General features: G+C 34.8%; 3 protein-coding genes across 3 annotated transcripts; 1 reads left to right on the plus strand and 2 right to left on the minus strand.

Moving 5' to 3' along the window:
- The first annotated feature begins 12,670 nt into the window (after positions 1-12,670).
- On the plus strand, positions 12,671-24,894 carry LOC148652019 (regulator of G protein signaling 5-like). Its single transcript, XM_088598488.1, has 5 exons — positions 12,671-12,827; positions 15,226-15,339; positions 19,121-19,182; positions 21,811-21,977; positions 22,427-24,894. Exons 1-5 carry the CDS (start codon positions 12,784-12,786, stop codon positions 22,586-22,588), a joined length of 549 nt encoding a protein of 182 aa, XP_088454614.1. The 5' UTR covers positions 12,671-12,783; the 3' UTR covers positions 22,589-24,894.
- An 11,084-nt stretch (positions 24,895-35,978) lies between these two features.
- rgs4 (regulator of G protein signaling 4) lies at positions 35,979-41,102 on the minus strand. The gene is made up of 5 exons (XM_088598489.1): positions 40,948-41,102; positions 40,049-40,156; positions 39,386-39,447; positions 37,359-37,525; positions 35,979-37,000 (listed from the first exon to the last, which is right to left on the minus strand). The coding sequence occupies exons 1-5, from the start codon at positions 40,989-40,991 to the stop codon at positions 36,752-36,754; spliced, it is 630 nt and encodes a 209-aa protein (XP_088454615.1). The 5' UTR covers positions 40,992-41,102; the 3' UTR covers positions 35,979-36,751.
- Positions 41,103-45,064: 3,962 nt separating this feature from the next.
- On the minus strand, positions 45,065-45,364 carry LOC148652021 (histone H4-like). The gene has a single exon (XM_088597588.1). It carries the CDS (start codon positions 45,362-45,364, stop codon positions 45,065-45,067), a length of 300 nt encoding a protein of 99 aa, XP_088453714.1.
- Between the last annotated feature and the right edge of the window lie 26,725 nt (positions 45,365-72,089).

Here is a 72,089-nt window from a genome sequence, read left to right on the forward strand (position 1 = left end):
ATGAAACAATGAAATGGATTACTGCTTATTTAAAAAGGAAAGATTTTACACCTAATTATTGTAATATTGTTTCAATCATTGAATCATTCTTGGTGCACTCTGAAGAAACCTTCAGGCCAAACATGGTTGTACTTCAAAACCAGGGAGAAAGTGTAAAGTAGTGGTTAAGGCTCTGGATGATTAACTGAAAAATTGCTGGTGCGTTTTGCTGGTGAGGGAGGTACTTGACCCCAATTGCTCCAGTCCACCCAGCTACACAAATGGGTTTCAGCATTGTTGGAGGGAACTGTGTGATAAAAAAAACATCTCATCTGGTGGGGAGTCACACACTCAATCTGCTTAACACTACAGAAACTGGAATAAGTTCTATCATGAGTCTCAAGGCTCCACTAAAGACTATCTTACTAATGAAGACCATACTCTTACACAGACACACATCTCCTTAATTTATGTAGTTTTTGCACAAATATAAAAAAATGTACAAAACTTGTTTAAGCTTCTACAGTATATAGCCTGTACTTACAACAAGTGAAGTCTGTTTCCCATTTTCCAAGTTTTGAATTTGTCATCATGGAGGCACCCAAGGCATTCCTATTAATCATATACCTTTGATGATAATTATCGCAAATGCTTCTTTGATGTTTTGATTGTCTCTGCCAAAAAAATGCAGATAACCTTTTCTAAATACTTTATGTAGTTTTCTGCATTTTTGTTTTGTATTTTCTCAGCTCTAAAACAAGAGGGGTTGTGATTTTGTAGAACAAATTATTCAAACAAAAGAAGTCCTGCTGAACTCTTCAAATGTGTTCTATTTCTAGTGTATAAGCAGAACATCTAAACCAAAACTTGTGTTTAAATCATACTTGGCAATGTTTGAGTTTTTTCAAAATTTTATTGTTGCTTCCAATAAAACTTGCTTATACATTATATACAAAACATTGTTCTGTAATGTTAAAGCGATTATAGCATGTGCACACAATTTTGGCAGATTAAGAACTAATTAATTACAGAGCCAGGCAGAAGGTGTCAACAGCTTTATGGACAAAACCTTGTAATCAAGGTACCACAAGAAATGTCTAAATTTTGTTTAATGTAACCAGAAAAAATCCCTTACTGCTTTCCTTTTGAAAGAACCTCCATAAATGATTCTATTGATCTAATGTATGATGTAATCATACATTATAAATCAAAAACGTCTCTCAATCTATGGTTTAAGTATATTATTATATTATTTTTATTCCGAATCCACCTTTATTAATCCTAAACAGGATTTATAAAATGCATGTCTATTTTGAATATAAAATGAAATAGGTTAAATGTGTATTTTTCCATAGCTTATGGAAATAACCAGCACATTATGATTGCCAAAGATACTGTTCTTGTTTGCAATGATTCGTCATTAGTTGCACAAAACTACGTCAATTTGTTTTTTCCAAATTTTAAACAGATACATTTGCACTCTTTTTTTTTAAACTTTTTAAACTTTTAAACTTTAAATCCTATTGTTTAGCTAAATATTTTTTCTACATTTGTTCAGATATTGTTCAAATTCTGTTAATGTTATGGATTGTAGGAGTCTACCATAAGACAGTCAGTCATATCAGTCACTTTTTTCAAACAATGGAGGGATGAGATCCTTAGGCCCAGTCTTGTACAGTCCAATCCAGTCATGGCTTTCTTCAACCACTTCACTCTGCATTCCTTGTTCTGACACTTTGAATCTCAAACTGCTGGACCTGCTCCTACATTATATATTCCTCCTCCATTGGTTTTAGTGGAGGGCCACAAGAGTTGATATTGTGCATGTGTTTCTTAATGATTGCTGTGATCCAGGTGACATGACCAATCCAATAAAGCAGATGGCAGATGATAATAGTTTCTCTACTCTGTTTTGGAGAGAACACAGATGTCAATGTGTCTATCCTTACATGTGATACATAATATTGTTCCATGAACAAAGATGATGATACAACCCCAGTTCTTAGAATTGTCTCTGTACATTGTCTATGTTTTATCCCTGTAAGTGGAAATGATTAATAAAGTTCAGCCTTCTAGAAAAGATACCCATGAAGATGTAGGACATGCTCTACATTCTTCAGACACTAATCATGAATCTGATCAGTGTCTGATCATGAGCTCACAGAGGGAAAATTTGTGTCCTCTTAATGTTAAGCGTAAGTCTCATCTTCATATGTGCTTCTGAAAATATAATGACAACTGCTAGGAGACACAAACTACAGTATCATCAGTGTACTGGAGTAAATAAGTTTTCAGGCCACAGATTCAGTCAGTAATGTTCTATTCATCATCTCTTTTGTGTTTTTGGCTGCAAAAAGAAGATAATTTCCAGTTGGAAATTATAATATATACTTTATGTATTTACCTTTTCTATTTCCCTCTGCAAAAGGGATAAGCAGAATAATTGCTGTAATGTGCACTTGCCTCAACAGAAGGGCTTTACAACCCACTTGTAACTGGCACTTCTGTACCAGATCATGACTAGGAGCTTCCTGGCATCAATACCCTGCTCTTATCGACATTAGCTGGTTCCCAAATGATTTACTGTATGAACAATGTCTGTGTGTCACACCTGTTACTGTGGAGAAACTGTTCAACACCAGCTTATAAACTCTTGACAGAATGCAACCTTGGCAATTTGAGGTCTCATTCTACAGCAGGCTTGTCCACCAAGAAGTCACTGATATATTCCAGATATTATATCATATTCAGTGTCTGTGTGCAGAACTGCACATCTTTTATGTAATTTTAACAATACAGAGTTTCTTTCTTTCTAATTGACACACTAAACATAGAAGATATATATATATAGTATATGTTGAGTTTTATGCGATCTTCTATATTTAGTGTGACAATTAGAGATAAACGAAAATCAGACAGACCACTATCGAAATAGATAAAGCAAGATGGAGAGAGGTGAGATTAAGATTTTAGACTACAATACTACTTGGTAAAACAGTCATAAAAATAACATCAGTTTGACTTAAATGTATTTTATTTCAAAAATCTAATTGGACTTTTCCTTCTGGGCTGAAGATTATACCGGATTAAGGCTTGCAGGGTACTAAATATTTATATTTCCCACAGTCTCCTTCACTTGAGGCTATCACAAATAAGATCATCTTACATTTATTGGAACTTCCAACACAGCTCAAAATCTAGCCTAAGACTAAACAACAGAGACTAGGAATCATATATCAAATGAATGTGTTACAGTTACACAACAGGCCTAAAGATCTTCTACATAAGTCATCTATAACTTAATACTTTCTTAGTTATAATGAACTTTTTACTGTTTATGATAACTTATAATACTTAACATTTATTGATAAGTGATTATCACAATAATCATTACTTCAGACAGGCATAAACAGCAAAAGTACAGTATATACATATTAGCATATGCAGTAAAATTACATTGATTAAGGCCCTGGAAATAGAGACACAAACTGATTACAAACTATGTATTACCATCAACAAAACATAGTGAAGAGTTAGTAAGTCTAAAGGCTAAGAACTCTCAAAAGAATAATAAAAGTTCCAAAATGGTTTTGCATAACAATTTACTTTTGTTGAAAAATATACAGTACAGTACCTCTTATCTCTCCTTCTCAAGCCGTTTTCACTTCATTCACAGATACAGTACTAGTCTAGTCTAGGTATCACTGGAAAATCTGAAGTAATTACTATACATTATTTTGTTGACCCCTTTCAGGATTGTGAAGATTTCAATCAAATTTCCCTGAAACATTCTCCATTCTGAGATTTCTTGGAATGTTCAACAAGAAATTTGAAGTTAGAATGCTATGTTTTTTTATTAAACTACTTGAAACAGCTTCATGACAAACTTGTTCAGCACTTTTATTTGAAAGATGAATAAACAGAAGCTACTTTCTGATGCCATATTTTTAACACCAAATACTGTATATGGTAACAGTAAAGACCTTTCTCTACATATATCTACATTTAAAATGAAAAGCAGTTCACTTTCCCCTTTATTCTTATTATAGAAAATCACATTCAGATTATATGAATTCAGTGTTATTTGTTGATTTTTTAACAGTAAGTGGGAGCCAAGCATATCACTGCTAACAGCTGTGACCCCTGTTAAAAAAGGAATGGTTAAAATGCTGATAAAATGTCATTGCCAAGCAAAGAACAACATATTTTGAATAAATTGCTTAGATACAACTGAAATAGGAAATTTTAATGGGCTTTAATTATGTTTGCTTTTTTCACCATTCAACTAAACCGCGAGTTCCACAGCAACCCTGAATTGAAAGATGTGGTTAGAAAATGGATGGACCAATGGTATGGTCGATATACTTTTTCTAACAACAGCAACAACAAGAACAACAACAATAATAATAATTGATTCTGTTATTCTTAACAATAAAATCAGATAATGTCCTGTCATTTTGAAAGAAAGCTAATAAGTACATATAATTTGGTCTTGTGTTATTAAAACATTCATTTTAGAAAACTATTTGTACATATTAATATATAACCAGACATTATGTAAGAAATTCAAGATTCTGTGGGAAAGACTATACTATATCACCTTTATACTGTATATCTGACTTACAGTAAGTCAGCTTCACAGTTGATAGTGGTTATGACCATTGTACCATAGATGTTGAATACTGTTTTCAACAACACACTGTAAGTCCAGCATACACATTTGACCAAGTTTTCTACTTCTTTTTAATAAAGTGTATTACAAAATTTTCAGTATCACCAGATACTGCAAACTTTAATTTAGAAATTATTTATACAGTTAGTGAAGGAGACTGTTAATAAGCTAACTGAGACAAAAACATAACTGTTATAAGCAAGAGTCAGATCATTCTCAATTAAACATGTTTCTTAAAAGGATGTTTGTTTTAACAACTTGTTTGTTATACATACAGTATATGCAGTATAATTTCCAATTCTAAAGCTAAAAGTTCTGTTTCATTTTAAAATGCAGACACACCACCCTTGTTTCCTGCAGCCAGCCAATGATGCAATCTAGTAAAAGGATTAGCATCTTGTAAACTGAGTCATAAATTAATCTGTTTTAAATTATATTAACTGTAACTGTCATTAAGATATTTTAGGTATTTCTATTTTTTGGGCTTTTGCATTACCAGATTCCATTCTGGCCTATTTAGTTTGCTTCCTCAACTATTCTCGCTAAAAAGAGTAATTTAGTGACTCATTTACAATGAAAAACAAACTTTCTGGAAGTTAAATTTAAAACTGTGATACAGTCAAGATTGCAATGCAAATTCTTTTAATTTGTGTATAGTAAGGTTTTTAATATAGTCAACTCCGGAAAAATTCCTACAACTGCCAGTAATCAAGTCAATTTAAATTAATTTAAAATACACAACATTTTTGTTAGGTTTGGTTTGGTAAACATTTATAATTTTCAGTTCCTATGCCTCAATAAAGGTAGATTTTCACAGAATGGAGACAAAAAGTCAAAAAAATCCAAATAAAATATACTGGAACTTTTTAAAATTCTGAAAACATATCTTTCCTCTTTGAAAACTATTTCAATAAGTTATTTTTACTTTATGAGCAGATAAATAAAAACAGTACGTGTTCTCAACTGGTATGTTTAAAAAAGTGAAATTGTCTGTTGATGAGGTAAAGTGTTCCAATATGGGAGCTAATGCACTAATGTGAAGTGCAAAACAATAATAAGGTTGCTTAAGAGAGAACACTTTATCTGGAACACATGGTTTCCAAGCGACTATAAAGGTTTTCACAGACAATTACTCCTCAAAAGACTACAAACAGATTGCATTCCTTTGGGCTTCTATGTCTTTTTTATTGTGAGGTAATGTTTTTTTAATGTTGCAGACAACTATGCATTTATTAGGTGTTAAGCATCATTTTGCGATTTATTTTTGGAATCCAGCAGAATTCTTCAAAACTCAATAACCATGACACTTTGCTTCAAAACTATTATAAGAAAAAACATAAAAATTAAAAAAATAAGTGAAAATGTTGTCCGCAGTGCTACAATAATGTACTCTAATGATTAATGATAGAATTTTTAAATGAGAAAATAAGAATGCAGGTCAACACTTACTGTACCATATGTGGAGGGTTAGAGAAATTAACTCACTATAACAATAGTTTTTAAGCTGTTTAGGTCCCTGTTACTAACCAAAAATGTATAGTAACTTCACATATCCTAGTTTAAAGAAAATATTGGTATATTAGACTACATAAGAAATTGACCAAGTAAAAGGTTTTATCATTTTTTTCTTTGTCTTAGTGAAAAAAATTGTTTAAAGGTTTTGAGGGTGATTGTGCTTATACAGTAAGTATTACATCAAATGTGTGTTCACAGTACCACAAATAATGGTAATGTGATATTATTTACCTGAAATAATTTATTTTAATTTGTTTGTGTATAACAATAATTTCCATTTTGCTTAGCACACTGTGTTGATAACAAGTGGAAAGGTCTCATCTCCATGTGTTGAAGAGGAGTATGAATTTTTCTAAAACTTTCCAAAACATTCTCCTAATGTGTAAGTGTTCACATTTATGCTTCAATTAAAATGGATGAGGAGTTATTCAGCTTTTTTAGAAAAATCAGATTATTACTTGCAATAGTATTGTACTGTACATGCTCCAAGACAACAGAAATTCTCTTGTTTTTCAGCCCTAATTTTTCAAATATTTATTATCATTACCTATTGTTGTGGTATAGCCATGTATATGTAGCATTCTTTGCCCATTACTATGATTAAGTTTTTGTTCCTTTTCTGTAGAAGAGGAAATCATAAACTGTTGAAAGATTGTTCCGTAAAATAAAAGCAACAGTGGCATCAAGCCAAAAGCTTTGATTAGAGCAGTTAGGGATCATTGACAGGTTTTGTGTTATGTAGCTAAATTACAATGGCTTGTCCCTTTCCTGTTTGGCAAAAATATCCTGATAGGCTGCCATCTCTTTTTATACCCACGAGGAAAGGGTAATTACATGAAAGACCAGTACTTATTACATATTAATGGTATTACACTGTGCAAATCATACTGTAACTGCAACATAGAGATATAGATTATGATAATGCCTAAATGTCACCTTTCAAAAGCTAACATTTAATAAACACAAGTTCCTTCCAAAAGTTTAACATTTAAAATAAAACAGTTACAAGTTATCAGAATAAAGAACAAAACTCTGTGGTACATATTGTATATACTCATTATATACATAACAAAGATAATTATACCATGAAATCTAATAATAATTAAGATGTTTAGGAGCATTATAAGATAAACATAATGATAAATCATAGAATGGAAGCTGTGAAAAGTCATTTCTCATTGGACTAATATCCACCAAATATTTGCACAGCTGCCCACCAAACAAATGAGTACTTTTGGGTATGTACTGTAATAAGGTGGCATAAGGTGAAATAATTTCTATGCAAATAGGAATTAAATAACACTAACAGACTCTGTTCATTTAATATTGAAACCAGTATGCTTTTATGATGTCCACATTTATTCACATTAATTAAACACAAATTAAACATGAACAGATGATTTTAGTCATAGTGACTTTATGATAAGAAATTAACACATTATTAGGTAGCCTACAGTTTAGCCTCTCAGTTTAGTTATTTACTGTACTGTATATCTATAGACATCTATTGTATATACAGTATTAATTATAATTTTGACTTTATCAGATATATATTATCTGATAACAGATATTATATCAGTTATAATTTTCTGTAACTGTTGACATTTATTGTAAATTTGAATATTTTAGCTTCTACATTTACACCAATATACAACAACAATTTTAGAAGTATCTACTGTATGTTTTACTTTTCACTTCAGTGGTGAAACATAGATCAAAGGAGATATTTTGGTTTTAAGAGGAACTGCATTAAAGACTGAAAAACAAAGTCACTTCTTTAGCAAAATAACTGTAAGGTTGTGGAGCATGTTATTGAGACATGTCACTGAAACAATTTCCAGGGTCTGCTTAAAAAGAGCTGGATAGCAGACTCAGATCAATTATGTCTTAGCAACCAAGTGCAACGGTCCATCCCTGAAAACTTTCTCATGTTGTGTTCTTATTTTTATTCACCTTACAAAATTCAATCCCACCATTCTCTCATCTTGTACTACTCAAACATCTTTTATTTTGGTGTACCACACTCCTAGGACCTAACAAAAACAAAATGAAAAAGTGACTTTGCCCTTAGGCCTTATAGAACACATTGTCATGTAATACTTGCCTGAATCTTGAACAATTTTAAACTGTGCTTTCAGCAGGCAATTTACTGAGTTATTTTATTTTATTTACATTATGTAAGCCATCACCGGGTTTCTTAAGTAAACATCTTTTCACAATACATTTAAGTTTAGTCTGCTGTTGGTGCTTTGCATGAAGCTCTTTCTATTAATACTGCATCTGCATTCTGTCTTCCGAGCTTAAATGTTTTATGATTGCACAAAAGCTCCAATAAAATCAAAAGGCTTTTCAATGCAATGTTTTCAATTTCCGGTACAGTACTGTACAGTACAGAAATGTAAAAAACAGAACAAAAGGAATAGGCTGGTTCTCTTGCAGGTAGTTTGCTTTTTTTTTCTTTATCTACAGTAGCTGTTCCGGGATTGTTTTCGATGAATGGGAGGTATCAAAATGACATTCCAAAATGAAAGGTTTTGACTCAACATTTGTTTCCTAATAATAAACACTTCAACATGAGAGATGAGCCAATATATATTATATACTGTATCTATATTTTATACTTTATATTTTCTAATAATGAATTTGCCGTGGTTTACCCAAAATATTTTATGTTAAGTTTTGGTTGGAATAGTTTGTGCTTTAAATGTGAAAAGCCAATCCACATTTCATCCATTGTGATTAAAAGATACTCACACCTGGAGCAACTGTGTAGAAATGCAGAAATTCTAGAGGTTCAGTACATGTGTTACTGTTTAAACCTAAATGAGTTATACTTTGGCATGATGAAAAACTACTTCCAGTTATCTGCAGTACTCCTCAAAAGCCCAGGAAATAGATAGAAAATATCCAGGAAATGTGCAGTTGTTTTGGTGAGGACATACTGTAGTTTGTAAATAATTCTGAGTTATCTCATACCACATATTGTTTTAAGACAGAAACAGAGTAGGAAGCATTACACACAATTTCTGAATGTACTGTATAAAAACGATCTTGCATTAAAAGTTTGTGAAAAAAACATTCCATACAACATAATAAGACTTGTTACTGTATATGTAATAACTACACTCTGATTGGGTTAACAATATTTTACTAATAATATAATTGAAGTACAATAATACCTGCGCTATTCTGGAGAAATACATGGCCAAAGTCCAGTATTTCTTCAAAATATTAAAAAATATATTTCTCATCAGACTGCAGACCACCTTGCTCAGAAAAAATACTGAATATATTTATTTATTTTTTGTTAAATATGCTTGTGCAAAGCAACAAACTTGGAATCTTTTTTTTTTACTTTTGATCAGACACAAACAGTTTTTGTTTGAGTTATTTAACAACAGTGACAGACAAGAACAAGAGAGAAGGACAAGATGAGGGAACTAGCATTATGGAAAGCAAAGATAACAAAAGATTGTTCCTGCTGATTAGGTCTCACATTCTGCTCTCTTGTAATCCAATCTTTCCACAGCATATTGCTCTCAAATATTGTGTACAATCCTTCATGTAATTTACTTTGTGTGATTCTTTTGACTCTTCTTATTTTAACAAAAGTCATTTTAAATGCAACTGCACAATGATTATGCATTTTAAACTTTGTAACCAAAGTCAAAGACGTGTGCAGACACTTTAACCACTTGTTAATAAAATAAATTATAATTATGAATTAAACATTTTAAGTAATTTAACTATAGATGAAGCAATCATCTTCTATGGTGTTTGTGCAAGACAAATTTCAAACATTAGACAACATAGTGATTACAAACTGTGGTTATTACAAAAAGCATTACTGCTATTGTTCAAGACATTGAATATGATATAAAATGTTTATAAAATCTTTTTTCAATCAGTTTTACTGTAAGTGCCTATTAATTTATTTTCCCTTATGCTTCAAACATACAGAGAAACTGTCATCAAAGCTTTTTTGTCCAGCCACTAGTTCCTTTTCTCGGAATCACTTACGTAATAAAGATCATGGTTTAATGAGGATAACGAAACTGAACTCTATGTCATGACATTCTACATGCGCCCACTTAGAAGCACATGGGAAACTCATGCTCTTGGGTATCACTGCTCATTTCAAGCAGCCCTATCTAATTTGTGCCCCTGTCTCTAAGTGAAATTAAACACAAGTAAACTGTCTTCTTTTGTACTTATCCATGTTTAGTGGATTTGTACTTACAGTCACCTCACAAATTATTGGCACCCTTAATAATAAGCAAAAAAAGCTGTATAATACAAACAGCACAGTAATGAGCTATAGTGTAATTTTACAACATGTGGAGTAAACTGTATGTTACTTTATTAATGATTATTCAATAGAATCAACCACACATTTCACAAATTATAAACTTATTTCCAAAGAAATTAAGTGCCCCAATTATTGGCACCCCTGTTTTTGTATGTTGTGCACCCTCTCCTTGAAAGGATAACAGCACTGAACCTTTTTCTATAATGTTTTATGAGACTGGAGAACACATTGGGAGGGATATTATACCATCACTCCATACAGAATCTTTCCAGATCTTTGATAGCTTTCAGGCTACACTTATTGACTGCCCTCTTCATTAAAACACCACAGGTTCTCAATGGAGTTTAAGTGTGGATACTGAAATGGTAATTGAAAAATGTTTATATCAATTAAATGATGTTGAATTAACCATTTCTTTGTGGATTGGGATGTTTGCTTTGGGTCACTGTGTTGCCAGAATATCCACTTCAGCCAGGTTTTTGACAAAAATATCCTGGTAAGTAGTAGAGTTCATGATGCCAATGAGCTTAACAAAGGCCCTGGGATCAGTGGAAGCAAAACTACCCCATAACATGAAAGATCCACCACCATATGTTACAGTATGTATGATGTTCCTTTTCTGCATAAGCAGCTTTCTTTCAGGACCAAAGAAGTGTGCATGGCCAATATACTTTTGTCTCATCTGACCACAACACTCAGTTACAATCCAAGTGACAATGCCCTTCAGCAAACTCCAAGCACTTATGTTTGTCAGTTGCTCTCAGTAAAGGTTCATTTCTGGAAGCCTTTCCAAATAGCCTGTTAGCAAGGAGCTGGTATCTAATTGTAGGTTTGGAGACTTGGTGACCCCCAAGGTGCAACCAGGTTTTGTAATTCTCCAGCTGTTGTTCTTGGATTATTTGTGTCTCTGTGCATGGGGACAAGATACTGTACACTTTGATCCATTACGAGGCACATTTATCACTGTTCCAGTGGTTTTAAACTTCTTAATTATTAACCCAATATTGGTCAGTGGTACATTTAGTTATTCTTATTTGTACAAACAGTAGTACATCTTAGTAAACAGGTAATACACAAAGAGTTCAGTAAATATTTTAGAAAAAAAGTCCTAAGTTTGTTATTAATAGAAAACTAAATTAGAAAAGGAATGAACAATTTTATAAACGTATGGAGGTATGTAAGTAAGGAAAATGAAATTACTGAGCTCCTGATATAATTACTTTATTAGGACATATTATCGTTTATACTTACATTCCAGAATTGTTTTATTAGAATTCCGATATATATATATATGGTGTGTTTCCACTTCTATTAAACAACAGATGGTATTTCTCCCCTGAGAAGAGCTTATGTACATCAACATCACAGTCTAAAGATGTACAGATGTTACACTTAGTATGTGCTGACTGTGATGATGACAACTCATACAGATTATAGACACATATTGCACCCTAAGACTTTCTCCATTTATATTGTATTATATATAACTTTGTGTACGCTTCCAAATATTCTGTTTACGAACATTTCCTTAGTGTGTCAGAAGACAGATTTTGAAATGCAAACAGATGTGCTTTCTCTGTATAAAGATACCGCAAATAAAGTCCTCTTTACCACTCATTCCAAAACAGTATTTGTGTTAGTGCACCATTCATTATAATGTACGTTTTAAGCCTAAACAAAGGACCACCTCTTTTTCAAACTGTGCTGTGGAACCTATGATAACAATTTATTTATTTTCCACTTTACCTTGCAATCTGTCAGCTAGGTGCTGGAGTCAGAGGCATTACCCACCGATATAAATCCACAATAAATACCTTTATGTATACATATATATATATATGTATGTATGTACATATACATATGTTACACATAAAGAAACACATGTAATACATAACTATTAGGTTCTTCAATCCAAACGTGGTCAATTTCTATAGTTTCTTAAAGGTATGTGAAAAAAAATAAAAACAAAAAAGAACTGCAAGTGTAAATGGATTGTTCATTAGTTACAGGGGTCAAAGAACAAATGACTAGAGTAAGAGTGGTCTCTAATGTTGAAATAGTGTTGGAAAGCATCCGCGATGATGTCAGTGATCTGACGCTTGCAGACCTAATCTTTCCTAAGTATGTATGTGTTCCTTTGTCTGTAATTAAATGAGCCAATATGATTGGCTGAGGCCCTGGCCTTGGGCCAGCAAGCTAGCTGTATAAAACTCAAGTGCTGAAAGACAACAGCAAAAAAGAAAAGGCTGTTCTAGGAGTAATAGTTGTGGACAGACCTTGTAACTACCGAAGGTGAAAACTTAAGAAAATGTGTAAAGGATTAGCAGCCTTGCCCCAAACATGTCTGGAGAGGTGAGGAATAAATTCACTTTTTTTACTGTATATATTTTTTTAAATATAATTTCACTTGTGATTACTTGTCCATGCACAAATGTCTTACTTATATTATAAAACACTTCCCAGGACATCACAATAAAAGTTAGCATCAATATTAAATGTACATTTATTTATCTTTCTCTATATTTTTTCTTCTTACATTGATAGGGGTGTTGTTTATCATAGACTGAGATTCAGTGAATACTATCTCTTTCTAAACTATAAATTGTGCACATCCATGGCAATATGGATAAAAATGGCAAATCTAGAAATAAATTAATCCATAACCATACTTCTGGGAACTTGTGCATAGAACAACTAGCAATTCAATAAGAAAATAATAGTTTTCAAATATATATTTTGTCTTGTAATCTTGGATAAACCTAATGATGTTCATTACTATTGTTTCTAATCTGCTTATTTGCATAAATAAAATTAAATGGAATATTCTCAGCAACCCAAAAATTTAATTGTGTATTTTGAAGTACTGTACATCTTGTATCACTCATTATTCTCATTCACCTTTTACCAGAATGAGAGTGAAATAACAAGCAGAAGGGAGATGTACACTTATCGTTCCTTAAATGGACAATAAAATATGATTTTGTTTTTAATATTTAATGTCACATAAAATTTAACATGGCTTATTTTTATGCAAATGTGCATTTTGAGAAATGATTTATGTTTGGTTGGAATGTTTTTGTAACTTCAATGGATCAAAAGTATTCCTCTGCTTTGACTAAAACTAAGGTGATTGAACATAGAACTGATAATATTAATATACTGTACCTGTGTTCAGTAAAATCTCAAAAACCTATCAAAAACCTATGTGTAACTCAGATGCTTAGAGAGGTGACATTATGTTTCAATGTTTTCAGGCCTTATTTACATGTATAGCACATAGCACTTTTAAAAAATTGCTTTCTCTCTAGACAGCTCTGTAAGTTTCATACAAAAGGATCATTGGCCTTCACTTGAAAATCTGTCTTCACATTTTTTTTGTTTTAAACCTCTCAGACAACTGTTCATTAATATTATTTTTTGCACTTCACCATGTTTCTCCTCATAACTCAACAACAAATGGTCCCTACATCTCAATGAAAGCCATAGGGGTATACATTTGTCTTAAGCATACTGACAATGTAATGACAGTTTTTCTCTTATATAATCACATCATTTATTCACACCTTTTGTTTCCGTGTTATACCTGCTAAAGGCTTTGTAAACCTGTTGCTTATTTTTTGTTGTCAGTTGCATTTCAGCTGTCATTCTTTGCATGGTGCCTTTATAATTAATTCATCTCACAGAGGGCTAAAGCCCTGTAGCACAAACGCATCAAGCAGTACTGTATGTCATTAGGTCAGAAACCACCAGACAAGAAATTCAGTTAGAAGTGTACATATACAGTACTGGTACGGGACTCAGTGGCACATCATCAATTTTTGTCTGCTTAAATCGTAAGATCCTTGCCAAAAAGCTATTTTTAATTCCGGTCATGATGACAAAAGCCCAAAAAATGCCATCTGACATGAAAAAAGCAGGATATTACAGAAGTAGCAATCTGTAGTGTCAATCAATATGTTGCTGCTCAGTTAGATGTTTAAAAGATGAAAAGTACATTGTTAGCATTTGATTTAAATTATAAATGATTTAAGATTTAAGAATGATTAAGAAATGTCATTATTTGGGTGTTTATATACTTTTTATCTTTCCTTATCCTTTCAAATACATCATTTCATAGTGTGAATTCCTTCTACCTCTCTGCTTTCCACAGATGTTGGCTGATATTTTGTTAACATTTTACATGCATGGCATTATGTTTTGTATTGTACATATAAGGAAAAGTCCTACTGGATATTTTGCCTTTAAGAGGTCAATTCGATACTTTCCAGAAGAAGGTACCTAAGCAAAACATTTAAAGAAGTTGTCTATTCTAAATCTTAGAAAATTATATAAAAACCTATTTTTTACTTATTTAGTAGTAGTCTTGTTATAGTCTTATTAAACCAAATGTCATGACACTGTGTGTATAAGAACAATAATTCTGTTAAATTATGTACATTCTCCCAGTGTTTTTTATTTGAAAATTCCAAACCATGTTAGGCACTTTTTGTAATAATTCATTTACAATTTAGATTACATTTCACCAATTCATATTCTGTCTCAAGACTGTGCCTCAATTCATTTTTGTTCCTAAAAAATTCCTTGAAGCACACTCCCAGAAAAATAATGTAGAGTATTTTAAAGCACTTGCAAACAAGGAAAGGACAAGCAAAAGTTATTAACTAAGTGTGTTTCAAAGCTTCTTTTACACTTAAAATATGTTTTCTTGCAATAAAAGTAAATAATGTAAATAATGTAAATCTTTTTTAAGGGCTAAGGAGATCAAGATTAAATTGGGAACTCTGCTTCAAAAGCCAGAGAATGCTATTGACCTTATTATCCCCTACCCGGAAAAGCCAGAGAAGAAGCCGGATAAGCCTCAAAAGTAAGTAATTAAGATGTGTAATGTTTTTAGAAAAAATCAAATAAAGAGTGTTTAAGTAAAAAGGATTAGGTTGTACAGAAATACCATGGCAGCCACAGGCAATGTGTATCATCTATGGGAGTTTATTATTTCCATTTAAAAATAGAGTGAAAGTTTTTCAAGTACGAAGATGGATCTGCATGTATCGGTTGCAAAGGAATAAGTAAAGGTTGATTCCATGCTGGAAAAATAAGGGAGGAGCTCAACATTTCAGCTGTTGAGCCTTCTACAGGTGTGACCTGGTTCTTGCATTTCACTCTACGACAAAGAAGGTACCACATTAATATAAAAATTGTGATTGTTATAATCTATACATTTTTGGATTTAGTATATTGTAACATAATGAATTGATTATAGTCATAATAAATTAATTCTGCCATTCATGGGAAGAAAGCACATGTAACTATGTAACTCACTAAATAATTGTAGGTGTAGGTTCCTGCTATCCTTAACCTTAATGCTTAATCAAGAAAAAATGATTAAGCAAGACATTTTGCTCCAGTCTACCAACTATACAAATAGTTACCAGCACTTTGTCACTCTATTGAAATGGCATCCTATCCAATAAGGCAAGTCAAGTAATCTCTATGTGTTTCAGGCCACAGCTTTAGACTAATGAGCCTCTAATCTGATATAGTTAGTATGAGTGTAACATAGTTACAGTAACTTCTTCCTGTGATTACAGGTTTGTGTAATCAAAAGATGCAAAATTTTACACGGTTTTAATGACCTTTTTTTCCTACTGAATACTTTTACTCTGTCAAAACATTTGTCTTTCCTGTTTGTTTAATCCATCATTATGAAGCATACACATCCTCATACTGACCTGGGGGAATAGAAGACATAGACATAAACACATGTGTGCCAGAGAGGAACAGAAAAAAAGCAAAGGTTTTCATGTCAGCTGGAAAATAGATACAATAGCCAATAAATGTTGCACATTCCTCTAGGAACTTGGTGGAGTGGTTCATTTCCTTTGTAAATTGCAGACCTTGCATTTAAAAGAAAAACTAGAGTAGGCTCACTTTTGGTCTGTGTAAGAGAATAACATTGTTTTGGTGGCTGAAATGGAATAATGTAGGGGCCTATTAATTCAGGTTCCAAGAACTGTTGCTGCTTATCAGTCTGAGAAGGGTTACAAAGCCATTGCCTAACAATATGAAGTCCATTATTCCAGGGTAAGAAAGAAAATTCAAGCCCACTGCCAATATACCCAGGAGTGTTCATCCTAACAAATTCTCTCCAAGATCAACTGAATGATGCTATTAGAAGTCTCAAAAAGCCCCAAGGACTTTAAGGTTTAACAGGCCCCTCTCGCTATGGTAAATGAGTTCATGAGTTCACCATCAGTAATGGACTGATTAAAAATGGTTTTCATGGAAGGATAGACTGGAGGAGAGCCCTGCTCTTCAAGAAGACCATTTCTGCATAGCTTAAGTTTGCAACACAGCATTGGAATGAGAAACAGGACTTCTGGAAGAATGTGCTCTGGATAGGTGAGTCAAAAGTGGAGTTGTTAGGCCATAATGAAAAATGTCATTTTGGTCAAAAACCAAAAATGCCTTTGACCAGAAGAAACTCATACCAATCATCAAGCACAATCTTGGCAGGGTGATGGTGTGGACCTGCTTTTCTGCCTCAGGACCCTGACACCCTGCTGTCATTGAGTATACCATGAATTCCACACTAATATAGAATATTCTCTAGATAAAACTGAGACATTCTGTCTGATAGTTAAAGCTGAACGGAAAGTGGATGCACAAGGAAATCTACGATAAAATGGTTCAAAAAGAAGAAATTTGGGATTTTGGAACGGCTATTGTGACCGCCGCAGTTCCGCGGAGGCTCGTGACCGCCGCTGCCCATTTCGTCCCGCAACACTTGGGGCGCGAACCTGGGTCTCCAGTGTATTGCAACAGGGAACCAGCCGCAGGAGCTAAAGGAGACCTCCCCCTGCCCAGGCAGCTGAGGTCCCTGTTATGTGCAGTGAGGGCGATGATGTCACCGTATCCGAACTAGCTCTGCTACACCCTCCCCTGCTGACTTCACCTCGCCTCTGTCAAATTCCAGACCCAAACCCCATAGAGATGCTGTGGCAGGATCTAGAAATGTGCTTACAAGAAAGAGTTCAGACAACTCAGAGTTAAAGCTGTTCTGTAAGGAAGAGTGGAGCAGAATTCCTTCTCCACTGATCAACTTAATAATTTTTAATAATTCAAGTTACTCCTGCTAAGGGGAGAACCACAAGATCACTTTTCACCCAAAGTTATTGATTGCAGGCTGATTTTTTAAAATAAATAATGACAAATTAGAATGTTCTATGCTATTTGTCAAATTAGTTTAGTTGTATCTACTATTAGCTAATGAGGTCTATGTAACAGTCAGAAACAGTACTGTATGTACTGTATAAATATGTTAAACTATAAAATCTTAAGGGAGTGTTCTTACTTTTTCACCACACTGTATATATTTCAACTGTAAAGTTACAGTGCAAGTCTTTTAATTTTAGGAAAATTTAATAAAGTAACAAAATAATGCTTTTTACACATTTGACAATATTGGTATAGATTTTAAGGAAATTTTTCAAATAGAGTATTCTATTATATTTTGCTAGTTTTATACTGAAGTATTGATAATCTTCAAAGCAACAGGTAGATTTTCAAATAGGAACAATGTGTTTCACTTACAATAAAGAACAAAATAATACTGCTTCCTCTCATGTAAATGACAACTGACATAAATTAATCTAAGGGTCACAGAGCCCTTCATCCTGCCTATTTTAATGCACTGTTTATCACTCAAGGCTGTTTGTCCATCTTTTGAGTAGACTTGTCTTTAAAAGCATAATTCTATTTGGATTAAAGACACAGTCAAATTAAAGTACAACAGATGGCCTGGTAAACCAATTATACCAGTTCTACACTGTTGTGATTGACTATTGCCCTGATCACACAAATAATTAGTGCCAAATCACAATTTATTAAATGGAAGCAACTGTACATTCATTTTTACTTGGCTTTTACAAAATCAAATAATTGTTTTTTATAACCAACTGGTAAATTATATCTAACACCAAATAAACAAAGAAATAAATTATTTTTAAAAATAAATACAAAATAAAAAATGAGACTGCGTGTATGTGTAATTCATAAACAGACTGCAGGATTGTCCAAATAGGGATATTGTATCCTGTTAGAAGTTAAATTTAACATCTAACATCATAACTCAATGAGGCAGTGTAGTGGAGAATGAATCTTTCAGACACATTCTTGTTTTCTACATGCAGTCAATCAAATTTACCTATCCTGTGGACCCTCATCCTGCTATTAATACCTTTACCTTCTGTTTTTAGCAAGGTGATGAAGAAACAGATCTGGTTTTGTAGACCTTAAAAAGACCTAGCAAAAGTTATGATTACAACAATCATTACCAGGTTTACTCCATCACAAGTTTCAGAAAGCAAAAAAAAGTTAGGAAACAACGTATGTTGTAATAATTGCACTTGGTGAGGTTTCACAGCCAAAATGTTGTGTTATTTCTACTTTTTTTGTGTGGAATTTACCTTTAGGGGTTCCTTTGCATGTTAATAACTTCGAATGAGTATGAGCGATATTGTTCAGTTACAGTATAGCATTGACTCTGTCCTCAATTTCCACTAACGTGGGACAGGCTTCTGTTCCAAACAGAATGTCTCTAAGCACAGATTTTTACACGATTTTTACAGTTTTAACTTATTTTGTAGGCCATCCCCTGAAGAAGCAGTACAGTGGCGTGAATCCTTGGACAAAGTTTTGTCTAACAGCTGTAAGTTAAAATATCAAGAACATTTTTAGATGTACAGGATTCATAAAACATGCTTTAGATGAAATGTAATTTAAGCCAATTAGATTTATGTCTAACTGATCTAATGAAGATCACTTAGATTTCTAGTGTTGAGTATAATGTATATGAAACTTCAATGCCTCTCTGTACTCAGTGGAAAATGTGAAACTTAATACACCTACTTTGATAAACAAATGGTACTGAGAGCCTGCTTTTAAAAATATTTTGCTTGACCAGCATAGTTCAAGGGTAATGCTCTTTTAACATTAATAACAATTTTGTTTATAGCTGTTTGGGAAATCCTGAGAATGTAAAATCAGGTAGATCAATGGCTCTTTCTTTATGTGTGCAAACTATCTAGTCTGTGTACATTTTCTGTAAAACAAACAGACCATTTAAACCTGTAAGGATTTTAGAATATTAGGAGAATATTTATATACTGTATACAGTACCCTCCATATTTATTCATACCATTGATGTTACAGGAATCATTACATACTGTAACAATCTGATTTGTGGAATGGTTAATGTGTCTTACTTAAACTACTTAAATCTAAAAATATTATATGTAATCATACTAGCAGTGCACAGAGCAAAGTAATATTTATAATAAGCACTTGAATTCCAGAAAACACGACAGTCATGTTTATTCTCACACTCCAATATTCAGTATTTTTTAAATCCTCCTCTGACATTTATTTACGAAACTGTACTTTACGAAAATTATGAGTTCATTCTGTGAAATCCTATCAACATTGCAGTATAGAATTTTAATTTTTTTGTTTAAGAGAGATACCGCCCAGATCATGAATCTTTGTGTTCAGTATGTCTTGTTTTTTGTTCCTATTACATTGGGCTATAAATCTGAAGAGCACTGTAATTGAGTACATTTACAATCAGTTTGTTGTATTATAATATCATTACACTATATTCTGAGATTCTAAGTACATTTACTGCATATTTATTTTAGTTGCAAAATCACTGAGAAAAAAGCATAAAATCATAATAGCTGGTTGTAGTAAAGAATGATTATATTGCACCTAGTGAAGATTGTGCATCATATGTAATGCTATTCGTTTAATTTAAACATGTTTATCAACCAACGTACCCAAATGAGTACAGTCTGTTACCTGCAATGTACATATGATACATGTGAGCAGTAGCAAACATCACATATGTACTAGAAATCAGTGATCTTCCTTACAAGCCTTCATAGAATTATATGGAGCTTTCTTAGTTGTCATGCTAGTAACTAAATTTTGAATTGCATTAGTTTTTGGTCCTTCTCGTTTGCAAGGCATTTTGTGGCTTTAAAATGTTATCTGCATTTTTCAGACTTACTGATTACCTCAAGCTTCTCAATGCTCCATTCTGCATGTATATAGGAAAATATGTATATTTGAAAACACTGAGTTCATACCAGCAGCAAGAATGTCTTTAAATGTGTTTAATGAATGTGGAAGGAAGTGTTATCATGAAAGTTTCAACACTGCTATTTTGATTCAAAGCAAGACTCATTGAAGCTCAGCTGGTCTGCAAAAGTGCTATGTGGTTAAAGAATACATGAAAATTCTCTTGAGCTCCAGAGGAGTCTTGAGATAATTCAATTTCATGTTGGATTAACTGTTAAATGTGGATTTAAAGTTATATGTTTTCCCAATGTTTGTGTTGGTTACTACCTGTTTCCTTCCATAATCCACAGACTGTAGGTGGGTTACTGGTAGGTTAATTAGTCTCTCCCTACACTAACAATTCTAACCATGATCCTTAGCACAAGGTTGAAATTTGGAGAGCTATTATTCTTCTGTCAAGAGTCATGGGCACAACATGGCTCATTGTTCAATTCTCATTATATTGCATTTCATTATACTTTGTGTGTCTAAATTAGTTGATTAACTACCACGGCCTAAATTGAACCAGAACTTCAAATTTCTTCAAGTCATGAATTCTAAATGTAGCACTTGATGCTGCATTCTACTTGTTAGATGCAATATGCCTCTGGCAGCAGAAAGCAGCCATATTTAATTCGCAATATAATTTGCCTTGAGGAAAACATCTGCAAACACCCAATACATTTCATTTGACATTATATACAACAAAATGATCAAACTCCTTATTTGGTTAATGGATTGAAATAAAATGTTCTAAATTGCCAATAAAGTGGGGGTTTTAGGCAACTTGATGAGCAATTCAATTTATAAAGAAAAAGAAACAGAAGTAACTTTGAAGAAACTTTATATATGTTTATAGTATCCAATATTTATTTATAAATCCTTTACTGTCAGCACATACTGTACTTTAGAGTCAGTTAAGGGTTACATCAATTTTCATACATTATTGATAGAAACTGTTAATACTTCTTGACTTTTTTTAACTCATTACTTTTAATGGAAAATGCATGAAACCTGGAACAGATGCAAGACCACTGTCTAGAAATCTAGAAGACCTTGTCTTTAATGGCATGATTCCATTGCAGTAACATACTGTAGCTTCAACATATGGAAAAGATGAGATTCTTCATTAATTGTAATTGGGAGATTTAATTCTTCCCATCTGATTCTTCACTCCTTTATTATGAACTCAGAAAGTTTTGACGTGTTTTTATTTCAGATGGTCTGGTCACTTTCAGGAGCTTCCTGAGGTCTGAATTCAGTGAGGAGAATATTGAATTCTGGATGGCATGTGAGGACTTCAAAAAGACCAAATCCCCTACTAAGCTTGCCACCAAAGCTAAAAAGATCTATGAGGAGTTCATTCAAACAGAAGCTCCTAAAGAGGTTTGTGATATGAAATGAGGATACTTTGCTCATTTGCACTTTAAGATGATGTACAGTACTATGTGTTAACTATTTAACTAGCTAGCAGACCTGCTAATTATTTAAAAGTGCATTTAAATCCTGAGAACATCAGGCACTTCCTTACCCAGAGGGTTGTGGAAGAATGGAACAATCTACTGTACCAATCCATGTTATTGAAGCAGATATCCTGGTTTCTTTCAAGAAATGAGCTTGATAGGTCAAATATTTTCCAATTGTTTGTAACACATCTGATCTCATATTATTCTTATGTTCTTAGAGATAGAAACGACTTTATGCCACATGAAGCTGACACTTTTTTAGAGAAGCTAAGCTCATTTGTGGCATGTTAATACACCCAGTTGTTTTGGCTTCTTATCAAGCAAAGCAAAACTAATTCCAAAGTTTATTCATCACCTTCTTGTAAATAGGTTAACATTGACCACTTCACCAAGGAGGTGACTATGAAGAATCTCGTGGAAGTATCTCCTTCTGCTTTTGATCTTGCCCAGAAAAGGATCCATGCTCTGATGGAGAAGGACTCGTTTGCCAGGTTTTTGCGGTCAGAGCAATATCAAGAACTGATCAAGTAACTGTGGGAAGAGGCTGTGCAAAGCATTCTGGTTACTATAATAGCACGATCCAATATGTTCTGATGAAGCATCTTCAAATCCTTTATTTACAGTAAAGTAACTTAACAGGAGCACAGTAATTAGTTTGCTTCTTTGTGTGTCACACTGTGTTAATTGCAATTTTTCTATCAAGCTCTTCATTTAGGATGAGGAAGTTTAACATGTGCTAGGTTTTTATGTATGGTATGGACATTAGTTATACTGTCCATACATTCTAAAAACCATAAACATCAGGGTCACATGAAAGTAAAGATACACTGTTATTCACCATCAATTATATTGTAACATTTGCTAAGATAAAATGGTATTTTTTACAAAACAATTCGGTAATTTTTCAATTGGAGATGACAAAAATAAATCAAAATTTCCACTTTAGATGTTATTGTAACAAACATTTGCAGTTCATCCCTCATTTAATGGTGTGTCTCCATCCATGCTATTGTAAACATTTGTCTGTCTTTGTAATAATTTCCAACATTATTCTATTAAATATTATTGTTTCCGAAATAGCTTTGCACAGCCTCAAATATGCCAATGCACCAACTGTAAAGCTGTCAGTTCAGTTTAAATTTTGTCTCCACTGTAGTTTTTCTTCCCTTTTATGTTATGTAGTAAACTGGTGTAATATGTGCCTTTTATATATTACTCTATTGAAGCATTAGTATTATTTGAAAGCGATTCCCCTTTTCACATTTTTATCCTGAAAATTTATGCAAAACGTTTCCCAGTTGAAAAGCAATTAATGTTTGTTGAGCCTGTATTATACATGCATCCCTACATTTTGGATTTGTGCATTTTTTTTATTTCAATAAAATGGAAATACGGCAGTTGTCGCAAAATACATTCCAGTTCATATTTTTAAAATATACAACAAAAAACTAATGTGAGAATCAGCGTGTAGGATGCAGGAAAACTGACCTATTTTGACCTAAACTGAATCCAACAATAATTCTTTAATCACAATGACCTTAAAAATATGACCAATCTCTTGGAAAATCATAACAGTCTTAAAATGTAAGAAAGCAAAACAATAAACATCTAAATTAGTAGGAACACTCCAGCACAACATCTTAAACTGGAAATTTGTCATGTGATAGGATACAACGCCTGGGAACATTATAGATATATACTGTATATAAAGTGGGCTTAAGTGGTTTTCTTACAACAACATCACTGCAGAGCAAGTTGATATGATGGGAATAATGAAAATGAGTGGAACTAAATAAAACTGTATGAAGTATTTGTTTTTCAGAAGGATGGTTTATCCAAATAAGGATGAATCTAAAATTGTTCTGTCTAGATTTAGCTATGACAACTCCCAATACGTTCCTACAATTGTTAGAATCAACCTTGTAGTGAATCATTTTGACAACACATACTTTCTACATAGAAATACATTACTGTATTGCTCACCATTATATTGAAACAATAAAAAAAATGTGGAAATTAGCAGGGTAGGATTCATTTTTGCTTCTACCTTACATTTAATGTCTTACCTATTGCACAGATTATCTAAACATACATTTTCAAAAGAAAGTGCAAACATATTTGTCTTGTCTACTTTTACACTGTTGCATTGATTGATCCTTTCATAGTTCACCTCAGATACAGTTATAATATGATTTACTTAATTCACATATTCACAATCTGTACCCTTTACAATTATATATAATGGTCTTAAATCTGTCCTGTTTTTTAAAATCTATATCCATGTTATAATATTAACCACATATAATTGTACTGTATGTTAACCTGCTATATGTATGAAATTTAATTTGATATGCATGTTTTTAATTATTAGTTATTGATTTTATTATACTTAATATATATACTGTAGTATTGTCATCAATAATGTCCTTATTTGCTGGTAAAAAAAAAGAACAAATTAAATTAGATACTGCTCAATAGAAGCCTATCATTACAGTTATTATCTTAACCCTTAAACTTGACAAACCCTCATTTGTTCAAAATTAAAAAAAGATCTGTGGCACCCTTAGAATACCAATATAATTACTAAGAATATAACATTATTTCGGGTATTAGGTATCAGATATTATGCTAATTGTGAAACAGAAAACTTTCATTTTTCAACCTAAAATGTCTAAGATTGAACACATTTCATTTTTTGTTCTGAAATTGTTTGTGCCCAAAATGAGAAAAATAGTAAATTAGGACATATTGAATCAATACTACACATTTCATACAGTATATGACTTCATATGTGCATGTAACTTTTGTAGTCAACAATATAAAACTGCATCAATACATTCAGTTCTTCAAGATGTATTTTTTATAGTTGTAAATATTGTTTACCATGACTTATTTAAATTATTCTTATAATAACACAGGAGCAAGAACTGCTTCTCTTAAAGCAGGAAAGAGGACATCAGCAGTACAATAGCACAGTTATTTTGAGATAAAGGAAATTACAGTATATCAATGTTTCGTCATTTGCATTTGTTATTGGTTATGCTTTTGTTCTGAAAAAAAAGTTTCTTATTTGCTTCTTGTATTTTGATCATTATCCTCTTGGATTGCATGATAATAATAATTATAATAATTGCTTACACTTATATAGCGTTTTTCTGGACACTCCACTCAAAGCGCTTTACAGGTAATGGGGACTCCCCTCCACCACCACCAATGTGCAACATCCACCTGGATGATGCAACAGCAGCCATAGTGCGCCAGAACGCTCACCACACATCAGCTATCAGTGGGGAGGAGAACAGAGTAATTAAGACAATTCATAGATGGGGATTATTAGGAGGCCATGATTGGTAAGGGCCAATGGGAAATGTGGCCAGGACACAGGGGCCAAACCCCTACTCTTTTCGAGAAACGCCCTGGGATTTTTAATGACCACAGAGAGTCAGGACCTCGGTTTTACGTCTCATCCGAAGGACGGCACCTGTTTACAGAATAGTGTCCCCATCACTATACTGGGGCATTAGGACCCACATGGACTGCAGGGTGAGCGCCCCCTGCTGGCCCCACTAACTCCTCTTCCAGCAGCAACCTTAGTTTTTCCCAGGAGGTCTCACATCCAGGTACTGACCAGGCTCACACCTGCTTAGCTTCAGTGGGTTGTCAGTTGTGAGTTGCAAGGTAATTAATTGCAAATACAGTATATGCTTCCTTAAAATTTGGTACACCCTAGAATTAAAAAATGAGGATACTCTTGAATTCCAGTGAGTCAACATGGCATTTTTCCTGTAAATGTTTTAAAGAATATAATTACCAAAGAAAAACGAATCCTAAAATGAGGATTAGCCGCAAATACCATTGGAAACTGAATTTGTAGGTTTATGTAAAGCCTTCAGAATTGGTGGTTATAGGAAAACACACATAGTATTTGTTGCTTACAAAAAGATAACTATACATACTATTTATTGTAAAAACGAAGACATCCAAAATAATTTCATGTTTCACCAAAGTGTTTCTATTTTTCTATTCAGAAAATGTTTGGTCAAATTCTATTAAACAAAATTAATATGGGCAGAATACGTTTTATATTTTAATGTATCGCTTATAAAAGACATACAGACAGATTTGCTATGAAATATTTCTCACCAAGCTACCCTTTAAGAACTTTGATGAACGTTTTATTTATGTAGAAGCAGGCCTCCACGTCAGTATTTTTTTTAAATAGCAAAATGCAGAGAAAAATCATTGAAAGATTTTGCTGTAGTACATTTTGCTGATACCAAGCTTGTGCAACATGCCTAAAATAAAACATTCAAGCAATGTTTTCTTTACCTGTGTATTTTGCAATATTCAAATAGGATTCTCTGATAGAAATCTAATATATAGTTAGCATTTTTCTCCAAACAACTAGATCTCCCTTGTCCTTATATGATCAAACATATACAACTACAGTACTGTATGTTTTAAAAATTACAAGTTCTAAAGACTTATAGTACTGTATCTGATGTACAGAGATGTCTTAGGCATCCCTACGTTAATCTCTTTTGCTTACATAAAATACTTTAGTGTGATGAAATAATGGTCAAGGAGTAAAAACACAGTATTCAAATTGCATAAGTGTACTTTAAAGTATCTTATTCTAGATACAAACTATGACTGTTGAACCACTTGGTCAGATTCCTTGTGTCCTTGGTCTCGCATATAAAATATCATCAGATTATTGGGTACAGAGTTTGCCTAACTATATTTTCATTTAAAAAAGATTTGATTGCACCTTCTATCCATTTTCTAATCACTTTATGGAATTCAAGATTGCAGGAGACCTCAACAAGCAATAGGTGGAAGGCAGGGTACACCTTGGATGGGACACCAGTCCATCTCAGGGCAGACAAACGGACACAAACACGTATAGACTCACACCTCACTCCCAGAAGCTAGTTAACCTACCAGCTCATTTTTGGACTGTGGGAGGAAATCAGCGCAGTTGGAGGAAACCTGCAAGAACATGGGTAGAATATACAAAAAACATGCACATACCACTACAAGAATTGAACCCAGGGCTGCGAGGCTGCAATGCTAACCAATTCACCACCGTGCCACCCTTTTGATTGAATTGCTGAATAAATTCCTGACATTCTTTAAACTGTAATATATTTTGTGTATCAAATACATTGTTCTTCCATCTGCCCGCATAGATAATTAAATCTATTATCAGAAAGCTCACAACCAAAGTTGATCATTATTCTGAATGTGTGTAGTTTTGTTCTAACACACATTTGCGATAAAAATATCCCTTCATGAAACACACAAGTTTTCAATTTTTAAAACTTTTTAATTTACTGTATAAAGCTAAATTAAAAAGAACACCTTTCTTTTATTTCTGCTTAACTCTTTCATTCATTTCTATGTAAAGATTCTTTCTGAAGGAATTCAATATGAAAAAATCTCACATTTTATAAGAAAGAAGAACACAAAACATCTGTAAAATATTTAGATGAATAAATGTGACATACTGTGTTTGTTAAAATATTTTCACCATTTACCACTTAAGATATTGGTTGGTTAAATTAACGTTTCACTGTGGTTACCACAGGTAGACACTACCTGTGTCAACAGGTAGAGGCAGAGTACCTCTTCAATTCAGACTAGCAAACAAACTGTTCATTTTATGGATGGTTAATGGATTGGTTTATGTCTAGAAATGGAAGAGTAGTAGAAGATATGTTAACTGTATATTTGAGGGACGGGTGGAAGTTGGTGAAGTGACTGGTCATTAGAGTATGTGGCAGTACCGACGCAGTCATCAATGTATCGCTTGTAGAGGTAAGGGATAAAGCCAGTGTTGGAAGTGAAGAAGCATTCTTCTACCCAACCAACAAAAATATTGGCATAGCTGGGTCCCATTCTGGTGCTCGGGGCATATCTGCTAACCTTCTGGTAAAAAAAGGTTATTGAATTAGAAGGCATTGAGTGTGAGTACCAAGTCCGCAAGACAAAAACGGGTGTGGGTGGGTGGATCGAGCCCTGTGTGTTTGTCCAGCGTATGCTTGAGGGCTGTAAGACCGTCATTGTGGGGAATGACGGTGTAGAGAGATCTGATATCTCAGTTATAATAGTATTTTGTAACCTACTGTACATGTTTCTCTTTAATTACAATTACAATTTTCATTTGAATTGTCATTGCCATTTATGTGAAAAGTAAATCCCCCAAATCATCTATTTTCTGGACCACTTTAGATTTTAGGATCTGAAGTGTGTTAAAATCTACTGAATGAAAAATAAATTGGTCTGCTCTTATGTCTTACAGGGATATTGTAAGAATATAAAAGCCAATATATTGTCCTCTATTTTAACTGTGCTTTGTATTTTAATCTATTTATTTATCTATGTTTCCATTTATAAATAATTGCTTAATGGCAACAGAAAATATTTATATTAATTAGTATGATTAAGGTTTCCTTTTTCAAGAAACTAATGAACCATTGTCTTAGGCACAGTTTAGTAAGCCATCATATCATAATTGGTAATTAATTACAAATAATTAAGAATGATTAATTTAATATAAAAGAAAGGCTCACATGTATTTCTTCTATCTTGAATTTGTATTTATTGTAATCTTTACATTATATTTTGACAAACAAAAACCAACACATTTGCACTGGAACTTGTAGTTGAAGAGCATGGATACATATGGGAAAACTTAACTCATTAAAATACCTCTTTGTTTAGAAATAGCTTGCTCGTAGTTTATAAACAGAAAGCAATGGTGGTGAAATTAATACCACCTATCACAGTGAAGAGTTAAAAGCATTCACAATTTTAAAATGTTTTTAGTTAAAGTATATAAAGAATCTGAACTGCCATTATTTCAGTTGCCTGATAATTTTTAATATATTAAAAACCCTTATATTGATTCAAATCAGCCACAGATGTCCTGTGTTTAATGAATACTATTAGTATTAGTTGCTTTTGGAAACACTCTGGGTGGAATTAATATTCACAGCACAATGTAACATTTCTTCCAGTGTGTATGATAGATATGAAAACACCTGGGGGTATAAATTTTTTTTACCAAATAGCACATCTGTGATTTTGTCCAAAATTTTATTTTAGCGTTAAAAGTGCCCTCAAGTAATGTATTGCTAACATTTTTAGGTAACATTATAAGGCACAATTTAAAGTGTCTTGTTTGCATGCATTTACTCAGTCCCACATTTTCCTGAAGCTATTAGGTAAAAGAATGTAGTTTCCCTTAAGTAAAATGTATAACATTAAAAAAACAAATTAAATGACAAGACATATACACATTAAGCTTCAGACATTATCTATGAGCATGTTGCTGATAATACCTGTTGGACAATGAAGAAATTGACTTGTCATTTATTGAAGCTAATATTTATTTTTGCTTTGATAATATTTTTATTTTTAAAGTCATTTTGTTTATAGAGCTGTGATTTTGCTCAGGAGCAATGCCTGTCATATTTTATCTATAGCTGGGTGTTTGGAAAATGGTGATTACAGCTGTAGCAAGATTAAACTAGGCTGCATGTTCATATAGTAGCCAAATAATTCTGGGCCTTAGTATCCTATGCAGAATCATATTCTAGCAAAGACTTAAAAACCTGTAAAGCAAAGAACAGCAAGTAAAACTACGCTTCTATTCACAAATTCATTAAATTTTCCGCTCATATGTTAAACATCTTCTCTGAAGAGGCTGAAGACACTTCTCCTTGTGCTAACACAGCTTGGCAGATCAAAGAAACATTTTGTTTATTCATTGTACTTTTCATCTACAAGTAGGTAATTGATGTTTAAAAAAACAATAAAGAATAATTGTGGTACACCTAACAAAGTAAATGTTATTTACACTAAATTACATTTTTTTTTATTTTCCTTCACTGTAGCCAAATGTTTAGGTTATTAATGTTGTTATCAAGTGTATTGCAATATACTTTTTAAATATTTGCTTACATTTAGAGGCTTGTGTGAATTGAAGGAAACCAGCGCTCCTGGAGTAAACCCACACAAACATGGAGAGAACATACAAACATGTAGATATTACCGCTGAAATTGAACCCAAGGCCCCAGCACTGCTAGGCAGCCACGTTAACCACCATACTACTCCCATACAAATTAATCATTCTCAAGAGTCTCCATATTCCATAAATAAGATCACTTTATTGGCCATGTAACAATTTCTTATATTAGGAATTTGTCTCCATGAGACACACAGACAGGGAGAGAAGCTTGGGGTCAGAATGCAGGGTCAGCCATTTATATGGCACAGTTGGGGTTAAAAGCCTTGGTCAGGGGCCCAGCTGAGTGAGATTCCTCTGCTGGCTGCAGGATACGAACCAGCAGCCTTCCAGCCACAGGCACAGATCCTTAGTCACAGAGCCACCACACTGTCCCTGAATCCTGACCAGACTACTGTACCTTTCCCATCACTCAGTCCTAACTGCCCTTCACAACAAAGACAGCTGATCAGAAATGGCCACCTTACTTCAGATCAGCTATTGGTGTGGGGTCTATGGGACCCTCTCCACCATACAGCACTTCAGGCTTTGTTTCCCTAGAAGAGAAGCCTATTCCTCATATAGTGCCATCCAGTCCTTATGAAGCACTACAAGTTTACCACATCTGAGATTGGACAACATGCATTCCTTGCCGGAAAAACAGTAGACCCAGACCCAGGGGCACAGTGTGATGACTCTGATGACTCCCATACTGTCATCAGACAGGGCAGTAGCACGAGAGGCAACTGTCAGTCCCGAGCCTGCTATTGTTCTGATAACAGGATAGTAATCTGGGTGGTGATTGTTCCACAAATTATTTGTGCTGTATTCAGTTTTACAGAAAGAAAAGCATTATTGGAGTACTCCATAAAGGATGTTCTTAGGCAGCACATGAACTTAAAGACTATAAATATGATATATGCTTCCAAAGTGGGTTTGGCTCATGGGTTCCACACACAGAATTTCATTTCCTTCAAGCTTTCTTAACATATGACAATGTGAAGTCGTGGCTAGAGCTTTGAACATGAGGGTTACAGATTCAAACACCTAACCCTCAGCAAAAAGTAATTAATTCAAATTGCTCCACTTAATATTTTATTATATAAATGGTAACAGTCTCCCTGTTGTAAATATGAAATGCTCTCACTTAACTTAAATTAAACTATTGAATTCTTAATTACATTAACTATATCACATACAACTGTGGACGTGCATTATGTCGTCATCTTTAATTATGTGCTAATTCTTTTTTAACTGTTTTTTATAAAAACTGCGATTTTGTAAACAGAACACCTTACAACTCCAACTGTCAGACCTTTTGGATTCCTGCTCTTAACCTTTACCTCATTTTCATTGGAACCAGAGGTAGGCCTCTGAACCTCATGTTATTAATAATGTTTTTAAATTATTTTTAGAGCAGCTGGGAGAATTCTAGTCGGAGCCTCTAGTGGCTAAGTAGTCATATTACCTTGGTGAGATAATATTATTGAAACATTTAAATATTTTTTTAAATATTAAGTGGTATTTTAATCATAATCTAGTTTCAGATTTCAGTTAAGAAATGTGAGTACAACTGATAAAAAAAACGTTCTTCACCTTTTACTATATTTGTTCCCTGGTCATTGTCTGTAAACCCTCAGAGAATCCCTCTCCAACATGAAAATTTATACCATTCTTTATCGCCATGAGCAACATTTGATAGAAAACAAAAACTGTTGTCTTTTTATATGTATAGAAAGATGTTGGAACATTAGATAATAAACAGTAATAAGTTATAGAAGCAGTGGTGTCAGCCTCTTCTGACATCCATAAGCAAATGTAAATTTATTTTGATTTGACAATTGATAATAGGACAAAATACAAACAAAACGGGGCTTTTAAAAAGTGAAGAATATTTACAACAGTCACTTAGTCAACTTAGAAAGGCAAAAAACATGTAGGCTTTGGCAATACCAATCTAAACTACTAATGGTTAACTAGGGCACTAAGAACACTAATCATTTCCTAACAGAGGCTCTTTGGTTTAACTTGCAAACAGACCAAAATGATTTCCCGAATAAAGCTCCAGTATCCTATAATCAGATTTAGCCTAAAATATGAGTCATCTTTCTTTTATTTTCTACCCTAACTACGTCTAAGCCTTTCGTGAAAATAGATAATCTCTGTTGTGCTAATATTGTTACACTTCTGTCTTTCCTTATTTTCACCAAACAGAGCCAACTGGTGTCTGCACATCCCCCCTGTTTGTCAATGCAATATTAGCCATGGAATGTGGTTATAAAGTATATTGCAAATAAAAATGGTTAGCCCTGCTTGGCTCAGTGGGGAGGTGCTACACCCGCCATTTTGTGCTACTGTATATTGTGCCATGTTGCAGTTGAGGTGGCTGGCGGCCACAGTTCTGCCCTGCCTCGGAGACAAGTGATGCAGAACACCTGACTGTAGTTAGAGTTCTCATTGGATTGGGTGCTCTGAAGATATTTAGTCCCTGCACTGTTTATCCTCGACAGTCTGGCATCGATTTTCTTATTCCTGGTTTCCAGTTCCTTAAGGCTCCATCTGGGAGTTCTGCTTGCTTCAACTGTGCTGTCCAGAAGAATCCAGTGGCTGAGAGACGACTGGGGGTTGGGTCTGAAGCTGGAACCCAACTGCAACAGATGTCTCTGTCTGCTTGGTCCGGGTGGCACCTGGGAAATTGGTTCCGACCTCTTTGAGGCATTTCCCTGGAGGACTGCCTTCCAGGAGAATCTGCTGACAGGGCACACCTGGCCTGGTCTGTGGAAAAGACCACCCTGAGGGCATGAGCCTTGAATTGGTCCTCTCCTGTGCCCCTTGTTCGGACCAAACTGGAGTTTCTTGCCCACCCTGGAAGATCGGACCCCTCCGCACTGAGATGCCTACTGGACGAAGCACAATTCTGGACTTTGGTGGCTCATTCTTGTCCTGTACCTGTTTTCTCTAGTCTGCCTGAAGCCTGGGTGTCTCCAGGTCTGAAGCACCCATGTAGCCACTTTTCCTTGGGAACATAGCCACAGGAACCAGCTCAAATCCTGGTGAGAACAGAGTCCCTTGTTTCCGGACCAGTCAGCAGACTTTAGTGGACAGTATTGCCCTTGTTGTCTCTGCTCAAAGTACATACAATTGTTCACTCCACCTTGACTGTTCTTGGGTTTGTAAAGCCTACAGTACAGCCTCATTTCCTCAGAGAGTGGCACTCGTCATAGCAAAAAGAAATTATGTTTAACTTTGTTATAAATTATCCATCCATCCATCCATTGTCTGACCAGTGTATCCAATAGATGTTGCAGGGGAACCAATGCGTAACCCATCAAGCAACTTGTACAAGGCATGTTACACCCTGGACGGGATGCCAGTCCATCTCAAAGCACCCACAGACTCAAACACAACTCATACCAGGGTCAACTAACTCTTTCCAGAAGCCAACTAACCTGCCAGTAGGTCTTTGGACAGTGGGAGGAAAACAGAGCACTTGGTGGAAACCCTTGTGGGCACAAGGAGAACATCCAAACTACACCACCATGTCACCTTGTTTTAAATTATAAGGATTTGACATACTGTAATAGTTTTAATGCAACAAAGAAGAACAACTGTCAAGGTTAAACGTTTTTAATAGCACAGTTGAATGCTTATCAACAAAACTACAGTAAGTAGTAGTTACAGCATAAATGTGTGCATTTTGTATTGGAAAGATGCATTCACAACTAAATTAACCTTGCAGCTGCTGTTACAGGAATAGAAATAACTTTCATGTGTTTTGTTTTTCAAACTGAAAGACACAAGCGTTCATCCAGAAGTCAGATTGCCTTCTCCTCATTCTGCACATCTTACAATGGATGTCCTCCCACTGCTAAATGCAGTGATGAGAAGTATACCATCCCATGACAAGATGCTAGGTTTCTAGATGCTTCTCATACATAATTGTTTTATTTAACTGTAATTGTTAGTTTTCTTAAAGCACATACTTTGATATACTGTATACAGTAACTGTTTATATTAGTGGGCTGCTTTGTTTATTCTCATCAGTGGAATAAAATAAACATTGGAAAAGCCAGACTTAACAAAAAGATCATACTTTTTTTTTGTTTTGTTTTTTAACAAGATATGAACACTTCATAAATTACAACATAATACATTTAAAAAGAGTAAATAAAAATAATCTTTAAAACATAATAACAGTCCATATCTTAGGAACAGCAGTCTGGCAAAATGATTAGGGGTTTAGACTGTGGTCTATAAGGTTGGGGGTTCAATTCATGGGTGAGATGCTGTTATTGTACTTTTCAGCAAGGTGCAGTATATTGCTCAAATTGTAAACACAGAATGGTTCGATTAGGTCAACAGTGAGCAAAGTTAAGTCAAGCTAAGTTAAGAAAAAACTCTGCAAACTCACTAAATATCCTGATTCAGAAGAGTTTATTTTCAGATTTTCAAGAGTAGGATCAATATTGCCATTAGAAGCAAAAATGAAAAATAATGAAATATACTGTAGCACCATACAGTGTCTAGGGATAGTTAAAATGAAGACCACAAAAACTATATGAAACAAACTTGGTTTCTTTTGTTTTATAGACAGAAATTGTGTGCCACGGCTGGAAGACAATTCACACCTGTTGCTAATCAGGGTAGGGCTGAGAAGCTGCATGATCTACTGTACATGTTCATGGTAGTGAGTAAAGATCTGGGGAAAGAGACAGAGACCTGGATATGTGAAAAGAAAGGATTTTAAAGAAAAGAAGAAAGTGGGAAGTGGAGGTTGGATTTAAAAAAACTGAAAAATAATAATTTAACATACTGTTACTTACAGGTCAGAAAAACGATAAGTATGGGTGTATGATTTTCTGAAATTCGGACCTTTGCTTGGATTTTTATTAAATTTGTTATAGCAGTTTTTGCCGGAAGGACATTGAGGCTCTATGACATTAAAAGAAGGAGGAATTAATTTTCTTTTTTATAGGTTCTGTAAATGTTTCAGTGTCTTGCTCCTACATTATGTCTAACTCCTTAGGGGCAGGCTCATAAATTACTCTACTCACTATACAGTATCTCTAAAAGCCTTAATAGTAGAGTATCTGCTTTTTAAAATGTACCTATAAAGAAGTAAACACATACATTTAAACTCAAACCCAAACGACTTCACAGTGGTTGAAGACGTTCATACCACTGTCACTGCTGCAAGTACATTAAAATCATTTCACTACATCATGTAAAACAAGTTTTAAACAACAAAAGTAGTAGTGGACCTTTGCTTTATCAAACTTTATAAAAAAATATATATATACTATAAAGCTAACAACATCAATCAAATGATGAAATAAGTTATTAAATATTTTTTGTAAGACAAAACATACTATAAATGTAAAATTTTAAAAACATGAAGAACAACTAGTTCATTGTAACCTGACATTCAATTTCATATGTCTGACCATATATGTGAAATTACTACTATAAATTCAATAATTTCACATCAAGGCTTATATAATGTTATCTAAGACATGCAAGGTAAATTACATTTTCTTTAACATTTGGATTTTTCTAAAAATTGAAGTACACCCAATTTTAAGTAAAACAATAGAAATATATATTTTTCCAAAACAGTAACCACCAGTTTCATTCCACCATTACAATAATAACTCTTGCAAGAAAGCAATCATCATCATATTTCAGATTAATTTTGCTTCTTGAATAAGAAATTGATAACGCAAATGACATTTAATGCTAAATTGTTTTTATTTGACCTAAATCACATCTTGTAAAATATTTATTGAACCTTGCAAATAATAATATGGGACATTCCTGTTTGTCTGAAATCTCCAAAATGTAGCACTGTTTCAATTATCTAGATCAAAACATCTGCATAGGATTAGACACTTCTTCCAATCTATATCTTGGTTGTATTCATTTGATGTGATTTTAGTGCCTCTTGGTACTTAAACTAAGTACCTGCACACAGAATGTTTAAACAGACAGACAAGAAGGAAATACAGTCTCATGAAAAGAGTACCAACAGTATATCAAGTACATTAAAACTAAAACACAGTACAGTAGTTATATAGAGGACCATACAAGGCCTCTTCCCAGCAATGTTTTGAGATAAGTTGTTCTAACCTTTTGTGTTTGTTTTCCACATAAACAAACTGTGCAACATACAGAAGATCTTCTAAAAGTCTAAAACTCACTTGTTGTTCAAGCAAAATCGGTTCTAACACCACATGAAAGCAACAATGCTAAGGAGTTACATTAGGGTTCCTGAGCTGAACTTATAAATTCCTTCTTGACAAAAGTTCTTGTCAAACTGCCCAGTATGTATACTGTCTCCAAATTGAGTATTTAAAAGTAGAAAAAAAATGTAAAAAGTAGTTTAACCTTGTAGTCTGTTAATTCCCCTAATGTTTAAAAAAAATTATCTCAAAAACTGTAAAGTTTTAACTTAACACCAACTTTTATCATGAGTGACTGATGTTCCAAACTTTCCTCAAACTTTAACATTTAGTTTATATCCCTGATAATGCAGTGGAAGAAAAAAAACAATCTGGTCTGTTTTAGAAGTTAACTTTATCGCTTGTTGAATGTCAGCTTAGGAACCCCATCCCCACAGTGAAGTGCCCAATGACAGCAATGAAAGGTACAGAAAATCTGTTTCAGGTGTTTCAAGCCAAGGTATTTAAGCACATTGTGGAAGAAACAGACTGAAATCAGGAATATGATTTTTCCCTTTCTTTTCCATGCCACAAGAAGTAATGGTTCTAGTCTGCTGAATAAGGTCCTGGTAGTACTTTGACTTCAAGAAACGCCTGTATGAATCTTTTTCCATTAGAAGGAAGATCTTCTTTTGAGCTTCATCAAAGCAAGTAATGTTGGGATCCTCAATATTTTTTCTAGTCTCTTCTCTTGTGGAAGAATCCAAGTTAACCTGAAAAAAAAGAATAATGGGACATATATTGCATCAGGAACCTAACACAATTGACCATGGTATATGTAAATCTGCTGTTATTTTTTATCACAACCAAAAATAATATATCAGGATTAGCAAACACAAAACACACATTTATTTAGGATTCTCACTATATTTAAGCATGATCATACAGCAATTTCCTTTTTAATCTTTGTCTTTAAATTACTATAGTTAATATTTCACTGCAGAATTAAGGTAACAGTTGATTAACGATTCCTTGTTTCCAAAGACTTTTGGTAAGCAATGGACTATTCCGGATTGTGCAATCACTGTATAATAAAGCCAGATTGCTTTGGTTTTTCAGTTGGACACACACCTCTTTTTCAGATTCAACAGCAATATATAGGTCATAAATCTTCTTAGCTTTACTAGCCAGCTTTATTTGGGATGTTGTTTTCTTATATTCCTCGCAGGCCATCCAGAACTCTATGTTTTCATCACTGAATTCAGATTTGAGGAATGTAGTAAAAGCTGCCAGGCCATCTGGAAAAAAAAGAATTTTCTTCAATTTTATTTAGAATTTCTTTAGCTATTTTACTTGTGTTTATCCTGCTTTGTTAACATTGTCCTATTTATGCTTTCCATTAATATGAAATGTAGAAGGCTGCAATATAACATCTTTGCTCTTAGGAAAGCATAAATACTGCAATATCCAAATTTTGTTTTGGGTGGAAAAAAGTTTACATTTTTGAGAATTACAATACTGTAGCTGCTTTTTAAAAAGCACCAGCCTTTTTGATTGGGTTAAAAAACAATCAAAATCACTTAAACCAAAATCGATGTACTGTGCTTCTTGTTTTTTCCTAAGTGAAAGGAGGTCATCAGATCACGGCAAGATACTGTGCAAAAGGAAGGTCAGCATGTGACTTTTTCTCAGGAGGTCGATGTTCCTTAACAGCAGCACCACAGGGCTTATATCTGTAATGTTGCCAAAATAAACTAAGTACTCCTTCTGGGGCCACCCAAGGCTGCTGTAGTACACGTACAACACGTTGAAACCATGAGAACTGAGCACATACAGTACTTAGTTAAGAGGATCCACAGTGAGAAATGAGCTACAGGAAATTAAATTTATAATATTGCCTTGATATCCTATGAGTCTCAGCAACACGCAGACATTACAGTCATTACCCTAAATTAAGAATATCACAGAGGAAATATTAAGAGTCCTGCTATGCCACAGCTTTATTAGGTCCACAGTCATGCTCGATCAGGTCACTCTCTTGCTCTTACCGTGTTATATGGACAATACATTTTTTTTAATGTGCATTTTATATGCCTAATAGGCTAAAAGAGATTCAAAATTCAAAACATGAGCCAGTATATAATATATATTATGCTGAGACTTCAATCATGGAAAATAGGATAATATCTAAGAAATTGCATTCTGTTATGCAAAAATTAAAGCAGAATTAACATGCCACATTTACAATGGTACTGTAGATTTCTTATTCATTTTGCACTAAAACCAGGCAGGTGGGAAAGGTAAGACCTTAAGCTGCAATAATAATAATAATACAGATGGGGTTTCTTTTCCTGTTGTATCAAATCATTATTTAGCTGATAGCTTCATACCTCACTTATACACTTATAAGTACACTTATACTCTTACAGGTTTAGGCACTCTTACTGCATAAATAGATAACACACTGTCTGGGTAGAATGAAGAGTTTGTCATTTTACAATAATAAACAATTAGATTTTTAAGCAAATGTAGTGCTAAATGCAGTGCACTATATGGATAAAAGTAGTAAAAAATGAGAAAGTAGCAATAGAGACCTATGATTTCAGTTTTTATCATTATCATAAGAGTCCCTTACATTTATTAACCATTTTCCATCCTCATCCTCATCTACCACTGAAGTGCCACATCCCCCCGTGGGAGGTTTGGCTGTCACTGTGTACCAGCAAACCCACACAGCAGATCAGAAGAAGGAGTGAAAAAGTGTTTCAGAGATTGTATTAAAGGAGAAATTAAGGTAGGCCTAATTGTGCAAGCCAAAAGTGGAATTTAGCCAGGACACTGGGTCTAACACCTCTACTCTGGTATTACATCTTCTAATCTGCAATGTCTAAGTAGCCAGGACCTTGCTGTAAGGCCATATCCAATGAATATTACCTACTACTGTGTCCCTGTCATTGGTTTGGACAATTTATCGGGCAGCAAAGTTGCCACCTACAAGTCCAGTGACATCACTTTGAAGTATCCCACTCCATCCTTGTAAAGCTTCTAAGAGCTGACAAGATCAGGCCAGGAGGTAATAACGCTGCCATCAGACTATACAGTGGATAAATGGATACAGTCTGAATTACTCTTCTTTTCACTTTGTTCAAACTACTCACCTTCATTATTCACTAAAGATTCTAAGGATTCTCCCCATTTCTTGGCATCCCCTGGACAGGTTCTGTAAAAGATGTTCAATATTGTGTTTATAAGTATTCCATCTACTTTTCACCCAATTACCTAAATCTGATATACTGTCTCTAATGTTGTATCTGATTTTCCTAACAATATTTAGAATTTTGATCCTGAAGGAATTGAAAAATTATAGTGTAAAACATCATTGTGTTTTAATGTACCTTAAATCGATAAGAGTAATCATATCTTTATGGTCTTTACATAGTGGCATACATATTGACTAAAATTTTCTGTATTCAATTTATGTTTTTATCTGCCATTTATCTCATATAAATTTCAATGCGGACTTGTACAGTATTTATGTTGCTTTTCTGGTTCCTATAAAATGTATTGCAGATAACACCAGTGACACAACCTGCCACTTGAAAGGTATTAATAAAAAGTGTAGGGACAGAAAGGCAGGAAGAAGAGCAGGCAAATTTTATTATATATAATGTATATTGTTTGTGCTATGAAACCATCTGTCTTAAGGAGGTTTATTGCACCTCAGGAGAACTACAATGAATGTTTTTTTTTCTTTTATTATAATGGATTGTGCTCCTAATTGTGCTCCTTTTTTTGTTTACTGGATTTTTTAATATACTCACTTCTTTGGTCCAAAGGATTTCTCCTTTTTGTGGTTAGCATTATTCTGATCAGGCATCAAGTCGGGCTTCTGAAGAAGAAATCCGAAACGATGCTTCATATCTTTTGCACTGGAGAAAAAAAAATGATATAATGCCTGAAAACACATCCAAGGTTTCACATGGAGATGTGAAAATTATATATATATTATATAATGTGAAAGGTACTACTACTAAGTTAAAATCAAGAAAGCATGGCATTTATTCACAAATGAGAACAATTTCTTCAAATCTGTACTTATATTTGTATTCAGATTTAATCACACTATACTGCATTGCAGTATTTTGTTCTTTTTTGAGTATGGAATATTAACTTTCAGAACAATGAGGTACATTGAATTTTCGTTTTCTATCTCTGCTTATATATTCATAAACTTGGTCAGTACAAAGACAACCAATTTCAGATAACAGCATGCAAAACATTTAAACAGTGTTCTTAACTCTAAATCATTAAATCAATATTCCATTGAACACCACAGCAATCTACAGGGTTAATGCATAATGGCAGATCTTTTCAAAAGTTTGCAACATGTATGTGTTCTTTAAATAAAACAAAGCATTTTAAAGTTGTTAAGTTCTTACACAAATATTCATAATTAGCTTACCTCTCATCATCAGTCTCTTAAATGAGGTACAGTTATTTTCAATTTCACAAGTATTTCAAGGAGAAAATACCTCTTTAAAGTACAATAAATTGTTCAGTATTTTTTTTTCACATATAGTACTGTAAACTCAGAATGACAATGTTTGAAAAATATATTTTACAGTCTAAATTGTATCAACGGTATACAATTCCATTAGAGATGCTAGCTAAAAAAAACTTTATAACATTAATTAATTTTATAACAATAAAATTCTCATACCTTTTCAAACATGTTGCAGGAAGCGCTGCAAGTCCCTTGCACATTTTGACTTTGGGTTACAATTCCAGCAGAAAAGAGGAATGAACGTTAATCTTTTCCTTCTCTTGCGTACTGCTGAGCAGGGTGTCTCTCAATGCTTTACTGCATTTCCCTCTGCCAGTTTAGGTTTTATAGCTCTGTAGTCTCTGGGGTCAGATGGCCAGCCAATCATCAGTGTTCTCTTTAAACAGCTGTCTGCTGCCTGCAGTTGGGAAGACTGCAAAGGATAGAAAAAATGAAATAAAATAATATACCCAACTTAACAAAGCACAGCTGTCTTGTGTTTAGACCATACACCATAGAGGACAACAGGACAATCTGTTTGATCTGTAGTATTTTTTTTTCTGTGACAACTAGTGAAACCTGAGGCTAAAGAGGAAAATTGTTCCCAAAGGATCGATAAAAAGTTAACAGCCTAAAGATGACAGAAAGAAGGTAGTGCCCTGTTCACGAAGCTGGCAGTTAAGCCCAACTAAACCTTATTTATTGTTTTACATCACCATTTTAGTTAGAATAATACCATTATGGCAACTTTTTTTTATTTTTAAGGCACCCTTAAAATTAGTTTTCACTCCATGCACATAGCCTCACATACCGTAGATGGCCTTAATAACTACATGCATGGAATTTATATTTTCCACATGTTTGCAAACGTTTTCTCAAGGTGCTCCAGTTTCCTTTCAGAATCCAAAGCCATGCTAGTAATTTAATTGATTTCTGTAAAACTGGCCCTGTGGTGAGTGTGCCTGTTAGTGTCTGTGTGTGCCCTACAACGGACTGATTGCTTGCCGGGTTATGCTGCAGCTCTCCTACAACCCTGTACTGGGTAAAGTGGTTAGAAAATGAACAGATTTATTCGAAAAAATAGAAGTCAGGTATGCCTGTTGTAGGTGATAACTCTTCAGAAAAAAATATTTTTTTCAAATCTTAAGCGACGTACTTTTTTTAATAGATTTAGTTAAACAACATCAATTCAGTATTAAATCAGACCACATCTTGTAGTATCTTGTTATTTTATTTTTTTTATTTTATGTGTAGTACAGTCTCTGATATTTCACTAGAAAATAATATGCAGTATTAATTGTATGCACAATTACTTATCAACCATTTCCATTGGACTATAAATCAAATTTGTACTTATTTGTTCATTAGATGGTCAATTTGAATTTTCGTTCTGAAATTAAATTAATTTACAAGCATGTGTCATTTGATGAAAACATGGGTCAAACAGAAGCAGCGTGTCACATCAGTATTTGCTTAAAATTACTCCCTGTGTTCCTGTTTTGTTCATGTTCTTAAACTAAGATTTCCACTGAGTTATAAAATGAGCAAAGAATAGGGTAGTCTACCACATATTTGTGATAGTGCTCTAATAGTGTACTTTTTCCAACACACATACTGTACATTTAACCTACTGAGAATAACATTACAAATAATATACTGTAGGTCAGCTTTGCTTAGATATCCCTTTCATGAAATACAGCTGTTTGATGTAACAATATCATGGGATCAATTTTGACCTTTTGTGACAAGTACTGGGATTGCAGTTGATCTAAATGTTTTGTGTTAGGATTAAGTATTGTCTTAGAAGATATTGCAAAGTCTGGCCATGAAGAATAAAGAAGGCCATTTTTAGAAGAATAAAGACACTGGAAATACATTAACTCGTGAGCTCAACTGGAATGCCAAATGGCTTCATAATTCAAAATTGTTCTGAGACAGGTAACATTTCTTTATCCTCAGCCACAGTCTAATAAACCATAACAATGAGCACAGATTGTGAGAATTTCTTATTAATTTATTTGACCCATTGGCTGGCATCAACTCTGGCCATCAGCACTTTAATAGAATCAGACTAACTCTCTAGTGCTGAGTGGTATTGAGATACCTGGGTGAGGAAACAAGAGTCTGGCTGTTGTCTGACAAGACAACTGGAATCTTTCCAGTAGGTGAATTGAGCTAAGGTATTTCTGCATAGGCTATGATAGAATGGGTAATGTAACCCATAACAACATAATTGAGTACAGATCTACCAATTACAAATATCTGAGAAGATATTAAATGACAAAATCAGACAGCTATCGAAGTGTGGTAAAATTATTTTTTTTAAAAAAATTGTGAGCATGTTGAAAAAGCCTGACCTGTCCATATTATCCAATTATCTTGGAGCTCAGTAGCTGCTTCATTTCCTAGATTCTAACAGTTTATTTTATGCACACTAATAAGTATGACAGTCACGAATGACCCACTGAAGAAATGGGAGGATGAATCCTATGCGGTACCTAAGGGACTAGGCGAGAGACTAAGTCCGAGTTGAGAGCCAAAGTTCGTAGAAAAAGGTAGCAGAGTAGGTTTCCAATCCAGAAGAGGGCAAGGCTGACGTCGTAGTCGAAAAGGCAGTTCCGTGATCAAAAGGTGAAGGTCAATCAAGAAGGCTTCCAAATCCAAAGGGACAAGATAGTAGACGTAGCCAAAGGTGAGCCAAAGCCAAGGTAGGTAACAAAGAGCAAGAAGGAAACAAAAACTAAGGCAAGGTAGGTATACAAAAGAACAACCAATACCAGGCTAAGATCAGAGCGTTCAGAGTACTTTTAAGTACTGTGCAAGGAAGAAGGTGCATTGATTGAAGAAGTGTCGTGGTTGGCCGATTTGCAGGGGCGGTGTCGTTTGGCAGAAGTGCCCAGGGCTGGAGTGTAATTAGTGCGGCTGCGTTTCCAAGCGAGAATGTGCTGAGTAGAGGGCATAACAGACAGAGTGGATCGGTTATGTAAATTGATGCAAAAATCAAATCAAGAAGCATACTGTATATCAAATCCAAAATTCATGCTAAAACGAGTAAAAATCAATAGGCTGTTCTCCTGTAGGAAAAACAATAGACAAATTGTCCACTCGGTACTACAGGAATTTAATTAGGGAAATTGCCCATCCTTTTTGCTAAGAGAAAGTAAAGTCTTGCGTATAACAACACTGATATACGTAGAAGTGTATTAGAGCGTTACTAATAATTAGTAAATATCTACATATATCTCATTCTTTTTCTAAATGCATTTAATCTTTATGCATGAGACAACTATTTTGTTTTATTTATTGTAAATATACAAGTATTTAAAGTTTGCAACATATTAATCAGACTGACTTATGCAATTGAGTTTTTACAGTAATGAGCCTATTTTAATTTCTGATATTTTATAGTTAAATGGAATGGAACTTCAATTTGATAAATAAACAAGTTGAATTGTAGTACCACACAAAGTGTGGACCAGATATCCACTAGTGACTCAGCAGTGGGTACTGATCAGGACACTAAATGAGGATCAGCAAGCATTTCCTTAGGGAACATTTTCAACCTGTGACATGACAAATACAAAACCTGAATTACTAACAAGCAGCAGCTGTGACCAGATTTTGCTTTTGTTTCTGAAGTTCCAATGTTCCACTGTGTTGTTTTGATTCATTACAAGGTATTAACAGGCACGTTAGTAGCATATACTTTAAATGCTGAATCACAGCACTTGTCTGGATTAGCCAGGAAACGTAATGACCTCCCTTGGCTTTGGATATTTCCACATTATTTGCTGCAGCAGACAGCATATTGAGTTTTTATACTGCAAGGGCACTGATGAAACCGGGGACAACAATTAAAATGTTCTTCTTAGAAACTAATAATTTCACATTTTGAATCCAAGCTCTTATAATTAACAGCGTTATAATAATAAACAGCGTAAACGTATAATAAACAGCATAAACAGCGTTAACGAAGGGTGTACTGTGCTTTTTTTTTAATGGATTTAACAATGGGTCCTTACTATTGTTCTTTATTATATTATTGTAAGTAGTGGACTTGAAGATTCCAGTTATAGAAACTGCAGGTTACTTTACTGGCTAACAGAAGCAAATATGATCTTATTTCACCATTACAAGCATTTAAGATTTTGTGGTGCACAAAGTTTGTAGTACAAACGTTTTCATGAGGTTAAGAGAAATTATACTGTGTCGTGTCCACAACTGGTAACTTGAAGAAGTCAAGTTTTGGGTTTATACGTCGGGGTCTGGTCCGGCAGTGAAGCTCCGCTCCTGTTTAGCCTCCGAAGCCTCCCTGGCGCTTCAGCGCGTACACCACGTCCATGGCAGTGACGGTCTTCCTCTTGGCGTGCTCGGTGTAGGTGACGGCGTCGCAGATGACGTTCTCCATGAACACCTTCAGCATCCCACAGGTCTCCTCGTAGATAAGCCTGGAGATCCGCTTCACTCCACCACGGTGAGCCAGGCGGAGAATGGCGGGCTTGGTGATTCCCTGGATGTTGTCGCGGAGAACCTTGCGGTGACGCTTAGCGCCTCCTTTCCCGAGTCCCTTTCCGCCTTTGCCTCTTCCAGCCATCTTCAAGTGACCAGTTGTGAACACGACACACACATCCAGGTGGATGCTGCACATTGGTGGTGGTGGAGGGGAGTCCCCATTACCTTTAAAGCGCTTTGAGTGGAGTGTCCAGAAAAGCGCTATATAAGTGTAAGCAATTATTATTATTATTATACTGTCAAATATTGGTATCCCATAAACTACTGTCATTCTTGATGATATAACACAGTTTCCTAATGAGTTCGAAATTTGTGATGCGCTGACATTTTCATAATAGAGATGTTTCACAGAGTCCTCAATATCCATGGCAATGAACTACCATCAGGGCTAGGAGGCAACAATGCTACCTACTGCCTCACCATGCCACCCCACTCTATTGTAAATTATTAATTTATTTAATTTAACCATGTACGTCAGTTGAGAACAAGCTTTCATTTACAGTGGTGACCTGAATGTCTGTGTACAGCAGGGCATTTGTTGGAGTATTTGTTGGAGTCTTAAGTCCTAATCACTACTCTGTAAAACACCTGTATTGCTATGGATAGGCATTTTGGATAGTGTCTAAATGTTTTGGTCTCATTTGAATTAATTAATTATTAATGACTGACCATGATACACTTAGGTGACTTTGTTACACAAGGAATAAATCATCTAATCAGTGAGAGAGTTAATCAGGCACAGGTGATGAGGTGACTTAACTGATTGAATATCAAACCTGGTAAAAGTCATACCAAAGGAAGCAAAAGAAGAACAATAAAATAATAATGCATTCGCTTTTTGGGAGACACTTTCTATAGTCTCTACAGTGTTCTCCTGGCCAGCATTAATAGTCCTCTCTCAACAGACATGATTCCAGCAGTTTTTTAAACTGGCAAGAGTTCAGTTCCAATTAACATCAGGTCTATTTAAAGCCTTCCACTTAGTTGAAAAGGTAGCATTTCAACAGCTACAGTTTAAGTAAAAAATAAACAAAATACAGTATGTGGAAGTCAAAGTAATACATTAGTCCAGTTCCGGACTTTTTAATTCTGCTTATTGAAACTCTGGGTCATGACATTTTTTACATTAAAAGTGACTTAGACATTGTTAAACTGTTCTGAGCTGATTTAGTTCATATTTACAAAAGAGACAATATTTTCTTCTTTTTGAAAAGTTTGTACCAGAAATGACTAATAATACATGTGGTGCTCTAGAGGGAACCAATCTGGGTCCTTTGTTATTGTCTCTAAATATACTTCTACTTTTTGTATACAGTATGAGCATATAGATTATCCTAATCTTGATCAGGAAATAATTACTGGTTTAAGTTATATTCCTCGGGTGAATAGCAAATGGAAAGGAGATTTATCATTACAATGCCTCCAGATTCACCCTCTGCTGAAATTTTTAAATCTCATTTAAAAACATTTTGAATTAAGTTTTAGTTGTACTTTATATTTTCTATTTGTTTTATGTGTTTTATTAAGTTTCTGTACATTCTATGTGTATGTTTCTTTTAGTTTTCTGTAAAGTGTTTAGGTTGTTTTGTCATGAAAAGCTAAATTTCTAAATAAAGATTATTGTTATTTACTGTACAGTATATATCACTACTGTACAAGAGGCCATGGACATTGTCACCATCACCATCTGCTTTTGTTTTTATTTTCATCACTGATTACTTGTCCCTAGATAGCAGATTAGCAGAAATATAGTTGAAGTGTCCCTGAACTTGTTAACAAAGGATTACAGTTTGTGCTCTTTTTAATTCTATTATGTACCTCTATTATGTTTCCTTTCTTTTCCACAATGGGAATTTTTAAAATGTCATTTTTTATTGTAATAATTCCTCTGTAATAATTTACTCTGTAGTGAAGACAAAATAATATTTTTCTTTAGAAATCTAAAAAATGTCAGATTTAATTTGATTGAATATTAAATTAATATAAGAATAATCAAAAGATCTAATGATCTAAATACAAAATACTGTTTACAAAATACAAAGTACAGCAGATTTTATCATGTGTATAATCGTTCATATTTATATTTTTTATTTTTCATATTTATATATTATATAAACGTTACTCTGAAATAATAAGATTAAAAAAAGGTCTTGACTCATACATGTATATCTTTACTTGAAAAAAAATATTAAACACCAACTGAATTTAAGAACTGAATATTTTGGAAAGTATGATTCATTGTGTATCAGTGCTTCTAATACCTCAGTTGTTTTCATTAACAGACTGTGATGTAACTCTTTTCTATTTGCCAAAGGCACTATTTGTCAATATGTTTGACATTTCAATATGTCAAAACCTGTCATGGAATATTTATATACAATATAAATAGTCTGCAATTTGCATTGTTCTACTCTTTTCACTCAGTGGTTTTCATTTTTAATGCAGAAACACAATTCTCTGGTAATATTCCGCTATAAACGTAACCATTTTGCTTTGCATTAGATGTTAAGTTTGACAGATCTGTTTTTGTAGTACATAAAGTTGCCTTTTAGTTCTATGGATGTCTACAGTGTACTCTCTTTCACTAAATTGCTGATGCTCTTAACAGTATACAGTATAAAGTGGCTAAGACTCTCACAGCACTGTATGTACAGTGTTGTATTTGTGTAAGAGCTTATAGCCTTCTACAACATAGGCTTACTTCACTTTCTGCTCTTTTAAGCTGAAAAAAGACCAGTAGATGAAATATTATAAATATGTACACTTTCACTTTGTATATTTAAATATACAGTCAGCATTGTATCAAGTAACTAGGACTGACTTGCTGTGGATAAAAATATAATATTAGATTGTCTCATTGTTGTTGATCTGTGATATCATATCCTTATACTGTATATGTATTAAATTTTGTATTATTCCAAACCCAGAAACTGGACTGCAGGAATGAATCCCCTTATTTTTTCCCCCCACACATGTTCACCTTTCTAACACCACATGGCGTGTGAGTGAATGCTACACTCTGTCTCCTATCCCTGACTATCACAACACAACTGTAAGAGATTAAAGGCAATAAACCCCATGAGCTTTGCAACCTGATTCTAGCTTCTTCCTTTTCCACTCTTCAGAGAATCACTGAAGGCAAAAAAAGGAATCCAACTACAATATAAATTTAGAAATATATTTCAGCTCAATGCAATTAACATTTAAATGTCTTGGCTCATCCTGACATAGGACAACTAATTAAATAAGAAAAACATGTAAAAATACTGTACATCCAGTAGCTAAGTACTCTGACATTAATCCTAGTCACTCCTTCTCCTAAACAAGCAGATTACAGCACATCTCACAGCCCTGCCAGTACACCTGGAATGTCATGTCATGTCATTTACAAAACCGCTTAATACCATATGGCGTCGTGGGAAGCCAGAGCCTACCCGGCAAGCAACGAGCGCAAGGCAGGGTACACCCTGGACGGGACCCCAGTCTATCGCAAGGCAAGTGCAAGCCAATCATACATGGGGAGAATTTGGAGGCCACAGTAAAGGCAGAGGGGGGACAATTACACCGGGGTAACTCCCTACTCTTATCGAGAAATGCCTGGGGATCTTTAATGACCTCTAAGACCTTAGGACCTTGGTTTAACATCTCATCTGAAAAACGGTGCCCATTACAGTATAGTGTCCCCACCACTATACTGGGGCATTAGGACCCACACAGACTGCAGGGTTGGCGCCCCCAGCTGGTCCTACTAACACCACTTCCAGCAGCAACCATAGCTTCCCAGGAGGACTCCCCTCCAGGTACTGACCAGGCTCAACCCTGCTTAGGTTCAGTGAGTAGCCAGTTGAGAGCTGCAGGGTGATATACTGTAGCTGCTGACTATACCTGGAATATTACCAAATAATTCAGATTATCATGCAAGGATTTTTACATTAATAAATTGAACCTGCACTTACTATAAACATGACTTTGTGTGGTATTGAATATGTATGAACTTTTATGCATTCCACAAAGATATAATGCTTCATACACTAGTAACATAAAACATGAGCCTTCTCCTTTTCCTAAGGGCAAAACTGTTATGTAAACTTCTAAATAAAGTGATGGTGATTATGTCCTAAATGACTCGGAAGTGGAAAGAACAATTCTGCCTGTTTGAAAATTGGCATAATTACTTATTTTTTATATCTAAACTTTCACATTTCTACATGCCTACTCTTTTTCATTTAGGCACTTGTTATATACAATATTACCATCTGTATTTACTAGGCCACCTTTATAATAACATACTAGAAAATAAATCAGCTAGAAATATGTATCTTGACAGATAATCACCACTGGGATAGCTATTCTGTACTATAATACTGAAGCACCATGTTCTTCTATACAGTATTTATGATGTGAAGATCACACCTGCATATTATAATAAATTTTCTGTGTGCTTGTGGAGACAGGCAATTTTCTGAACATATTAGATTAATCATATTAAATTATGATATCGCACAATGTATCCTCACATTTAGTTTAAAAAAGAAAGCTTACAGCTCTAATAGTCTATGGAATATAATTTAATTTAGGAGTATTTCTGAACTAACAAAAAAGAAAAAAATAATAAGAAAAGCACTGGAAAATGCAACTAGATGTTGATTTGCTAACATTTATTGGGCTTCATTTGATATATAGATCAGATCACATTATAAGCCATATACAAGTTCTTGCATTAGAACTTTGTCTTTTCACATACCCCAGCTTGCTCTCTCTGAGACACACAGACAGGGAGAGAAGCTTGGGGTCAAAGCGCAGAGTCAGCCATTTATACAGCGCCCCTGGAGCAACTGGGGGTAAGGGCCTTGCTTAGGGGCCCAACGGAGTAGGATTCCTCTGCCAGACACAGGATTTGAACCAGCAATCTGCCAGCCACAGGCACAGATCCTTAGCCACAGTACCACCGCTCATATATATACAGTACAGTACTGTATGTACCAGCTCTCTCTGTCCATGTCCAACTAACAATGAAAGCATGGACCAAAAAGACAACATTAACCTTTAGTAAAATACACACAATTCTTCTTGGCGCTCTGCTTTCCTCTCACAGTCTCACAACATACTGCTGGTTAATTGGTTTCTGAGAAAATTGATCTTGGTGGAAGTGTGTGCATGTTTGTGTCTGTGTGTGTTCTGCAATGGACTGGCATGCTGTCCAGGGTGTATCCTGCCTTGTGCCCATTGCTTTCTGGGATAGGCTCCATCACCTCACACAACCTTGTACTGAATAAAAAGGTTAGAAAATGATTGGGTGGATATTCCATAATGCTGCACAATATTTGGATTTAGTCCATTATTGAAGATTCCAAGTCACAAATAAAATAATCAACAATTTAACTCTCCCTGAGTTGGTGGGCATGTCATTTCAAATATTAAAAAGCAAAATTTACATAATAGATATAATATTTTAAAATCACTTACTACAAGGGGGATGGCATATGTAAGTGCTGTTAGTTATTAAGACCATGAGATGTTCTATACGGCTTTAATGGGTCTACTATTGTACAGCAATGAGTGATTCAAGAAAAAAGAAAATTACTTATGAAAGGCATGGGTACTGAAAGTTTATCAACACTATCAACACTACAAATGTAGCTTTTATGCTTCATTTCCCCTATATTTTGCTTTTCTTCATTTCTCACCTTTTCAGACCTTTTGAGAATAATTGCAGCGATGAAAAGATACAAGCATACACTTTAACACTTTAGATTAGGCTATAAGATAACATTGCTCCTTGAATGACGCACCTGCTAGCAACATATTATGTACAGGAAAACAAGCTGAATTTCAATAAGATTGTTCAATGAATCTAATGATAAATCCAGATTCTCTTATGATCTGTTTGCATTAATCAGTTTTTTTATATCAGTAAATAAAATAGATATAGTCTTGACTGATAATTGTAACACACTGTTTCTAAGAGAATGGCACATTAAACTCAGATTATTTTCTGTCAAATAGACAAATAAATTCACTTGTTTAACCTGGGAGAAGAGGACTTTTCTTTTCTACCCTGAACATCTAGGCAACATGACCTATCCATAGGAGTTCATGATCATACCTTTAATGCTAGATAAATAACACTGACACTAGTGAATATGTCCTTCCTCCCCACATGTATAATCTTCTGCAAACAGCATTGATGATGTATTTAATAATTCATGAAATGTTAAATTAAATCCACTCTTCCCATGTGCCTTAATAAATATGCAGACTATGGTTTTCCATACATGTTCATTGGCTGATGATGGGGTGGTTTTAGTTCTGTAACACATTTATTGGTAATTAAATAATTTACAGCACTCAAAAACATTAAAAATCAAGATGGGGTAATGGCAAACCCTTTGTTGACTCCAAAATGAGCTAAGCTTTGAAATCTACCAAGGTGCAAATCTTAGCAAAATGCAGTTCAAGTCATGCAGCAATGGAATGTCTCAAGGCTGACAATGTTTATTGCTAAATGTAGACACTGACATATTGAAAACTGGAAAACTTACATTGTGTTCTACAAAATCAGACTTGGGAATCTTATTCATTACTTTGAACAGATTATAGGCAAATTAGAGTAATTTGCATATAGAAAGAAAATAAGTAAAACGCTAAAATTCTACAAAGCTTTAAAATACAAAATGATCAAATCTACCAGGATAAACTGCAGAACCTCAAAAAAATAAGTCTATCAACCTAAAAGTAATTTATAGAGAAGGGAAAAGTGTGAGAATACAAGATATACTGTAGATGCATTCTTTGATGTTGCAGTGATTGTACTAGGATTTTGTTGTTTATTTCTCTTGTTAATATAATGAATAGCATGTACTGTATTTATACTTCCCTTTTGGTGTATTCTGGTTTTGATAATAATGCTGCTGATGTAAAATGTCTTGGCACCAATGGTATGCCTTTAATGATGACTAATACGAATACAAATTTTTACACCAGATTCTTTGTAGGCTAACATACTATTACAGCCATAGGTGGCTGGGAACTGTCTCTAATTGTGTGACACCTGGAAGTGAGACATTTCCAGCTTCAGATCAGAGGGGATGTTTTCTGGGTAAATGATTAAGTGTCAATCAGCAGTACAGAAACACACTATATACAGTAAGATCAGATCAGGAGGTAACAGGGGAGAAGAAGAGGAAAAGAAGAGAAAGAAGGTCAGACCACAAGAGAGGGAGGAGAGAAGGAGCAGGAATTTGAAGCTTGGGCCAAGGGAGAGCCCCTACATCCAGACAAAACACAAATGGTGATAAGTATTTGAACCTTGCTAGAGAAAGCTTGCTATTCTGTGTTTTTAAGGAACTTGGGTTTCCTGAGTAAACCCAGTTAAAGACAGCCTTTCCTGCTTGGGGGTGCATTTTTAGAATAGGGAGATAGGCTCCCATTTATTTTGGGGCATCTGGAGATTTAATTTCAGGTTGTATTATATTTAGTTTAGAGGGCAGCTTATCTCTTATTTTGGTTGCTATACTGTAGGCATTATTTAGGAGTCAAATACTTAGTATCAGTCTAGGGTTTTCTGGGTGATTAGGACATTAGGCCTCTGGATCGCTTGTCTGTACATATTGTAAATACAGTATAGTAACTTGTTGTATGTTTATGTTTTGTGTTGTGTCACTTTCATTTTTAATAAATATTATTTAACCAAGTGTGCCTGGATTACTACTTTTTACCAAAGCCGTGCCAGAGAATAAAGAATTCATGTGCTTCTAACTATGCCAGCCATTTGAATATTGTCACGCCCAGTACACCTAGAAGGTGCTCAACTTCTGTCCTGTTCCTAGTTCCCTGTGATTATTCATGTCTTTCTGGGGTGTCTTGTTGTGTTGCCTATTTACTTCCTGTTTCTGCTCTGCTCCTGGCTAAGCATTGAGGTTCAGATGTCCTGAGACCCGCCTAGCACCAGGTTGCTCATGTCCATGGCCTGAGAGCATAGGTTTCTATACGGCATTTCCTGAATAGCTGAGCCCAGGTGTAACGAACAGTTCTTTCCGGACCCTATGCGGACGACACAGTCCGACGGAGTGGGGAAACACAGGGGAAACGTTATGCAGGAAAACGGGGCTGAAGACAGGGGGGCGTGTCCAAGGTGCGCCGGTGCACGGGGGAGGCGTGGCCGAGGCGAACAATCCGAGAGTAGTCCTTAGGGAAAATCCAAAACACACGAGTAAGTCCAAAACCAGGAGATCCATCAGAACGAGAATTAAAAACCACGAAGGCCGGGTCGGAACCGGCGGACGGGGAACAGAGGTTAAAACCTTAACGGGACCAGGCGCTTCCTGGTCCCGGACTCGCACGATATGGAAATCAGATGCAGAGCCCGGATGATCGTCAGCGCCTGGCTTTTAAGGTGGGCTGGGAATAGGGAGCAGGTGCATAGAATGAAGTCTCACGTGAACAGGCTGGAGCACCCTTAAGGAGGGGGAACAATAATCGTGACAGTACGCCCCTCCTTTTCAGGGCGGCTCCGAAGCCCTAAGAAAAAGGGGAGAAAAAAAAAACCCGATGGAATCCAGGCTGCCAGGGTGCCATCCGCGGGATCCAGGTGATGGCTCTGCATTCTGTAACGAACAGTTCTTTCCGGACCCTATGCGGACGACACAGTCCGACGGAGTGGGGAAACACAGGGGAAACGTCATGCAGGAAAACGGGGCTGAAGACAGGGGGGCGTGTCCAAGGTGCGCTGGTGCACGGGGGAGGCGTGGCCGAGGCGAACAATCCGAGAGTAGTCCTTAGGGAAAATCCAAAACACACTAGTCCAAAACCAGGAGATCCATCAGAACAAGAATTAAAAACCACGAAGGCCGGGTCGGAACTGGCGGACGGGGAACAGAGGTTAAAACCTTAACGGGACCAGGCGCTTCCTGGTCCCGGACTCACACGATATGGAAATCAGATGCAGAGCCCGGATGAGCGTCAGCGCCTGGCTTTTAAGGTGGTCTGGGAATAGGGAGCAGGTGCATAGAATGAAGTCTCACGTGAACGGGCTGGAGCACCCTTAAGGAGGGGGAACTATAATCGTGACACCAGGCTAACCCCTATCTCGCTGTTACGCATAGGGTCTTTTTTGCTCTCCTGCCATTCCACGGTCCGTCCCTTCCGACATCTATGACAGATATATCCTGGAAAAACTGCTTACAAGTTGGGAGTTAAATATTTATTTTGCTCATTGACTAAACTGTTTGGTCAATTCCTGCTTATTCTTCATTTTTGTAACCCTAAATTTGTAGCAAGACGTTCAGTTTTCACTTATATATTAATGTTTTTGTTATTGTTATAAATCAAACACAAAATCCATTTTATTGTCAGAAATATAAGTGTCCCTTCAAATAAATGTCATCCTCCTATGACATTAAGCTGTAGTAATAATGTAGTAATAACTGTCATGTGATAATTGATAATACTGTAACTGGATACAGCCTGGACGCTGTCATCTGAAATACTACTGTAGTCTATTCTGACAGATAATGTCACTGAGCCATTGCCTAATGTCTGATGTAGAGCAGGGCAAAGGGCAATGTTTATAGTCCATCAATTCATATACAGTATTAAGCTTTTTTATATCATGAGTCATATTTTTTCATCCTGCCTTTAACAGTGAAGATTCATATTTCCATTTTAGCCAGTAAATCACTTTTATAGGGACAAAATTGAAATGTGGATCATGATGTGTGTGTGTAGCTGACTGTATGGATCCAATTTTAAAGATATTTTTAAAAGGCATAGTTCAGTCAATTATTGAATCACTGAGTGCAATAATGGGTGGACTAAATTGCATCTACATTTCTTCTTTGGTACAGCTAATTAAGATGACAACAAATACAATTTAAGGCTAATAATTCTTTTAAAATATGAGAGAAAGAGTCAGCTAGGAATCCACTTTACTTTTATTACAGTTTTAAGCAGATTGCTTTTAACTGTATTACAGAGCTGAAATTAATTTTTTAGCAGTTTTATTTTAATTCCCCATGGTACATACATATGAATAATTGTACATATATATTTATAATGTTGTTATAAATAGTGAAACATAATTTATACATACTTTATACATACATTTAAAATGTTTGGTATTGGTAGCATTCACAAGGATTAATTAGAACTTTCTTTGTGAGAATCACTTTAACCCAGTGCTATGCAATCAAGAATATATTGCATTCTTATCAACTGAGTTGAGTCTAAGACTGATGGGTGTGACTTTTTCATTATAAGTTATGTTTATTTTTATTTATTGGAGTATGTATTAGAGCAGTTATTACAGAATTGCATTTCATATACTGTACATATAATAACGAAGCATAATACCTGAAATGAATTACATACAAAAAGAAATAACAAAAACTTATCTATTATTTCCTTTGTATTTGAATAGCAGTGTTTCAATTGAATACCAAAAATCACAGGTGGTGATTTTTGTTTAGTCCAGCAAGTCAGCTCCTGCCCGAGGTTTGGAGTTGGATTGATACACATGAATTATGATAAACATCCCTTGCATTTCTAAAGTTCTTTTCACATTAAAGGATCCCAAAATACCTTAGGTATAGGACCCACTTTATCTCCCAATAAAGTGTAAATTGTGCCATAGACCAAGACAAAGTAGAGAAATTGCTAGATGAGCCAGATCGTCCAAGCCTGGAATGGAACATACAGTAACCCCTATGCTTACTCATCACCAGAAATGCAGGACATGTTCCCTGGTCACCATACAGTACCAGGGCATTGGTTGAGAAATTCTTATCAAGTAGAAGGAGCGTTACATACTTGTATATGTACAAATGCTACTTACAAAAGTAAGTTTTATAGAGGTTTCCCCTCTGAGTACTGACTAAGAACAACCTTGCTCAGCTTCTGAGGTCTAATTAAATTAAAGGGTACTTGATGGTAATGCTAATGCAGAAATACAGTGCCTAATCAAATGCTGTGATGGCAAGCAGTAAGGTAAGATTTATCTGCTCACTAACATTTGATATTTTTTGACTGTTTTAAAAAATCAATACTGTCATAATGGTACACGCTTTATATGGTGCATATATAAGCAAAGAAAGATGATTTAATTAATGGAATATTGTTTGTGAATGAGCAAAATCAAGAAATGGCAGTACGTGATTGATTCAAACTCAGTTAGGTGGCAGGGGCACATTATAGTTGCAATAACAAAACAGCACAGGATCTTAATGTTCTTAGAACAGTGGCTTACAGAAAATTGAACCAAAATAATGAAATCAGGCCGTGCCAACAAGAGAAATGGCAGTCCTAGATGTGTTTTGAGGTTCAAGAACATAATAAACATAATTGAATTTGATTAAATGTCACTGGGAAGATAAAAAGCTAAAGACAGAAGTCATTCAATGCAGTTGCAATGGATCTATTTTCACATAACATATGGTTGAAAAAGTATCAAAAAAGTTAAAAAAAACATTTTGGAGAAGGTAAAATCTTTATGCTACTTGAGCACTTGAGTCACTGTGTTTTTTGGCTTGGCCCAAGTCTGCCAATTTTTCTTAGTGAGCTCAAGTCAACAAAATGAACATGCATAGGCTAATAGATTTATTGAGGTTTACGGCACTGCAAAATCCTTTACAACAAGCTTCTCAGTTTTTCTGTAAGGCTCATAAAAGATGTTCAGCTTGTTTTTTTCAGAGGTTTGCTTGTGAAATGAACAATCCAGATATCCTTTGGTTAAAGGCTGCAAAAGAAAAACACATTCCTCCCAAAAGGTTTTTGAAAGACGATTTACAAACTCAGCCCATGGCTTTTATCATGTATTATTGATATGAACTTCAAAGTATATTTCTATAAATAATACATTGAACAAAAATACCAACTAGAAAGTGAATATTTCATACTGTAAGTTATTGTCATAAAAATACATGTTCTAACAACTTGTTCTTTGGGCTTCTTTAGCAGAATATGTAACCACTCATGCCTGCCCATCAGACTGTAAAAAGCCAACTGTGCACGTACTGAATCTTATCACTGAAAAGCTACAGGAAAGCACACACAATGTGCCAAATGTTTATAAACTCCAGAACAATAGCAATCAAAATACCAAGTTGCCTACATTTGATTGTTCTGCATAACACCCACACATTAGTCCTGATTTCAGAGAGGCAGGGTGCATACATGTATGTCTGTTGGCCTACTGCTGTCAAGAGTAACAGCATGCAAAAACATTACGATGAAAGAAATAATTTCCAGGCACTAGAATATCCTTTCATAGGGCAGCCACAAACACAATTTAAGATATCATATGTCTTCAGTGGATTCAGCAGGGAGAAACGAGACCAGCAGGAACAGCACTGTGAACTTCGTTTATGTAATTTCTCCCTACCCTTCATTGAGTGATTAACCTTAATTGTATAACATTGCAAAACATCCAAAGGAATTGGTTTCAACCATCTGGGGTTAAATAATATAGTTGGGTACCTTATCTTGTCATAGAGACTGTTAAGATGAAAATGACCTTTAGTCCACTGTTTTTAGAAATGTGCAAGCAATAAATAATTCAAGCATGCTGTCAGAATGATCTCACGTGGTCAAATGTCATCTTATCATGTATTCTTTCCCATACAGCAAAACAGGTTTCATACAATAAACAGTGCCCTTTGTTACAGTTTCCTTTGATTAAAAAAACTATTGATCAAGCAGACTACAGTTTCCACTGTTTGAAAACAAGCAATTCACTAGTAATAACAATGCCCAAGAATGTTTATTGTCTTAGTCAAATGTTTGTCTTCATCCACTTGGCTGAGGGCTAGCCACCTGGCCATAGGACAAGGAGACTAGGATCCCTATTGGAGTGAGAGGTAGTTCACTCCAACCAAGAGGTAGCTGCAAAGGTGGAGTTAGGGGGGAATGGGAAGCAAAAGACAAATGTGTGGGAGAGAAGGGGCTTCTAATATCTAATTTCTAATTCCGATTTAGGACAGCTAAGGATGATTGAACTTGACTGTTGTGATCCCCTATGAACTTTTGTTCTAAACTGTATTTAAAAACAGGAGCCTTTTTGATCTTACAGAAGAACTTACCAAACAACATGTCTTAGACCTCGGCACCATGTCATACTTTATATATGAAACAGGATCATCTTTTTGTTTTGCTAATGAAACTCCTCACCAACTACCTGTAATGATGTACAGTACAAAGACCTCTGAAAAGAGTCCTTAAAAACAGAGATACAGTATAAAGGTGGGAAAATGGGAGACATGGTGGATTAAATGAAGTTATTGCTGGAGTATGATCCCTCTTTAAGGGAAGAATCAAAATTGTCAATAATATCATCATCTACTGTGACACTTTGAATCATAAACTTCTGTTCTCTGGAAAATATGTTTACAACTCATACTGTGTATTTTATATTTACTGTCAAAATAAATCTAATTGCTTATGAAGTTCTAGATTACATAGATATAGATATACATATAAGTGCTTTCACTGCAGAAACATAATCTTATTTGTTTATAATATTTGAGGTCACACAATTTAATTTCTGATGTACAGATTCTGGATGAGGATGTTAAGGGAACTACTGACATTAAGAGTTACCTTAAGATAAGTGTGTCATTTTCTCTAATGAACAGCCAAACATTTTCTGAAGCTGGGTCAAAAGAAGAGGTACATTTTGTCAAGGACACTTCAGAATGAGTGCATTATGTTCAAATAAACATTCAGTAAAATTGTAAAGAATAAAATTAGCACTCATAAGAATCAAAGTAAATCAATTTAATATCCTCAACATTCTGATATAGAAAATGTTGTTTAAAAACAGTATATTGAATTAAATGTAAATAAAAATGCAAGCTGGCCAGGGTAACATGTAATACAGTGTTGTGATAAAACAATACATTACATTCTACAGTATGTCCTTTAATTGCATTAGGTGCTTTGCATTCTGTTATACCATCCTGCTTTTATGCAAGAAATGTACATTCAATTTCCAGCAGTGTAGCAATAAAAAAGAACTTGTGATAAACAGAAACAACGCAATATCTTTCAACTTTTTTAACATGAGAAGACAATGTTACATCAAAGGAACACCAATGTTTAATATTTTATTTTGTTAGCTCAGTGCCGGTATGGTGACTGTATCTGTTTGCTAAGTCCCATCAGAAAATAATGACCGATACTGTTCAATATCCTTTTTTCTCATAAGTGAAAAAAACAAATACTATTAGGACTTATTGATATAAGGATAACCAACTGTATGTTTTTGTGTGTGCTAGAGATAATTAGGCAAAACAATAATTGCGGGTATTGGTGTATTCTGAACAGAATATGATCTTTAATTCTTTGGTCCAATATATACAAAACATTATCAAAACCTTTATGTTTTAGTAATCACACTTTTTCTATATGCAAAATATCACATACTGTATGTAAGTATTTAGAACTAACAAAAAGAACCTACAACAACATGTTGAAAATTCTATAAGTTACATTGGTGAAAAGAAGACATTGCGCCATCTGCTAAAAAAAACAATGAGCATGAACTAAACCGTAAAGCAAAAGAGTTTATAATGGCAAGGAATAAAGAAAATCTTGTGAAAAAAATAGGAAGATAAAAGACCACATTAAAATGTCAGAAATATTTATGGTCAGACACTTCCTGTCTACATCTACGTAAAAAAGTCATACGCACACTCTGATGTAATGGCTGATTTGACAAATGATCGTCCTGAGATTACATTTTCTCTGAAGTAATGAACTATTTTGATTAATGGTTTTCAAAGTACTGCCTTTGGAGAACAAATGATTTGTAGTTTTTCTTTTAAAAACAACAGGAATAACTGTCCAACATATATAGCTCTTTGTTCCTAATGTAGAAAAGAAAGTCAGTATTGATTCTTTAGGTCTGTTGCTCTAACACAGTTACATTTACTGCCAAAATAAAAAAAATTACCAGTAGTACAGTTCTAGGAACTGTATATTTGTCTCATTATGTCAGTCTCTAAATCTTAGAATCACATTGTACATTTGTCATGCAATTAACAACACCTATATACTGTAGCTTAAATACTGCTTAATCAATCATGCCACTATTCGTTCTCCTTTAACTTTTGTGGTGTTTATTATGTGGAGCAGTGTGGTATTGTAAGTATTTCACATACTATCATAACGGTAAACTGAAAAACAATGTGGTTAATCTCTCTAAACCTGTTAATCACAAGCTTATATTCCTTAGATGGTACAGTCTTACTAACTGGAAATAGAGGTTTTCTTCAGTTATCTGAAAAGGGAGTAGGAAGATGTCAAATTTAAAATGTTACTATTGTAAAGCCAGCTTCAAACTTTTTCTAAAGTAAATTTTGAAGATTTTTTATTCAGCCTTTCAGTCTTATTCTACCTTTAAAGCTCTTAAAAGCCAAACAAAATTGATCAATAAATGTATTTCAAATACTTAATGATGTCTTTATCAAGCATTTCATAAAAATGTCAGAATTTATTTTTCAGTGATTTCTGATTAAGTTGTTAGGTAGCCTGATTATTTGGACTGAATACAAAGAATTGTCTTTATTCATACTATTTATAAACATATAACAATAGGTGATGCTAAACTATATCTATATACTCTTGTATTGATATACTGCAAAGGAACATGTGTGAACATGATCTTGTTATGAGATCTGGGTTGACTTGGTTCTTATATGAGAACTGAAGTTCAACATTATTTGTTATGAGAAAACCTTCCTCTGACTGCTTTGTTTTTTTAATTTAAAACACACAAATAGCAACTTAATAAACTAAAGAAAGTAACAGCAATTTTAAATTAAAGAGCTTTCTGTTGGTGTATTTCTTACAATTCACAGTGCACAACTGCATTAGTTCTTTAATAAGCATTACAAGTCAATTTCTAATTTTGTAGTAAGTTGTTATTGTAGCGATTTCGGGTTTCACCCTCACCACTACCGCCTCAGGTTGGCCCCCCACCACTGGGGACTCTGACCTGGGCCTCCGGCATCACTCAACAGAGAACCAGCCAGTTGAGCTAAAGGGAGATCTCCTGTCAGCCTGTCGGCTGAGGTCCCTGCTATTCACAGGGAAGGGCGGTGACGTCACCGCACTGGCAAGCCGGCTCCAACTGAAACAGTTATACAGGTACACCAACAGCACCATCAGTTAACATGGATGTACTCTGATTAAAGCAAATGATATCAGAGATGTCACCCGTTCACTATTATTCCAGTAATGTCTTCTGGGTGCATTTATTGTAAATTTTAAAAATAATTCGTAATGCTGTAGACATACGTAGTTACAGTATCTAGTTAAAAAGATACTTTTTGAACAGTATTTCTCAGTATTCCTATTCTACTGATTGTCTACTCATGCTTTAATTGTTTATTTTATATATTCATTACTTTGATATATTTGTTTTATTAATCAATATTTAGTAATTTGATTGGCAATTCATGTTAATTCAATAATGTTGAATCAACACCAAGTGGATATGGAAAAATGTTCCGAAGTTTCTTGCGTTTTATCAACAGCCTCACATCCTTTCTTTTCTCACTTTCATGACGCCTACTCACAAGTACACCACGCAAGTGTGATCATTGTTTCAGGTTCTCCAGGGCAGATTTATAACAGTGGAAGAGCATCATTCTGGTACTTTGGAAAAACGTTAATAATCTGTCTTTCAATCCTGTTCTTTATCTTTACTCCAACATGTTTGGCAGTTTCAATAAAAAAGCCCCACTGTTACATTCATTTACCACAAAGAATCCTTTACGTGTTACATAATGATTTATTGAGCCAAGAAGAGAACGTTCAAAACTGGAGAACTTTCCAAAAAATATTTGTCTTTCTGAAGTCAGTTATACTGCTTCTCTGCCTTTTGGCTAAGATCAAGTGCAGTAGTTCTAAATGAAGCGATAAATAAATAAACACATAGAGTATGCTTGCTTTTTCTTATCAAATGATCTTGAACAAAAGGAGGGTGAGATGGGGGTTAATTGTACATTACTCTGCAATCTCGAAACATAAATTGAATAAAGGTAAAATGAATACCCTAGGCTACGTGCACTACAGCACTCAAGTACAGATACTTATCAGACCAGATGTCGCCAAGCACTTGGCTTTCATCTAAGACAAATGCTTTGCAAACAGTTCACCTAATGTTGGACTAAAAAAGGCTTAACTGAAATTGATTTTGAAAACAGAAATGTGTATCCAGATATTTCATATTTAAAGCGAATAAAAAGCTTTCACACCATGTATTTGTCTTTTGGAAAAAATAGCTAATGCTTATGATCTTGTAAGTCATATCTGGTCACTAAACCCATTTCAAGAATTCCACATTGCCCACTATAAAATTCAAGTTCACTTTTTCCTGAATAGGAGTTGGAACAAAACTGCAATGATTTTTGGGGTGCTCTATCTGGAAAGTATGCTTTCTGTAACATTGCATGATGTTGTCTCCTGTCTTATTACATTGATGTTGTATTATTTCTTTTTTAATACTACTTACTGCACCAAGTAGTTCACAAATACGTTCACAATATACGGTTTACTGATCTAAAAAAAATAAAGAATGGACAAGAGCAGCATGATAGCACAGTGCTTTGCATTGCTGCCTAGCAGTGCTGGAGTGTGGGGTTCAATTCCTTAGGGTGGTATCTGTGTGGCATTTGTATGTTCTCCCAATATTCACATGGTGTTTTCCAGGTGTGTCAGTTTCCTCCCACAGTCCAAAAACATACTAGTAGGTTAATTGGCTTTTGAGAAATCTGGCCCTGGTGTGAGTATGTGTCTGTGTGTGCCCTGTGATGGACTGGTGTCCCATCCAGGGTGAATCCTGTTTTGCTCCCATTGCTTGCTGGGATAGGCTCCACCTACCCTGCAACCATGTGTTGAATAAAACAGAATGCATGGAAGGAAGTACGAATTTGCACCATGGTAGCTTTTGGAAAGTTCTTGTAAAGAAAAGATATAGTTACTTTGATTACAGTACATCTGAAAACTGAAATCAATCAACACATTACCAAGACATGCTGAGAAACTGATTGGATTCAAGACAAGCCCCCTTGTAGAGAGGTGTAAAACATAAGGTCTGGTTCATTGAGGAGTAATTTATAGGAAAAGTGCCCCTGAAAAATCTATTTATTAAAATAAAAGGACAGTGCTGGCATTGTCAAATAGAAGGCTGTAAATGGTACATTTTGTTCCATGTAATGATAGTCATTTAAACAAGTACTGTATTGTCAGAGATAGCTCCTTCAAATATTATAGACATTTTTAAAAGCATACTATTTCAAATTTTAGATTTTTTTCTAATGTTGTCATCACCATAGACTGAAAACTTTAATTAGTGCTTCTTTTGTATTATTTTAACAGCTCATTTGAATGCACAACATTCCTGTAAGGAGATTATTATTGACAGCATTTTGTATAGACACCTCTGGGCTCTCTGTTCTTTTCTTAGAATTGGGGTCATCATTAAAGCTCAAAACACACAGAGTGCATCTCAGCATTTTGAAGCAGTGTCTTTTTGGTAGTACAACCCTGATTAAACAGAATAAACAAAGACTAGAATTGTAATTGTAATCCATATCAGTTGCCAGGTCAACACCAGTCCATTGTTTTTAGCTATATGAATGCAAATTGTAGGAGTGAATATTTGATTGTGTTCTTCCGTGCTGTATAAGAATATAAAAGGGACGTGTGCTTGATCACATTTTTATTAAAGCAGATCTCTTATGCTAGATGAGTACTGTACGTGTTCCATTCCTGCTGACCTGTCAGTGGGTGTCTTATACAATGCCTTGCACTTCCTAACTTCTTAATGCATAATTTGAATTCTATATTTTGCCTTTCTTTGGTTATTTGACTGTCTTCCTGTGCTTTGTGTACCTTATTGCTCTCTTTGTTAGCTTTTCATTCTTCAAACACTGCACTCTTTATTGATTTTGTAGCTCATGGTTAAACCTAGATTTCCCCAGATAACACTATCTTTCACTATTTCTCACTTCCCCTTTTGCAAGGGAGGTGGGGTTGTCTCCTTCCTGGTACTTCACTGCTCCCATTGTTTGCTTGGTCTATGTATCTGCAGTACAGTACTGTATCTCATAATCCTAAAATCTCTAGGAAACCTTCCAAAGCTTATAAGGAAGTGAAACTTAATATCGAAGGACATCTTACAAAGATTAATAAATACAGTAAACTGCATTCACTTAATCAAAACACTTGTGAAGTTCCTTCTCTACTTAATGATTTTATGTAGATATTGTAACGCTTACGGCCGACAGGCACTGTGTAAAAGCCGGCGTACCAGAGCAGGTGATGTCACCGCCCTTCCCTGTGATAGCAGGGCTACAGCTACTGAGCTGTAGAGAGATCTCTCTTTGGCTCACCGTTTGGGTCCCTGCAGAGTGACGCGGAAGTCCTGGGTTCGAGCCCCTGACGGTGGGGGGCTGACCTAATGCGGCAAGGGCACCCGCCTGAGCCCGTGTTGTGTTACAATATTTTATGATATCTTGCTTTGTGAAATTAATTTATTTTATCTGAAACCACCCCTTCTTTCAACAAGGGTCAGTCTGTAGAGAATTATGGAATGGTCATCAAATTCACCGAGTCCCATCACATTTCCTGCCAATTATCACCACGTTTGCACCCTACACAACACTTGACCATCCCAGAGGAAAAAAGCCTTAATTATATGAATCAAAAAATCTGATTTTGAACTGTCATCGCTAATTATCTGCCTATATTCATCTTATTCATTTTTCCAAAATAATAGAAGAAAATACATCCTCATATTTTTTTTACTACTTATGAAACTCAAAATCTTTCATTAGAGAATCACTGTAGGTTTTACACAAATAAATCTACATCATTGCCAATGTCAGTGATCACTGCTCTTAATGAAAATAAAATAACCGAGCAGTGTTTATTGATCTGCATAAACCTTTTCAAACTGTTAGCATACTCAAATCTTTGATATTTATTCTTTACCCAACACTATCTTGGCAGCTGAACCCAAGCTGTTAAAATAAGCAGATATGTGATGTGGCATACCACATGGATGGTATCATCCGCCCTCTCCTTTTTCAAATGTTCTAGCAGATGTGCATTTTCATTGTCTTCTCTCTATGCAAGTGATATTGTGATTTATACCTCACCTTCTTCCATGCACATACAGTAGTAATAGGTTTATCACTGATTTCAGTTGAATTGAATATGGGTTAAACCCAAAACACGTTTCCCTAAACAACACATACAAATTAAACATATGTGTTTTAGACCTCCTTATGAACCTTTCAGAACCCCATTAATTATTAACTACAAACCAAATACCATAGGGATTTCATTTAAATATCTTGGTGTCACTCTTAATTCTAGAAACTCAGCACAACTCTTTCCTTTCTGGTGTATCTCTTAGTCCTTAGTTTAGATTAATAGATAAAATAAAAATACAAGTCTGTGCTACAAAATGGCAATTCCAAATTTTTACACCATCCATCATCCATCTTTCTGTGTACTATTGATTTATCTTGTTTCATATTCTGTCATTCTGTCCTCCAGTCTTATCACTAACTCCAGTCCAGTCACTAACATAAAAAAGACTAGCCCCATTCAATTGAGATAAAAAATCATCTACCAGTATTCCTGTGCAGAAAAAAAAAAGTTTTATTATTTATCCTATAATGTTAGCATATTATTTTCTTCTCTACCTTATTGTCTGCTTGTTTTACATGTTTGCATATAACACCACCTTGGATTGTTTGTCACTGAGGTCTTTTTGTTATATATTAATTTACCTGTGATGTATAACTCACTCTTCCTGTCTAAATTTTTAAAAAAAATTTAAATCTTCTTTTTAAAGTGTGTAACAATTTGCTTCAGATTGATTAAAAACTGAACAAAAATGTACTCGCTAACCTTCCCTTGTATTGCAAAAGCAAGATGTGAGTCCACTCAAGCCTAAGCTTTCGCAATGTTTTGATTTCAAGTGAAGTGAACAATTAGATAACTGTTGCGGAAGCTACTAGATTAAAGCACATGCCTTGTCGAAATCCATTCTGTGCTCATAATTACTGTTTCATCAGCACCTGTGGTAATCAATGGCAACCGTCAATATATCTGCCTTCAGTGTAGGAGACATCTAAGCATCAAATCAACACACTTTTATTTCCGGTGTTTTGTTCCACACTTTGAAAAACAACAATCGATCTTTGCTGCACCCTGTAAATAAGACCGATCTTAAGGGCATCTTAATTATTCTTCATAATTGCATTTGTACACCAATTTCCACTCTAAAGGATCCCGAGTGCTTTACACATAGGAAGGGACCTACCACATCTACCACTGAAGAGCATCATTCAGCTCAGACTTACAGAGCAGCCATTCAATGTCAGCAGCCCCGGTACCTATCAGACCAGGAAGAGGGGTAGGAAATTGCTTCATCCGTTTAATTAATGGTAATGCACATCTTCTGCTTCTGTTATGTCTACAAGTTCTTCATCTCTTAGTGAACTTTTGGATGTTGAGAATGTACTGAATTGAGAACAACAAGATGACCTTTTCTTGACCTCACTGGTTGCTGCTCAGTAGGGGATGTTTTGGTCAAGTGAGCATATTCAGCTAGCTGTATATCCCAAGCACTGAGAACACCAAGGTCATTTTAACATACAGTACCAAGTCCCTGTGCAGCCAACAGTAATTACCTGCTTCAGGAAAGCTTCCTCTTCACTGCACAATACAGTTCAAACACCAAAAGATGCTTTTTTGTAACATGGATAATGCATCTCCATGAACCTCCTTTACAAATTTATCGGCAACCGATTTTATCAGGATTGCAACTAAATTTCTCACAGTTAATTTTCCAAATTGCACTCCATTCATGTTCCTGATATTTTTTTACAAAAAAATGATGACATGGTTGACTTTTTTTTTTGTTATTTCATTTGCAGAGAAATATTGTTATAAGCAAAGCATATTTTAACAGCTACTTATCTGCTTGGTCATACTGATATGAAATTCATACACAGACGTTCAGACTTTCTTAGTGTGAGACAACAGTTTGGATGTTCTCTTTCTGTTTGTTGGATGTGCCTGGACTTAGATGGACCTGTGCAAGGCTTTGCAGTAATCAGCTGAAGTCTGAAAAAGGCTTGTTTTATGATGTCATTGAATATTGATCTTTCTCTTGTTTACATAGTGACATTGTCTGTTGTAAATTAAGTCAAACTCTATAAATCTGCTCTAATAAAGAAATAGGACATTGTATATAGTGTTTGCTCTTGTTCAAAAGTAATTGAGTAATTGAGCTGTTACTCTATTTGTTAAGCTTGCAACACACTTTTCAGCATTCAGCTTTTCAGCAGGTTTGATAAATGAAACATGTTTCACTTTCGGACCAAAAATGTAAGAAATTATTTCCAAAATATGCCATCTATATTCTCATTCTAAAAAACTAGCATTCTTCAGAATTCCACAATTATTACAACTTTTTGTATTGTTTGAAGGCATTTCATGTTGATTGTACATGATCTTTTTAAAGATCAAAACTTATTTTATAATAAGAATCTTCATTAGATATAATATTAAACAAAAAAACTAATTATCAGTGAGTTGGGATTGTAAAAGGCTCTGCAAAGTAATATTCTATTTTAATTTACTGATCTTAGTGGCATGCTCTGAATGGAGTTTAAAAAAAAAACAGTAGTGGCCCATAGCCACTATTTTTGTCTTTTATTACATTTACAGATATGTCCTTAGGGTATCTGCAAGAACAAATTTGCCAGAATAAAAAAATAAAACCTTTAGATTTAAATACAAATAAACTGGTTTTTGAAGGCTGTGTGACACAGACAAAGGATTTTAACAGTATTATTAAGATAAAACCTCAGCTGGTAAAGGAAACGTTAATAGAGAAAGAAATTTAGAACATCTTTAAAGAATAATCACAGCCCTTTTGAAATTAATGCAATTTTAACTCTAGGTGTAAATTCTCTGCCCCTTACAAGACCAAGGAACAGATGGAGTGACAGTGTTAAGGACACAAAACAGCAAACCCAAGCAGAGCAATTAATACAAGCAATGTGAATTGACATCAGATACCATTAATGCACACATACAGTACTGTACTATGCAGGCAGACACAGGAAACTCCAAAATGCAATCAGTAAGCAAATACAAGTGCAACTATTTTTACATTAATAATTCAGCATGCCATTTCCCCACAGTGCTTAGTAACTGAGCCAATGCAATTAGTACTCCTTCAAATCCATGATCTCTTTGACTGTCTGTTAGTCCCTGCACATCCAAATTCATATTATTGTCAAGCTGTCACGCTCGTAAACCCCTCCTCTTAAGGACGCTCCAGCCCTTCCTAGTTTTGTACTTATCTCCTGCACCTGCCGCCTGTTCCTGCCCCCCGTCCTATAAAAGCCAGACGCTCCTGCCAATCTGGGCTCAGCTTTGGAAGATGGACGCCCAAAAGCCCGCCTACCCACGAGTCCAGGAGCGACTTGATGGCATCCGCTTCACAACGGCGTCCTGACCATCTGGGTCCGGGACTGGAGCGTTTGGTCCCGTTACCCCCTTTTATTGTCCGACCTTTTGCCGGATCCCGCTCCGGCTTTTAAATCTGTTTGTCTGTGTCTGGATGGATCTCCCGGTTTTGGACATTGTATCATTCTTGGATTTGCTGCAGACTCCCTTGGACTTGCTGGCCTTGGACACACACCCCTGAACACCAGCGCACCTTGGACATGCCCCCTGTTTTCCTTCCAGCCCCTTTGCATGCTTTTTCCCTGTGTTTTCCTTACTCCTCTCCGGATTGTGCTGTCTGCATAGGGTCCTGGATGAACACTTCATGACACAAGTACCATATTCAGACAGCTTGGCCAACTACAGATTCCTACAGTTTAGAAAACAGATTCCCAGACAGATTTATTTCTTATCTAGGTTCAAAATACTGCCACGCAGGAATATTAAAAACATTTTTTTATACCATTACATATTTGTCTTCAATGTATAAATGTGGATCCAATGGGAACAATATAATGGAATATATTATTAATTCATACATTAACATTCTGAATTGCAATGAAAGTATAGAAATATTACACAATCCCCAAAAATCATATCATTGATATTTTTTGTTTCTCAAGATATTTCAATATCGTTTCTATTGCCCTAAAACTGCATCTTCTAGGACTAAAGATACAAATTCTCCCTTAATTCATTTCTACGTGATCTGTTCTGCAGTGGGCCATAATCTTACTAAGAATTACCAATGCAAGCATCATTCATATAGGCATTGAACATTAGTGATGGATGGAGTGAGTCCCCACCTGTATGCGCAGCTCTTTGAGGTCCAAACACAAGCACTGCAACCCCTACTCAGAGATCAGCTATCTCTTCTGTAATCTTTTTCTACCAGTTACTAACATAAATCCATGTTCAAGTTTATTAAACAATATTTATTGAACTATGACATTTGTCTGCAACTTCATTTTTTGCACTTGAACAAGGTCACAAAGTAACAATTTCCATTGGTCTGCTTTTTAATAGAATTTCATTGTAAATGAATAATTCTATATCCTTTTCTTTAGAAACAGTAAAAGCAGGGTAAAAATATACCCTTTAGCCAATGTACATATTGCCCATACTCACACACAATGGCCTAGAAAATAAATTACAGCTGGATCAAGATCTGTGAAACAAAGTTCAGCTTTTTTTGAGATCTCCAGATAAACCGGCCATTGGTATAATGTGTAGGAGATGAGAGACACTTTGTCTCAAGGTTAAGCAGATTTTATTTTATTACAGAATTTTCTGGATGATGGTGATACCCCAAATTAAAACATGCACGTGTGACACCGAGGAGTATTTTCATGTATATTTATTTTTTTGTTGAACAAAATCTATGCAACTTCAGTGACATCTTGTGGCTCAAGAAAATATCACTGTATACAGTAATTGTTTTGTTTGTTTGAGAATTTACACCTGTTCCTGTTATGATCTTATTCAATATTAAAATACATATTTATCTGTGGAAATATTAAAAAATTATTGAGGCTTCCAAATCATGAGATCTGAAACTTCTGTTCCATATTATTAAAGGAAATCTTCAGGAGCGCCACTTCTAAGAGAAGAAAAACATCTGCATCAAAGAAGAACAAGGAGTTATATATACTGTACTTCACCTTTCAAGTTATAATTTTTTCCTTTTCATTTTCCTCAATGTGTTTTTCTGAAATATATGCTAAGATATGTCAAACAAAACAATGTAATCAGGCACATCTATTTTGCAAAGTAAAAATTAAAAGTTAACAGACTCTTAAAATTGCATTAAGTCCAATACCAAATTGAGCAATATATTGAAATATTTAATACAATGCTTCTGAAAACAAAATATATGTTTTCTGTATATATATATATTCTGTTTTGTTAGGTTATATGGAATCAGCTTCTGTAATTGAATGTGATTGAATTCATACACAGGTAGTTTTTGACATACTGTACATATTTAACATACTGTGTTTTTACTCATTAAATAGTCTATATTTGTGTTTTCCTTTATACCAGAGATGGAAGCTGCTCATAGGTTAAAATTATCCACATAATCTACCCTGTCAGCTTTTCTTTACTATTTGGCAAAAAATAAAAGATAGGATCAGCACATACCTTCAATCTGCTATGTGAGTTTACAAAAGAAACTAATGATTTACTTGCTTTGGTTGCTCTAGTATATATCTACTGGTCAAATACATTTGTGATCCATAATTTAGGTACATAAGGCAGACTACAATTTAGAATTTCTCTGTAGTCTCTTCTGGCAGAATTAGAAAAGTAGCTACAGTACCTTACAGTACAGTATCACACAAAACAACACACAACAAAATCTCATTTAATTATTACTTGTAATCAACTCATTATTACAATTCAGATAAAAGGTGTAGTGGGCTCTTGCCTTTAATGCTGCACATTTGTGAGAAATGTAGCTAGATACACTATAGCAAAATGTAGATTTTGCTTTCTGATAACTCTTTGGTGAATGTACAGTATTAAAGTCCTTTTTTGTGTTAGCACTTAAATCCTTTCACACATTCTCACAGAGTAAACAATGATCACTTCCTCATAAATTTGTGATTTATCTCTCTTTGCTCTCTGCTGCTGTGTTGCATTGTATGACTGTGTTTGAAGATTAAGATTAAGATCACAGCTTGCTTTTATAATCCACAAAAATAAATTGCATGGTGTCTTGCTGCTTGTTATTTAAACACACTCTGTCACTTTAGGAAATATACTTGTGAAAATAGTAAAATAAGAATCAATTTGCTTTTTAATTCCCTAGGAAAGACTGACATGTGACACTATTTTTCTTTTTTTTGTTAAAGGATCTAACTTGATTATCTGAATAAGCAGGGCAGTCAGTATTAGATCTTGCCAATTAGATCTTGTTGTAAAGTTGTAAATTTTACAAAATTTGTTTTGCTCAATTTAATCAGAGTCCAAAATTTAATTTACACCCTACAATCACTGGGGCTACAATCATTACTCCAACAGCAAAACTATACCTAAAAGACTGACAATAAGAGACACTTCTTCACAAAAAGGGTGGTGAGAGTCCGGATTAAACTGCCTGGCCGTGCTGTTGAAGCAGTTTCCCTTGAATTGCTCAACAGCTGAAAAAGATCTGAATAAACTGCTATTGCTAGCAACCAAATAAATAAAATGCCTCTTCTTTGAGACCTTTTTTCAAGGTTTAACTTATATGATTAACTCCATTAAATGCCTTTAACCATTGAGAGATTCTG

Source organism: Lepisosteus platostomus, chromosome 11 (genome assembly GCF_059453375.1).
Source record: "Lepisosteus platostomus isolate fLepPlt1 chromosome 11, fLepPlt1.hap1, whole genome shotgun sequence".
In the NCBI taxonomy this organism is placed as follows: Eukaryota; Metazoa; Chordata; class Actinopteri; order Semionotiformes; family Lepisosteidae; genus Lepisosteus; species Lepisosteus platostomus.

Excerpts from the sequence above, each read along its gene's own strand:
- LOC148652019 (XM_088598488.1), top strand. The coding sequence starts at position 12,784 with ATGTGTAAAGGATTAGCAGCCTTGCCCCAAACATGTCTGGAGAG. Across the intron at positions 12,828-15,225 it reads CCCCAAACATGTCTGGAGAG|GGCTAAGGAGATCAAGATTA; the intron begins GTGAGGAATAAA and ends ATCTTTTTTAAG. Across the intron at positions 19,183-21,810 it reads CAAAGTTTTGTCTAACAGCT|ATGGTCTGGTCACTTTCAGG; the intron begins GTAAGTTAAAAT and ends TTTTTATTTCAG.
- rgs4 (XM_088598489.1), bottom strand. The coding sequence starts at position 40,991 with ATGTGCAAGGGACTTGCAGCGCTTCCTGCAACATGTTTGAAAAG. Across the intron at positions 40,157-40,947 it reads CCTGCAACATGTTTGAAAAG|TGCAAAAGATATGAAGCATC; the intron begins GTATGAGAATTT and ends TTTTTTCTCCAG. Across the intron at positions 37,526-39,385 it reads ATCTTTAGTGAATAATGAAG|ATGGCCTGGCAGCTTTTACT; the intron begins GTGAGTAGTTTG and ends TTTTTTTTCCAG.
- LOC148652021 (XM_088597588.1), bottom strand. The coding sequence starts at position 45,364 with ATGGCTGGAAGAGGCAAAGGCGGAAAGGGACTCGGGAAAGGAGGCGCT.